Here is a 71,120-nt window from a genome sequence, read left to right as displayed (position 1 = left end):
AAGAAACTTTAAAAGTTCTTGAAATGTTCCGCACTGACTGACTTTCATGTCTTAAAGTAATGATAGACTGCCATTTCTCTTTGTTTATTTTAGCTGTTCTTGCCATAATATGGACTTGGTCTTGTACCAAATAGGGCCATCTTCTGTATACCACCCCTACCTTGTCACAACACAACTGATTGGCTCAAACGCATTAAGAAGGAAAGAAATTCCACAAATTAACTTTTAACAAGGCACACCTGTAAATTGAAATGCATTCCAAGTGACTATCTCATGAAGCTGGTTGAGAGAATGCCAAGAGTGTGTGAAACTGTCATCAAGGCAAAGGGTGGCTATTTGAAGAATCTCAGATATAAAATATATTTTTATTTGTTTAACTTTTTTGGTTCCTACATGATTACATATTTGTTATTTCATAGTTTTGATGTCTTCACTATTATTGTAAAAAATAAAGAAAAACCCTTGAATGAGTGGGTGTTCTAAAACTTTTGACTGGTAGTGTGTGTGTGTTTGTAAAAATAATGGTGTGTGTATAAATAGAAATGTTCTTTACAGTAGTAGTTATATAGAATGAGTCATGACCAGAATACAGTATATACATATAAAGTGGGTAAAACAGTATGTAAACATTATTAATAAGGTGACCAGTGATCATTGACTATGTACATGGGGCAGGAGTGTCTAAGGTGCATGGTAGAGTACAAGGTGGTAGCCTGCTAGTAACATTGACCAAGGTCCAGGGCAGGGTACTGGGCGGAGCCCGGCAAGTGGTGACTGTTTAACATTCTGATGCCCTGGAGATTGAAGCTGTTTATCATTCTCTCGGTCCCAGCTCTGAGGCACCTTTACTGTCCCCGCCTCCTAAATGGTAGCAGGGTGAACAGGCCGTGGCTCGGTTGGCTGAGGTCCTTGATGATCTTCTTGGCCTTCCTGTGACACCAGGTGCTGTAGAAGTCCTGGAGGGCAGGCAGTGTACCCCCGGTGATGAGTTGGGCTGACCGCACCACCTTCTGGAGAGTCCTTTGGTTGCGGACGACGCAATTGCCGTACCAGGCAGTGATACAGCCCAACAGGATACTCTCAATGGTGTATCTGTGAAAAGTTAATGAGGGTCTTAGGGGTCAAGCCAAATTTCTTCAGCCTCCTTCACAACACTGTCTGTGTGAAGGGACCATGTCAGGTTGTCAGTGATGTGCAAGCCTAGGAACTTGATGCTTTTGAATTGACCCTCTCCACTGCAGCCCCATCGATGTGGATAGGAGCGTGTTCTCTCTGCTGTCGCCTGTAATCCACCCTCGGCTCCTTCGTTTTGTTGATATTGAGGGAGAGGTTATTTTTCTGGCACCACTCCACCAGGGCTCTCCCCTCCTCCCTGTAGGCTGCCTCGTCATTGTTGGTAATCAGGCCTACCACTGTTGTCGTCAGCAAACTTGATGATTGAGTTGGAGACCATTGGTGAACAGGGAGTACAGCAGAGGACTGTGCACGCACCCCTGTAGGGTCCCGTATTGAGGATCAGCATGGAGGAGTTGTTGTTGCCTACTTGGGGTAGGCCCACTTCAGGAAGTCCAGGACCCAGTTGCACAGGGAGGGTCTCAGACCCAGGGCTCTAAGCTTAGTGATGAGCTTGGAGGCCACTATGGTGTTGAAAGCTGAGCTGTAGTAGATGAAATCGAACTTTATTTGTCACATGCGCCGAATACAACAAGTGTAGACCTTACAGTGAAACTCTTACTTACAAACCCTTAACAGGAACAGCATTCTCATTGATCTTGTCCGGGTGGGATAGTGCAGTGCAATGGCGATTGCGTCGTCCATTTGATCTGTTGGGGCGGTATGCGAATTGTAGTGGGTATAGGGTGTCGGGTAAGGTGGAGGTGATATGATATTTAACTTAGCCTCTCAAAGCACTTCATGATGACAGAAGTGAGTGCTACGGGGCAACCGTTATTTAGTTGTTACCTTTGCTTTCTTGGGTACAGGAACATCCTGAAGCAAGTGGGTACAACAGACTGGGATACGGAGATATTGAATATGTCCGTAAACATCCAGTTGGTCTGCACATGCACTGAGGACGCGGATTGGGATGCCTTCTGGGCCGGAAGCCTTGCAAGGGTTAACCCGCTTAAATGACTTACTAACGTCGGCCACAGAGAACGAGAGCACACAGTCCTCGTGGTGGGGCATTTAAAGTGCTAGCCCCAGCCCTTTTAGGTGGTGGTGATCTGAATGATTACATTGAATGAGGTGTGTGGTGACCAATAGGTGGCAGGCTCCCCTCCAGTGAAGAAGGGACATGGGGGGAGTTTGTAAAAATGGAATAAGAACAATGCAGATAGCACCTCAGCCGGACTGTTTGAACAGTGCAGGGGGCATTGGTGGACTGCTGGTTCTGTGCTTAGCACTCTGGATCAATATGGTATTAAAGCAACCTGCAGGCAGGATTAAGTGGTCAGCCGGCAAATTGATTGATATGTTACTGTTAATTGCTGCGGTCACCATTTCAGTGGCGTTATGGCTTGAGCTACATTACATCACTTTAGGCAACTCGGCACTTCAGAGGTTGTTAACTGATGACACTGGTTACAGTTTTGACAGATAAAACCATAAAATAAGTATCCGCACTGATTCAGTGGTCTAAATTTAGTAGCAAAGTGACAATGTTTTGACTTGCCTTTCCACATGTCTAGATGTCAGATCTATTTTACTGTTCTCAGAGTGTTCTCATTCTATAGTTTACATATTCATGCCATCAACATATCTGTTCTCTGTACTCAGTGGTTTGAGCCGTCTCAGTTTGGTACATGGTGGGCAGTGCTGTCCTGCAGCATGAACCTGGCCGGTGGATTGGGTCCTCTCCTGGCTATGGTATTGCTTCAGTACTACGACTGGAGGACTATCCTGTCCATGTCAGGCATCATCTGTGCATCCTTTTCTGTCATCTGCCTGGTGTTCATAAAGAACGAACCCAAAGACGTGGGCCTGCCCAGCATTGAGGCCTCAGCCAAGAAAGGAGGTGAGGAGAAAAAAAGCCGTTACCGCAGGACAGAGGGACTGTTTTGCATTTGTTGATTTTGTGTGTTTTAAGATCCATGTGTACATTTTGATTGGCTATATCCATATGTATTGCTCTGGTTACTCTGTCCAACAGACTTGGAGTATAATCATTAAAAACATGTTTTCTATTTGTTTTATCCTGCAGTAGCCAACTGTGACAGTACTCTGAGTGAGTTCCTGCTGTCTCCATACCTGTGGGTGCTGTCCCTAGGCTACCTGGTAGTGTTCGGGGTGAAGACGGCATGCACTGACTGGGGCCAGCTCTATCTCATTCAGGATAAGGGCCAGACTGTCCTCATAGGTAACGCACACACACACAATTTACAAGTGTGTATCTAGGTATTTGCCTAACATCATGTACCGTACCAGTCAAAAGTTGATACACCTACTCATTCAAGGGTTTTTCTTTATTTTTACTATTTTCTACATTGCAGAATAAGAGTGAAGACATCAAAACTAGGACATAATATATATGGAATCATGTAGTAACCAAAAAAGTGTTAAACAAATCAAATATTTTTGAGACTCTTCAAAGTAGCCACCCTTTGCCTTGATAGCTTTGCACACCTAGCTTTGCACACTCTTGGCATTTGACTTCACCTGGAATGCTTTTCCAACAGTCTTGAAGGAGTTCCCACATATGCTGAGCACTTGTTGGATGCTTTTCCTTCACTCTGCGGTCCAACTCATCCCAAACCATCTCATTTGTGTTGAGGTCGGGTGATTGTGGAGGCCAGGTCATCTGATGCAGCACTCTATCACTCTCTTTGGTCAAATAGCCCTGACACAGACTGGAGGTGTGTTAGGTCATTGTCCTGTTGAAAAACAAATGATAGTCCCACTAAGCGTAAACCAGATGGGATGACGTATCGCTGCAGTGTGCCTTGAATTCAAAATAAATCACTGACCGTTTCACCAGCGAAGCACACACGCACCATCACACCTCCTCCTTCATGCTACTCTGCGTCTCACAAAGACACGGTGGTTGGAACTAAAAATCTAAAATTTGGACTCATCAGACCAAAGAACAGATTTCCACCAGTCTAATGTCCATTGCTCGTGTTTATTGGCCCAAGCAAGTCTCTTCTTATTATTGGTGTCCTTTAGTAGTGTTTTATTTGCAGCAATTCAACAATGAAGGCCTGATTCACACAGTCTCCTCTGAACAGTTGATGTTGATGTCCTTGTGAAGCATTTATTTTGGTTGCAATTTCTGAGGCTTGTAACTCTAAGGAAGTTATCCTCTGCAGCAGAGGTAACTCTTATGGATTGACTGACCTTCATGTCTTAAAGTAGTGATGGACTATTGTTTCTCTTTGTTTATTTGAGCTGTTCTTGCCATAATATGGACTTTTACCAAATAGGGCTATCTTTTGTATACCACCCCTACCTTGTCACAACACAACTGATTGGCTCAAACGCATTAAGAAGGAAAGAAATTCTACAAATTAACAAAGCACACCTGTTAATTGAAATTCATTCCAGGTGACTACCTCATGAATCTGTTTGAGAGAATGCCAAGAGTGTGCAAAACTGTCATCAAGGCAAAGTGGGGCTACTTTGAAGAATCTCAGATTTGTTTAACAGTTTTTTGGGGTACTACATGATTCCATGTGTTATTTCATAGTTTTGATGTCTTCACTATTATTCTACAATGTAGAAAATAGTAAAAATAAAGAAAAACCCTTGAATGAGTAGGTGTGTCTAAACTTTTGATTGGTACTGTATGTCATCCAAAGGCAGTTCCTACATGAGTGCCTTGGAGGTTGGAGGTCTGGTGGGCAGCCTCGCAGCTGGCTTCCTGTCTGACAGGGCTGTTGCTAGGGTAAGTGACAACACCAATCACACATCAAAATAAGTGTTTACATCACTCTGCATTGTTTGTTTTTATTGTCTTATTGTCCCACAGCAAGGTTTGGGTACCCATGGTAACCCTCGCCATGTCCTGCTCCTCTCCATGATGGCTGGCATGTATTTGTCCCTATACCTGTTCCGTGTCACTATCACAGCTGAGGCCCTAAAGGTACATTAAATTCAACATTCCCATTAAAGTCATTTCATGGTGATGTTTTTACAAGTTTTCAGTTGTTACTCCTCGTTTAAAGAATAATGTATATAAGACTATAATCTGTGCCATTTATCTTCCTGTTCCCACAGGAAGCTCCCGTCTGGGTAGTGGCCCTTCATCCTCTCTCTGTCCTTATCGGCCTGTCAGAGAAAGAGGTAGCCATTATAATTAATTTACTCAAATGTGTTTGTAGCTTACTTTGTTTATACTCTTTATCACATAACGTCCTGAGTCATTGGCAACACTATCTGTTGAAAAATGTATATTGGTTGCAAGAACAGGAATATTTATACTGAACAAAAATATAAACGAAAACCGTAAAGTGTTGGTCCCATTTTTCATGAGCTGAAATAAAAGATCTCAGAAATGTTCCATATGCACAAAACGCTTATATCTCTAAAATGTTGTGCACAACTTTGTTTACATCCCTGTTAGTGAGCATTTATAATTTGCCAAGATAATCCATCCACCTGACAGGTGTGGCATATCAAGAAGCTGTTTAAATAGTATGATCATTACACAGGTGAACCTTGTGTTGGGGACAATAAAAGGCCACTCTAAAATGTGTCGTTTTGTCACACAACACAATGCCACAGTTTTGAGGGAGTGTGCAATTGGCATGCTGACAGTTCCACCAGAACTGTTGCCAGAGAATTTCATGTTAATTTCTCTACCATAAGCCACCTCCAACATTGTTTTAGAGAATTTGGCAGTACATCCAACCGGCCTCACAACTTCACACCACGTGTAACCACGCCAGCCCAGGACCTCCACATCCAGCTTCTTTACCTGCGGGATCGTCTGAGAGCAGCCACCCGGACAGCTGATGAAACTGAGGAGTATTTCTGTCTGTGGTAAAGCCCTTTTGTGGGAAAAAACTGATTGGCTGGCCCTGGCTCCCCAGTGGGTGGGCCTGGCTCCCATGGCTGTACCCCAGCCCAGTCATGTGAAATCCATAGATGAGGGCCTAATGAATTGATTTCAATTGACTGACTTCCTTGTATGAACTGTAACTCAGTCAAATCTTTGAAATTGTTGCATGTTGCGTTTTTATATTTTGGTTCAGTATATATTTATCTGAGTTGTAGACCAATTTGAAATTATGTATATTAAACATTCATTACGTTTTATATTCTGTTTCATATTCTCTCATCTAGATCTGGATACTTTCCCTGGGTGCTATGTTCGGATTCTCCTCTTATGGACCAATCGCATTGTTCGGTGTGATAGCCAATGAAAGTGCTCCATCAAACTATTGTGGGTCCTCCCATGCCATTGTAGCTCTCATGGCCAATGGTAAGTCTCCTATATTGGTTCCTTTTGATCTGTATTCTCAAAAAGACAACGCATGGTTCTGGGTATCAACAATTCTCTGAGACATTCATATCAGTAAGCTAGCTGTGTTTTTATTGGTTGCAGTTGGGGCTTTCTTCGCGGGACTCCCCTTCAGCACCATCGCTAAATACTACAGCTGGGACATGGCCTTCTGGGTAGCTGAAGTGACCATTGCCGTGACGACAGTCATCTTCTTTCTGTTCCGTAACATTCGCACCAAAATGGGCCACATCCCCCAGAAAATTGATTGATTGATCTCTGCATCTCCTGAGCTATGCACAGGTTCCTGCTGTGTGACTGGGTGAATATTATACAGCAAGGGTTGTTGGACTGGCTGCACATTACATAGCCCCTAAAGTACACCTCCTATCCCTGGAAACACAACACTGTGTCAAAGTGATCTCACCTCGATGTTTTCGATGTTAGCAACCATGTTTTCTAAAAGGATACTTTGCTTCACTTTAGTTTGCCATTTAATGCACCGTCAGAATCAAACTCCTCACAAGCCGTACAGTTCTAAGCACCTATGGAATCTACACCTACGGCATCCACTCACAGTAATGACTTCAAAAAGTATAGTATATCACGTAGGCCTAAGTCTTACATTTCGAATAATCTATTCTCTTACCACTGTTATTTAGTTGGTATAATAACTTGTATATTATTTGAAGCATGTTGTTGATACACAGTGAATCTGCTGTCCATTGCATAGATTGCCTTCAGTGGATGCCAAATGTCTTGAAGTTACCGAATGCTTCATTGATGAGCCAGCATTAAAACTATGTATGAATAGAAATTTGCACAAAACGGTAATGTTGGACGATCACAGTAGTATTTCCCTTTCACTAATTCTTAATTTATAAAATAATGTTCAGTCAGGAAAATAGATACATTACGACAAACACGGCATCTATTTTTGTTAACACACTGGCTTTACTAAATGGACTTTTAAAGTTTAGAGATCTTAGCTAGTTGTCTATGAAAATATTTAAATGCATCAACCTAAAAGGGATAGTTTGGGATTTTGGCAATGAGGCCCTTTATCTAGTTCCCCAGAGTCAGATGAACATTTTAATGTATCTACGTGCAGTTTGAAGGAAATTGCTAACTTAAGGTGATGTAGCTGCGTGAAAAAATGTATAATCTATGGGGGTGAAATATATTTAGGCTAACTATAATTGTTTTCGCTATTGTTTCAAATACTGTTATTATTACACAGAAATTGATTTCCCCTATACATTTTTCTACATATAGTAATTTCAGAATCACCCTGTTTGTCACAGGATACTATTTTGTCACTACAGGTTTTGTTATTAGACAATGTGGTCACAGAGGCTGGGTTTACACAGGCATACCAATTCTGATTTTTTTCCCCCGCAATTATTGGTAGAAGATTTGATTTGTGAAAAAAATATCAGAATTACAATTAGATTTCTGAGCCTGGTCCCATACTGTATGAGCTGTGGCCAACTCGTCTATGTTTGCATTTACACAGGCAGCTCAATTCTGATATTTATTTGTTCACTAATTGGTCTCTGAAATCGATCAGATATTTTTTTATAGCTGATCTGATTGGTCAAAAGACCAATTAGTTGGGGGGGAAAATATCAAAAATGGTCTGCCTGTGTAAATGAAACCAAAGAGGCTAATCAGACTGGAACACCAGGCTCGCATTATCCTGATATTCTCACAAAAGTATGTAATGCTGCGTTTATACACAGGTAGCCTAATTCAGATTTTTTTTGCCCAATTATTGGCAAAATAGCTGATCTGATTGGTCAAAATACCAATTAGTGAAATAAAAAATCAGAATTGGACTGTCTGTGTAAACACATCCACTGGTTGCCTGGTTCCCCTGCTCAGACGTTGCATGCATCAAGCAATGGTTTTGTGCCACGTCATCGACTGTCATTGAATGACAGATTGCTGTAACATATGATGTGGTTAGCTGATACTTAAAATACCTATTCAGGCTCTGTAAGATCTGGCATGCATCAGCAATGCCTGGGCTGAGCAATGCGCCCAATGGTTGCGTTTACACAGGCAGCCTTATTCTGATCTTTTGCCAATAATTGGTCTTTCGGCCAATCAGCTCAGATCTTTATCCAGTAATTATAGTAATACTGTGAAATTGTGAAAATTATGATAATGCCTTTTTTTTGTGTAAGAGCTGTTTGAAAAGACAGCCTGAAATTTCAGCCTGTTTTGGTGGAATGGAGTTTTGGTAAATTAGTTAATAGACCAATAAGGAAGCGTTACAGACTTCTTGGCTAATAACCACTAAATTTTCAGTTTTCCCCTCCCCACTCAGACCACTCCCAGACAGTCTTAGCTAAATTCTTACTTGAGAAAGAAGCTATTTTTGTTTGTTTTAAATTAAAATGATAAACAAATAATCACAGAAAGGTACTTAATTGATACCCAGAAATTATTTGATATTGGGATAAAAATGGCTGCATTGGAACTTTTCACAGGCAGTTTTTAACTGAAAAATATTTATCTCACTATTCTTTGCCATTCAGGCATATTTGTCTAACTGGAATTATTGAAATGTTAAGGAAAATGAATAAAGAGCAATGAATGTATTGTCACCCTGTTCTTATTTCACCCTAAAGCCTGTTATGGACAGACCATTAATCATAAAATGTACTGGTTTTCTAATCCAATGTGCCTTGTAGGTTACATTTACCACAGAAATAGAAATAACCATATTGGGCACATTTTGCACATATTTGTTGGTTCTGCACTATGGGACTAAATTAATAAATATACAGTGGGGAGAACAAGTATTTGATACACTGCCGATTTTGCAGGTTTTCCTACTTACAAAGCATGTAGAGGTCTGTAAATTTTATCATAGGTACACTTCAACTGTGAGAGACGGAATCTAAAACAAAAATCCACAAAATCACATTGTATGATTAAGTAATTAATTTGCATTTGCATGACATAAGTATTTGATACATCAGAAAAGCAGAACTTAATATTTGGTACAGAAACCTTTGTTTGCAATTACAGTGATCATACGTTTCCTGTAGTTCTTGACCAGGTTTGCACACACTGCAGCAGGGATTTTGGCCCACTCCTCCATACAGACCTTCTCCAGATCCTCCAAATCAGCTAGAAAGATGTGTCGGCATCGAGTAATTGTCTCTGGCCCCCTCCCAGTTAGGGGGAGTGATGAGCTCTACAGCAGAGTCTCACAACTCAATCGCTGGTTGAAAACTGTTTTCTGCCCCTCCCAAAAGATAGAATTTGTAGATAATTGGCCCTCTTTCTGGGACTCACCCACAAACAGGACCAAGACTGGCCTGCTGAGGAGTGACGGACTCCATCCTAGCTGGAGGGGTGCTCTCATCTTATCTACCAACATAGACAGGGCTCTAACTCCTCTAGCTCCACAATGAAATAGGGTGCAGGCCAGGCAGCAGGCTGTTAGCCAGCCTGCCAGCTTAGTGGAGTCTGCCACTAGCATAGTCAGTGTAGTCAGCTCAGCTATCCCGATTGAAACTGTGTCTGTGCCTCGACCTAGGTTGGGCAAAACTAAACATGGCGATGTTCGCCTTAGCAATCTCACTGGGATAAAGACCTCCTCCATTCCTGCCATTATTGAAAGAGATCGTGATACCTCACATCTCAAAATAGGGCTACTTAATGTTAGATCCCTCACTTCCAAGGCAGTTATAGTCAATGAACTAATCACTGATCATAATCTTGATGTGATTGGCCTGACTGAAACATGGCTTAAGCCTGATGAATTTACTGTGTTAAATGAGGCCTCACCTCCTGGTTACACTAGTGACCATATCTCCCGTGCATCCCGCAAAGGCGGAGGTGTTGCTAACATTTACGATAGCAAATTTCAATTTACAAAAAAAAAAATGACGTTTTCGTCTTTTGAGCTTCTAGTCATGAAATCTATGCAGCCTACTCAATCACTTTTTATAGCTACTGTTTACAGGCCTCCTGGGCCATATACAGCGTTCCTCACTGAGTTCCCTGAATTCCTATCGGACCTTGTAGTCATAGCAGATAATATTCTAATTTTTGGTGATTTTAATATTCACATGGAAAAGTCCACAGACCCACTCCAAAAGGCTTTCGGAGCCATCATGGACTCAGTGGGTTTTGTCCAACATGTCTCTGGACCTACTCACTGCCACAGTCATACTCTGGACCTAGTTTTGTCCCATGGAATAAATGTTGTAGATCTTAATGTTTTTCCTCATAATCCTGGACTATCGGACCACCATATTATTACGTTTGCAATCGCAACAAATAATCTGCTCAGACCCCAACCAAGGAGCATCAAAAGTCGTGCTATAAATTCTCAGACAACACAAAGATTCCTTGATTCCCTTCCAGACTCCTTCTGCCTACCCAAGGACGTCAGAGGACAAAAATCAGTTAACCACCTAACTGAGGAACTCAATTTAACCTTGCGCAATACCCTAGATGCAGTTGCACCCCTAAAAACTAAAAACATTTGTCATAAGAAACTAGCTCCCTGGTATACAGAAAATACCCGAGCTCTGAAGCAAGCTTCCAGAAAATTGGAACGGAAATGGCGCCACACCAAACTGGAAGTCTTCCGACTAGCTTGGAAAGACAGTACCGTGCAGTATCGAAGAGCCCTCACTGCTGCTCAATCATCCTATTTTTCCAACTTAATTGAGGAAAATAAGAACAATCCTCCCCAAAAAAATGTATACTGTCGCAAAGCTAACTAAAAAGCAGCATTCCCCAAGTGAGGATGGCTTTCACTTCAGCAGTAATAAATTCATTTGGGGAACTTCTTTGAGGAAAAGATCATGATCATTAGAAAGCAAATTACGGACTCCTCTTTAAATCTGCGTATTCCTCCAAAGCTCAGCTGTCCTGAGTCTGCACAACTCTGCCAGGACCTAGGATCAAGAGAGACACTTAAGTGTTTTAGTACTATATCTCTTGACACAATGATGAAAATAATCATGGCCTCTAAACCTTCAAGCTGCATACTGGACCCTATTCCAACTAAACTACTTAAAGAGCTGCTTCATGTGCTTGGCCCTCCTATGTTGAACATAATAAACGGCTCTCTATCCACCGGATGTGTACCAAACTCACTAAAAGTAGCAGTAATAAAGCCTCTCTTGAAAAAGCCAAACCTTGACCCAGAAAATATAAAAAACTATCGGCCTATATCGAATCTTCCATTCCTCTCAAATATTTTAGAAAAAGCTGTTGCGCAGCAACTCACTGCCTTCCTGAAGACAAACGATGTATACAAAATGCTTCAGTCTGGTTTTAGACCCCATCATAGCACTGAGACTGCACTTGTGAAGGTGGTAAATGACCTTTTAATGGTGTCAGACCGAGGCTCTGCATCTGTCCTCGTGCTACTAGACCTTAGTGCTGCCTTTGATATCATCGATCACCACATTCTTTTGGAATGTTTGGCCCTGTCCGGGGGTATCATCGGATGGGGCCACAGTGTCTCCTGACCCCTCCTGTCTCAGCCTCCAGTATTCCAGCACCCTCGACAACTACTGTGATTATTATTATTTGACCATGCTGGTCATTTATGAACATTTTAACATCTTGGCCATGTTCTGTTATAATCTCCACCCGGCACAGCCAGAAGAGGACTGGCCACCCCTCATAGCCTGGTTCCTCTCTAGGTGTCTTCCTAGGTTTTGGCCTTTCTAGGGAGTTTTTCCTAGCCACTGTGCTTCTACACCTGCATTGCTTGCTGTTTGGGGTTTTAGGCTGGGTTTCTGTACAGCACTTTGAGATATCAGCTGATGTACGAAGGGCTATATAAATACATTTGATTTGATTTTGATTCAGGTTTCGGGGCTGTCGCTGGGCAATACGGACTTTCAGCTCCCTCCAAAGATTTTCTATTGGTTTCAGGTCTGGAGACTGGCTAGGCCACTCCAGGCCCTTGAGATGCTTCTTACGGAGCCACTCCTTAGTTGCCCTGGCTGTGTGTTTCGGGTCGTTGTCATGCTGGAAGACCCAGCCACAACCCATCTTCACTGCTCTTACTGAGGGAAGGAGGTTCCCTCGCGATACATGGCCCCATCCATCCTCCCCTCAATAGGGTGCAGTCGTCCTCTCCCCTTTGCAGAAAAGCATCCCCAAAGAATGATGTTTCCACCTCCATGCTTCACGGTTAGGATGGTGTTCTTGGGGTTGTACTCATCCTTCTTCTTCAGACGGGCCTGGACATGCGCTGGCTTGAGCAGGGGGACCTTTCGTGTGCTGCAGGATTTTAATCCATGACGGCGTAGTGTGTTACTAATGGTTTTCTTTGAGACTGTGGTCCCAGCTCTCTTCAGGTCATTGACCAGGTCCTGCCGTGTAGTTCTGGGCTGATCCCTCACCTTCCTCATGATCATTGATGCCCCACGAGGTGAGATCTTGCATGGAGCCCCAGACCGAGGGGGATTGACCGTCATCTTGAACTTCTTTCATTTTCTAATAATTGCGCCAACAGTTGTTGCCTTCTCACCAAGCTGCTTGCCTATTGTCCTTTAGCCCATCCCAGCCTTGTGCAGGTCTACAATTTGATCCCTGATGTCCTTACACAGCTCTCTGGTCTTGGCCATTGTGGAGAGGTTGGAGTCTGTTTGATTGAGTGTGTGGACCGGTGTCTTTTATACAGGTAACGAGTTCAAACAGGTGCAGTTAATACAGGTAATGAGTGGAGAACAGGAGGGCTTCTTAAAGAAAAACGAACAGGTCTGTGAGAGATGGAATTCTTACTGGTTGGTAGGTGATCAAAAACTTATGTCATGCAATAAAATGCAAATGAATTACTTAAAAATCATACAATGTGAGTTTCTGGATTTTTTTTTTAGATTCCGTCTTCCACAGTTGAAGTGTACCTATGATAAAAAATTACAGACCTCTACATGCTTTGTAAGTAGGAAAACCTGCAAAATCGGCAGTGTATCAAATACTTGTTCTCCCCACTGTATGTACTGGGCAAAAATATAAATGCAACAATTTCATATTTTTTTTCCCGAGTTACAGTTCATACAAGGAAATCAGTCAATTTAAATAAATTCATTTTGGCCTTAATAGAAGGCAAGCATCCCGGAGTCGCATCTTCACTGTTGACGTTGAGACTGGTGTTTTGCGGGTACTATTTAATGAGGCTGCCAGTTTAGGACTTGTGAGGCGTCTTTTGCACCTGTGTAATGATCATGCTATTTAATCAGTTTCTTGATATACCACAGGTGTCAGGTGGATCGATTATATTGGCAAAGGAGAAATGCTCAATAACAGGGATGTAAAACAAATTTGTGCACCAAATTTGAGAGAAATAAGCTTTTTGTGGGTATAGAATATTTCTGGGATCTTTTATTTCAGCTCATGAAGCATGTGACCAACACTTTACATGTTGCGTTTAGATTTTTGTTCAGTATATATATTAGTCCAATAGTGCAAAAACCTTCGTAGATGTTGGTCAGTGTTTACAACAACAAAAAATCTCTAAAATGTGATATGGGTGGATATGAAGAAAAAAATCTGAGGTACCAATGAGAAAGTCAATGTCCCAGGAAGCTATTTAGGTTACCTCATGTTCGAGAGGATCAAATCGTAATGTATTATGAGTCAATTGTGACCGACTCTACAAATAATAATGAGTAGTTATTTATGATGCAAGGTTCTTTGTCGATCAGTCAGTCAGCAGTCACCTGCAAGGTCATAACTAGTTACCACAGCCACAAAGTCATAAACCCCAGCTATTTCTACAATTTATCTCCTTAAAATTTGATTTTTAACCTAACCTTAAATTATGACCAAGCACATTTTTGTTTACACACATTTTTTACGATATAGCCAATTTTGACTTTGTGGCTGTGCTATCTAATGGAAAGCTGCCTGCAATGTCGTACAAGCCCAATGGCTCTGAGTTTTATTCTGAGGTATGAGAAATGAGCAGGAGGGCATGGGACTAAGGAGTGTGTAGTTTCGGTGGAAAAAGTGGAGTGTTTCAATTGTGGGGGTGGCCATGTTGCTGGGGATCAGAAATGTCCTGTGCGAGTGATACCGTTTCAAGTTTCCAGGGTGATAGTAGTGCAGAATGTGTCATATGCTGAGGCAGTGAGGAAAGTAGAGGATGGAGGGCAAATTGTGAGGGAGCCTGACAGTATCCATGTGAGTAGTAGGTCAGTACAGAGTGACCCGAACCGTTTGTGCTTTACTAAGGTTGACTTCTTGGCGTTTATTGCTATGGTCATTAATTGTACCGGACAAATGAAAAGATCATCTCAGAAAATTGTATTGGTAGTAGCAGCAGCAGAGAAGTTTTTGGGTGTCAGAGATTTTAGTGCAGAAAAACTGTAGAGGGTTTTGAGAAAAGGGGTTCCAGCCTCCCAGGCCAACAGCCTGAAGTAGGATCTGTTAGGGCCAAAGTAGTGGTGAGGTGTGTTGGGGATAAATGGTGGTGCAATTTCCTTTTTCCCCCATTCCCTTTTTCCCTTTTTTTGAGAACAAATGTGCAATGCATTTTCTGAAATGTGAAAGGCAGCAATACGCAACAAAGAGGCCTCTGCTAGAACACCACACGAAGGAGGAGGCAGCGGCTCCGGGTTCCCCGGATGTACAACAAATAGAGAGCAATAGTAATGGTGTCTGGGGTAGGTACTAACTCTGCCATGGTTAGTTGACAAGGCCTATGGGGAAATTAAAGGAGTTTTTGTAGGGTTTTATTTTTTCTTTCGTTATTTTGGAAATATTTTCTTAACTGTATTTTCTTAAAACTGCATTGTTGGTTAAGGGCTTAAGGACTTGTAAGCATTTCGCGGTAAGGTCTACACCTTTTGTATTCAGCACGTGACAAATACAATTTGATTGGATTTGATGTAACGTTAACATCATTGGAAATGTAGCTATTGGTATAGGTTGCTATAATAACTCACCGTTTGGCCTAGTATAATAAGTAGTTAATATCTTCTTTCTCTATTCTGAGTAGAAGTGTTCCAAAGGAAAAGTGAGGGACACGCTCAATAACCTGGTCCTCTTCGGCAAAGCCACCTACGACAAACTGCTCAAGGAAGTGCCCAACTACAAACTCATCACCCCAACTATTGTATCTGAAAGGCTAAAGGTCAGAGGCTGTCTAGCCAGGGCAGCCCTCCAGGAACTGCTGTCTACAGGTATACCTCAAACTGACTTCAGTCTTATTCTCTACCCATCTTCCTCCTGAACATCAAATATTTAAAGGAATCGACCAGTGTAAGGAATATGGTCAAAAAACCCTCATGCACAACTTTTTAAAGTACTTGAGGGGGAGTGAATGATTGCACATTCTGAGGGAAAGGGTAGAGAATTGGAACATAGCAAATGGCCAAGTTAAGAATGAATTTGGTTAATCAGTATGTAGCTTTGTCAGTATATTGGTTGCATACATGTGACCCATCTATTGGACATGTTCTGCTCCATGAATCTGCAGATTGAAGCCCACTGGAAGTAATTTGTTAATAGCCTCTGTGCTCCCATAAATGTGCTGTGTATTCTTATCCAGCGTATTCTTCCTATCTGCTTTCCACAGGTATGATCAAGCTGGTGTCCAAGCACAGAGCACAGGTGATCTACACAAGGCGCACTGAGGAGGGTGAAGGCGCAGAAAAGGAGGAGGAGAAGGAAGGTAAGGAAAGGAAGCGAAGGAGAAGAAATTAGGTGATCCTTTCAATAGCACTGCAGAGATGGTGGTTGGCACTCAGTAGGAACAAACGTGTATTCATATTGGACATTTAGTAGACTACCTCCTTGGTTACAGAACATTTAGCCAGCTTTGTGTCTATTGAACGTGGCCTCTATAACTTAACATCACATTTATTTTTATATACAGTGGAGTCCTAAATTATTGACACCCTTTATAAATAGTTTAAAAACGAATCTAACTAGCTACAGTGCATGCTAACTCAAATGAGCTGCTAATGTAGCTAGCTAGCAATCTAGCCAACATCTAGCCAACATCACCAGCTACCGAGCCAACATCGCCAGCGACCTAACTTCATATTAGCTAGCTATCTTGATGTATTTATCATTGTAAAAAACAAACTCCAAATGCATTTGTAGGTAGCTAGCTGACAGCCATTGAGGAGGGTGAAAGAATAGCAGCCCCAACTGTCAAAGTGAGAGAGTAGGCTATTCTGCATAGGGCATGTGCTTTTGTGTAGTTCCAGTCTCTAGAAGTGAGCATGGAGATAATAGTAACATAATATTCAGTGCTGTCTAATTAGAGTATAATGAAGTCTGTTTCTTGTGATCTTTTCTGTTCTGAGATACAGAGAGCTGTGAAAGCCTGTCTGCAGATGAAGAGGTCCCAATGAAGCTCAGTGGTTCTCAGTCCTGGTCCTCAGTCCTGGTCTTTTTGTTTTTGCCTTAGCACTACACAGCTGGGTCAAATGATCAACTCATCATCAAGCTTCAAGTGATATTTCATCCTTTTATCCTTGATATGATCCTGCTGTTGTCACATGCCACACATGCACATGTGTGCACACACATCTATCCAATGTTATCATGATTTGTTATTATACTTCAGTAATCCACAATGACCTGGTGACGTAAAAGTCTAATAATGACTTCCATTATTCCTACAGATACCTTGCAACTGAAGATTCCTTCAAATTGATTGCCTACAGTTACTGTGTAGGGCACTGCAAAGTTGGGTGATGAGGGCCATCTGGGACTGCCTCCTAGGGGAATTCAGGCATGTGAAGGCTACCTGTGTCCTGCATAACTTAATGAGGATATACACGAGGACCAGGAGGGGATCTGTAGATCGCCGCCGTGTGCCAGAGGAGAGGTCTGCTGCTCTGCAGGATGTTTCACGTGTGTGGGAGATCTTCACCACCTACTTCTTTGAAGAGGGTGCTGCTCCCTTGGTAACACCATAGACTACTCAATACAAAACCAAAGGCTCTTTTAAGAGCCATCCACATTGCAAAAATAGTTTTTTTCAATTTACTTAGCTATGTCAACCACAGTTATTGAATTCCCAGTTTCTCTCCTTTTGATTTCTACTTCTCAGGTGAGGATACTGTTTAGGTAAGGGGGTGATGTCTGTACAAAAACAAAACAGGCTCTTTTAAGATTTAAAAAAAAACAATTAGACACCCTATAACCCAGACCTACACACTTGTGTATCAATCTGATTGATGGATTGTGTTGTTCAGGTGTATTACTGTTGCTCCTTCCACCTTCAAAGAATAGGCAAGAGGACCAACCATAGAGAATAGTATGTCATTATTTCTATAACTATGCTATATTGTTTGTACTTGTGTGTCTGTGCATGTTTATCAGTATAAAGTACTCTGCAGCCACTTAATGTGGACACCAGGTGAGGCCACACACACAGATTCTTGTTGAACACTATCTTTAACTACCTTATTTTCTCAATAACAGTCTCTCTCCTTCACTTCATCCCACTCCCCCTTCTCCCTAAATCCTCTAGGTTATATCAGCTGTGTCGGTGAACCCTTCCTGCATCTGAACTGGCTACATAGAGGGCCCAGCATTATCAGAGGTGAGAGGTCACTTAGTTGGGTCAACAGGAAGTATTATTAACTTCTACTTGCACAGCATCCCGGATCCGGGAGCACCCCCCACAGTAAAAAAAACTGACTAGCATAGCCTAGCATAGCGTCACAAGTAAATACTAGCATCTAAATATCATTAAACCACAAGTCCAAGACACCAGATGAAAGATACACATCTTGTGAATCCAGCCATCATTTCTGATTTTTTAAATGTTTTACAGGGAAGACACAATATGTAAATCTATTAGCTAACCACGATAGCAAAAGACAACTTTTTTTCCCACCATTTTTTTCCTGCATGGGTAGCTATCACAATTTCGACCAAATAAAGATACAGTGGGGAGAACAAGTATTTGATACACTGCCGATTTTGCAGGTTTTCCTACTTATAAAGCATGTAGAGGTCTGTAATTTTTATCATAGGTACACTTCAACTGTGAGAGACGGAATCTAAAACAAAAATTCAGAAAATCACATTGTATGATTTTTAAGTAATTAATTTGCATTTTATTGCATGACATAAGTATTTGATCACCTACCAACCAGTAAGAATTCCGGCTCTCACAGACCTGTTCGTTTTTCTTTAAGAAGCCCTCCTGTTCTCCACTCATTACCTGTATTAACTGTACCTGTTTGAACTTGTTACCTGTATAAAAAGACACCTGTCCACACACTCAATCAAACAGACTCCAACCTCTCCACAATGGCCAAGACCAGAGAGCTGTGTAAGGACATCAGGGATAAAATTGTAGACCTGCACAAGGCTGGGATGGGCTACAGGACAATAGGCAATCAGCTTGGTGAGAAGGCAACAACTGTTGGCGCAATTATTAGAAAATGGAAGAAGTTCAAGATGACGGTCAATCACCCTCGGTCTGGGGCTCCATGCAAGATCTCACCTCGTGGGACATCAATGATCATGAGGAAGGTGAGGGATCAGCCCAGAACTACACGGCAGGACCTGGTCAATGACCTGAAGAGAGCTGGGACCACAGTCTCAAAGAAAACCATTAGTAACACACTACGCCGTCATGGATTAAAATCCTGCAGCGCACGCAATGTCCCCCTGATCAAGCCAGCGCATGTCCAGGCCCGTCTGAAGTTTGCCAATGACCATCTGGATGATCCAGAGGAGGAATGGGAGAAGGTCACGTGGTCTGATGAGACAAAAATAGAGCTTTTTGGTCTAAACTCCACTCGCCGTGTTTGGAGGAAGAAGAAGGATGAGTACAACCCCAAGACCACCATCCCAACCGTGAAGCATGGAGGTGGAAACATCATTCTTTGGGGATGCTTTTCTGCAAAGGGGACAGGACGACTGCACCGTATTGAGGGGAGGATGGATGGGGCCATGTATCGCGAGATCTTGGCCAACAACCTCCTTCCCTCAGTAAGAGCATTGAAGATGGGTCGTGGCTGGGTCTTCCAGCATGACAACGACCCGAAACACACAGCCAGGGCAACTAAGGAGTGGCTCCGTAAGAAGCATCTCAAGGTCCTGGAGTGGCCTAGCCAGTCTCCAGACCTGAACCCAATAGAAAATCTTTGGAGGGAGCTGAAAGTCCGTATTGCCCAGCGACAGCCCCGAAACCTGAAGGACCTGGAGAAAGTCTGTATGGAGGAGTGGGCCAAAATCCCTGCTGCAGTGTGTGCAAACCTGGTCAAGAACTACAGGAAACGTATGATCTCTGTAATTGCAAACAAAGGTTTCTGTACCAAATATTAAGTTCTGCTTTTCTGATGTATCAAATACTTATGTCATGCAATAAAATGCAAATTAATTACTTAAAAATCATACAATGTGATTTTCTGGATTTTTGTTTTAGATTCCGTCTCTCACAGTTGAAGTGTACCTATGGTAAAAATTACAGACCTCGACATGCTTTGTAAGTAGGAAAACCTGCAAAATCGGCAGTGTATCAAATACTTGTTCTCCCCACTGTATATATAGCCACTAACCAAGAAACAACTTCATAAGATGACAGTCTGATAACATATTTATTGTATAGCATATGTTTTTTTTTAGAAAAATGTGCATATTTCAGGTATAAATCACAGTTCTACATTGCAGCTGCAATCTGAAATAGTGCCGAAGCTGCCAGAATAATTACAGAGACCAACGTCAAGTACCTAATTACTCATCTTAAAACATTTCTGAAAAATACACAGCATACAGCAAATGAAAGCCCAACATCTTGTGAATCCAGCCAATATGTCAGATTTACAGCGAAAACACAATATAGCATTATATTAGCTTAGCACAATAGCCAGAAACACAAGCAATTTACCAGCAGCACAGGTTAGCGATCGTAACAATACAGCAAAAGGTATATAATTTTTGACTAACCTTGATATACTTCGTCAGATGACAGTCCTGTAACATCATATTACACAATGCATATAGGTTTTGTTCGAAAATGTGCATATTTAGCAGCACAAATCGTGGTTATACAATGTGATCAGTGGCAACAGGTCATGCATTCTGGCCGGCGCCATCTTGGAAAGGCACCTAAGTTTACGATTATTTATCGATTAGATTGACTAAAAAATACAGGTTGGACAGCAAATGAAAGATGCATTAGTTATTAATGCAACCGCTGAGTTAGATTTTTAAAATTAACGTTACTAGACATACAGTGTGCGTTACAGCCAGACTAGTGCCGCAATAATGGCGGACAAATCCGTTTACATTTTTCCACATAAATACGGAATAACATCATAAATAGCTCTTACTTTTGGACGAGCTTCCATCAGAATCTTGGGCATGGTGTCCTTTGTCCAAAATAATCGTTGCTTGGTTGTAAAACGTCGTCTTCAACTTCGGAATTAGCAGCTAACAATAGCTATGTGGCCACAACATGCCCAAATCCTCAAAACGCAATACTAAGGAAATTCCGAAAATAGCAATATACTCGCATAAACTGATATAACTCGGTTTAAAATAACTTCGTTATGATGTTTCTAACACCTATATCGAATTAAATTACAGACGGATATATCTAAGGTCGATAACTGAGCGTTTCAAAATGCCATCCTGAGGTCTTGCTTTGCGCAATGACGAACGTCGAAAAGAGAGCTCCCTTCGTTCCTTTGCCTTTTATAAGCTCTGAGAACTACGTAGAAACTCCATTCCACTTCTCATTGGTTACTGACATCCAGGGGAAGGCGGGTGCAGTTCATGTCGACCCACAGGATACATACAGAGCTTTAAACTGATCTGAGAACAGAGCCTCGTTTTCAGACCTTCGCAGTTCCTGTCATGGATTTCGCTGCAGAAAGAGTTCTGGTTCACCCACAGACATAATTCAAACGGTTTTAGAAACTAGAGATTGTTTTCTATCCAATAGTAATAATAATATGCATATTGTACGAGCAAGAATTGAGTATGAGGCAGTTTAATTTGGAGACGATATTTTCCAAAGTGGAAACAGCACCCCCTAGATTGAGAAAAGGTTAAAGAGATGCTTTACATTGAAATACAGAGAGATGTAGTAGTCCCAGAGTTAATGATCCAAGGTCAGTTTTGTATTTCACCTCCTGATTATTATGATGACTGACAGTGTTAGAATAAAAAAAGCACTACTTAATCATGCTGTCACTCTCTCCATCTGTCTCTCGTCTGCAGGTATGTTTTGATGTGAGAGAGGATGCCAACCCCCAGTCCCGTCATCGCCACCTCACCCGCTCTTAAGATAAACTTTGTACCAACTGGGGGCCCAAGGCTGGTTAGGAGACACCGCTAGAGACACTATTATGTAATTGGGATGAACTGAGAGTATTTTAAGTTTAGTAGCACTGTAATTCATTAATCATGTGCTGTCTTCTCTGTTCTTACCTCTTTCCATTTCTGTCTTTTACACTCTCACACCTCTCTCCCCACCTCCTCTTTCTTCCTATATTTTTTATAATGGACACCAGATGTGCATTGTAGTACAGATTGAGATTGTATTTTTAATATACAATAATAATATGTATAATGCATGTATTATGTATTTATAACACTTGGATAATGAACTTCTTTCAATAAAGTGTTTCATATTCTTTGATTGAAATTAAGTCTCTCATTTAAATACTACACCTATCCTGTGACCTCAGATCAGTGCAGATTAAGGAAATTAGAAATTGAGATTGACCTGTTTTAGAGTATTTACATGATGCATTGGAAGTGTAGTGTACTGTTTTTAAATTGTTTCTGTGTAGATGAATTACAAATCAGCCTTTAATAGTAATGCCTGCCTCAGACCACTAGTAGATCAGCTAATGCCCAGTGTACATTAGCACGCGGTGAAACACAGCTTCCCATTAATTTTCAATGGAAGGAAAGCGGAGAGGGCGGGGGACCGTTGTGCGGTGCGAAAGTGGCATGGGAGGCAGTGAAAAAGTTCATTTCCCATGCAAATCACCAGTGGCGACCACTGGGCGATGACCAATCGTATCAAGTGGTTCCCGTGATGAATTTGACGCTATGCGATCCAAGGAAGGATACTTTATTCAGCAAAGATGGCTGACAAAAATACTAGGATGGAAGCAAATGGAAGAAAAAATATAACGTCATTTACATCTTACATTTAAGTCATTTAGCAGACGCTCTTATCCAGAGCGACTTACAAATTGGTGCATTCACCTTATGATATCATAATGAATCATGCAAAAAAGTTGTTGAGAAGAATATGTTAATGTTGAGAAAAGATTATGCATATTTTTTGGTCATAAAGTAAATTGACAAATTACTATTTAGCAAGCTAGCTGACGAGCTAACATTAGCCAGCTAGCTTTATGGGTGAGTATGAAATTGTAATTCTGGTTGTTTAATGTTTTAGGGACTCCTGAAACAACCAGCAAACCAGGCTGTGGTCTTATGAAACAGTGGATGTAAAGAATCTAGCTAGCTAAAGCATTTACTGCAAAATGAATGTAACATTTTGTAAGCTTCCCTTGCTGATATTTGCCATGCAATGCAGCTGAAATAACATAGCTAGCTTACTATTTTCTTGCTTATTGTGCAGTGAAGGATAAAAATACCTGTATGGATATGTAGCTAGCTATGTAGCTGATTTGTGTATGGACCCTAAAATGTTTGCTATAAATATTAGTTCAGAACCTAGCCATGAACCTCAGCTATCATAGTCGATTGTATCAACTTCCAAACAGTCTGAATGACATTAAAGAAGCCTATGGATTGAGTAGACTATAATATAACTTTGCCAAGGATACAAGTTATATATACATGTGGTTATTACCATGCATGAGATCCCCACATTGTAGCCTGTATATTTAATATATTCACTGATCATTTACTCTACCTTTGCAAATAAAGGTGCAGTTCAGGTATGAATGTCTGTGAGACATTCTTTTTCAGTCCTATCTAATACCAGGAGTATCAAATTCCAGTCTTTGAATGATCCTGTGTCTGCATGTATGCATTACAGTTCTACACTTCAATAGTGTTTACCAATCCTGGTCCTGGAACATCAATGGATACACATTGTAACTATGCAATAGACTAGAAACATGATTTGAATAGTTAAAGGCAGATTTGTAATTCATATACAGTACCAGTCAAATGTTTGGACACCTATTCATTCAAGGGTTTTTCTTTATTTGGACTATTTTCAACATTGTAGAATAATAGTGAAGACATCAAAACTATGAAATAGCACATATGGAATCATGTATCATGTAGTAACTAAAAAAGTGTTAAATAAAAATATAATTTATATTTCAGATTCTTCAAGTAGCCTTGATGGCATTCTTGGCATTCTCTCAACCAGTTTCATGAGGTAGTCACCTGGAATACATTTCAATTAACAGGTGTGCCGCCTTAAAAGTTAATTTGTGGAATATCTTTCCTCAATGCATTTGAGCCAATCAGTTGTGTTGTGACAAGGTAGGGGTGTTATAGAAGATAGCCCTATTCGGTAAAAGACAAAGTCCATATTATGGCAAGAAGAGCTCAAATAAGCAAAGAGAAATGACATTCCATCATTACTTTAAGACATGAAGGTCAGTCAATTCGGAAAATGTCAAGAACTTTGAAAGTTTCTTCTAAGTGCAGTCGCAAAATCCATCAAGCGCTATGAAACTGGCTCTCATGAGGACCGCCACAGGAAAGGAAGACCCAGAGTCACCTCTGCTGCAGAGTATAAGTTCATTAGAGTTACGAGCCTCAGAATTTGCAGCCCAAATAAATGCTTCACAGAGTTCAAGTAACAGACACATCTCAATATCAACTGTTCAGAGGAGACTGCGTCAATCAAGCCTTCATGGTCGAATTGCTGCAAAGAAACCACTACTAAAGGACACCAATAAGAAGAAGACACTTGCTTGGGCCGAGAAACACGAGCAATGGACATTAGACCGGTGGAAATCTGTCCTTTGGTCTGATGAGGCTACCACAGCATTCTGCATCAAAACGCCATCCCATCTGGTTTGCGCTTAGTGGGATTATCATTTGTTTTTCAACAGGACAATGACCCAAAACACCTCCAGGCTGTGTAAGGGCTATTTGACCAAGAAGGAGAGTGATGGTGCAGCATCAGATGACCTGGCCTCCACAATCACCCGACCTAAACCCAATTGAGATGGTTTGGGATGAGTTGGACCGCAGAGTGAAGGAAAAGCATCCAACAAGTGCTCAGCATATGTGGGAACTCCTTCAAGACTGTTGGAAAAACATTCCTCATGAAGCCGGTTGAGAGAATGCCAAGAGTGTGTAAAGCTGTCAAGGAAAAGGGTGGCTATTTTGAAGAATTTCAAATATAAAATATATTTTGATTTGTTTAACACTTTTTTAGTTACATGATTCCATGTGTTATTTCATAGTTTGTCTTCACTATTATTTTACAATGTAGAAAATAGTAAAAAATGTAGGTGTGTCCGAACTTGGCTGGTGCTGTATACAGAAACAGAATCTAAAAAACACTAAACTACACTTCCTATGCATCATGTAAATACTATAAAACTGGTTCATATCAATATATAATTTCCTTCATCTGCACTGATCTGAGGATGCAGGATAGGTGTAGTATTTCACCAAATGATAGACTTAATTTCAATCAGTAGAGAATGTGAAATGCTTTATTGAAAGAAGTTCATTATCCAAGTGTTATAGATACATAATACATGGATTATAAATATTATAATATTATAAATACACGTTCAATCTGTACTTCAATGCACATCTGGTGTGCATTATAAAACAGAGGAAGAAAGAGGAGGTGGGGAGAGAGGTGTGAGAGTGTAACAGAAAGGGAATGATGTAAGAACAGAGGAGCAAGGAAGACAGCATTTGATTAATGAATCACAGTGCTACTCTAATATTCTCTCAGTTCATCCCAATTACATAATAGTGTCTCTAGCAGTGTCTCCTAATCAGTTGGCCTGAAAGTTATCTTAAGAGCGAGTGAGGTGGCGATGATGGGACTGGGGGTTGGCATCCTCTCTCACATCAAAACATACCTGCAGACGAGACACAGATGGAGAGAGAGATAGAACAAAAAAGGCTTAAACATGCTAACACTGTCAGTCATCATAATCATCAGGAGGTGAAATGCAAAACTGACTTGGATCATTAACTCTGGGACTACTACATCTCTCTGTATTTCAATGTAAAGCATGTCTTTGATAATACTTCCTGTTGACACGACCAAGTGACCTCTCACCTCTGGTCCTGCTGTGCCCTCTATGTAGCCAGTTCAGATGCAGGAGGGGTTCACTGACACAGCTGATATAACCTAGAGGATTTAGGGAGAAGGGGGAGGGATGAAGTGAAGGAGAGAGACTGTTATTGAGAAAATAAGGTAGTTAAAGAGACCGTGTTCAACATGTGTCTGTGTGTGTGGCCTCACCTGGTGTCCACACTAAGTGGCTTCAGAGTACTTTATACTGAAAAACATGCACAGACACACGAGGACAAACAATGTAGCGTAGGCCCTCTTGCCTATTCTTTGAAGGTGGAAGGAGCCACAGTTATACACCTGAACCTGTTTACTGCACAACACAATCCATCGATCAGATTGATACATGAGTGTGTAAGTGTGGGTTATAGGGCGTGTATTTGTTCAAATGTTTTTCAATATGAGTGACTTAAAATAGCCTGTTTTGTTTTTGTACAGACATCACCCCCTTACCTAAACAGCACCCTCACCTGAGAAGTAGAAATCAAAAAGAAAGACATTGGAAATTGAATAACTGCAGTTGACATAGCTAAGTAAATGGAAGAATACTGTTATTACAATGTGGATGGCTCTTAAAAAGAGCCTTTGGTTGTGTATAGTGTCATCTATAGTGTTGCCAGGGAACAGCACCCTCTTCGAAGAAGTAGGAGGTGAAGAGCTCCCACTCATTAGTTGCCTCTCTTTGTTGGACCCCATCCTTGAAACATCCTGCAGAGCAGCAGACTTCTCCTCTGGCATACGGTGGCAAGCTGCAGATCCCCTCCTGGTTCCCGTGTCCATTCTCATGAAGTTATGCAGGACACAGGTAGCCTTCACACGCCTGAATTCCCCAGGAGACAGTCCCAGATGGCCCTGGTAACCCAAACTTGTAACTATAGGCAATCGTTTTGAAGGAATCTCCAATTGCAAGGTGTCTGTAGGAAGATGGAAGATAACGTCATTATTAGACGTTTATATCACCATGTCATTGTGGATTACTAAAGTATAATATATCTTATAACAAATCATGATAACATTGGGATAGATGCATGTGCACACACATGTGCATGTGTAGCATGACAACAGCAGGATCATTTCAAGTATAGCATCACAAATGAATACATAAATACCACTTGAAGCTTGATGATGAGTTGATCATTTGACCCGGCTGTGTAGTGCTGAGGGAAAAACAAAAATGTGCACCCCTTTGAGTCCCCAGGACCAGGACTGAGAACCACTGTTCTTTATTGGGACATCTTCATCTGCAGACAGGTTTTCACAGCTCTCTGTATCTGAGGACAGAAAACATCAGAAGAATCAGACTTCGTTATACTCAAATTATACAGCACTGAGCATTATGTTACTATTGTTACTATTATCTATGAGCATGCTTACTGGGAGAGGAACTACACAAAAGCACCTGCCCTATGCAGAATAGCCTACTCTCTCACTTTGACAGTTGGGCTGCTATCCTTTCACCCTCCGCCATGGCTGTTAGCTAGCTACCTACAAATGCATTTAGAGTTAGTTTTTTACAATGATAAATTGACCAAGATAGCTAGCTAATATGAAGTTAGGTAGCTGGTGATATTTAATTCACTTATCTAGCTAGCTATATCGTATGTAAAAGTTGGCCAGCCCTGTAGCTAGTTTGCTAATAATACAAGTTTCTTTTATTTTTTTTAACTTGTGGACAATTGGAAACAGGGCAAAAAAGTTTGTCACCAAAGCGGTTTAGAGCATTTTACTATTTACCTGTGAATAAATCCATTAAATGGAGAATGGATTAAACTAAATCAAATCAAATTTTATTGGTCACATACACATGGTTAGCAGATATTAATGCGAGTGTAACGAAATGCTTGTGCTTATAGTTCCGACCGTGCAGGAATATCTAACAAGTAATCTAACAATTTCACAACAACTACCTTAAAACACACAAGTGTAAAGGAATGAATAAGAATATGTACATATAACTATATGGATGAGCGATGGCCGAACGGGATAGGCAAGATGCAGTAGATGGTATAGAGTACAGTATATACATATGAGATGAGTAATGTAGGGTATGTAAACATTATATAAAGTGGCATTGTTTAAAGTGACTAGTGGTACATTTATTACATCCAATTTTCAATTATTAAAGTGGATAGAGATTTGAGTCAGTATGTTGGCAGCAGTCACTCAATGTTAGTGATGGCTGTTTAACAGTCTGATGGCCTTGAGATAGAAGCTGTTTTTCAGTTTCTCGGTCCCAGCTTTGATGCACCTGTACTGACCTCGCCTTCTGGATGATAGCGATGTGAACAGGCAGTAGCTCGGGTGGTTGTTATACTTGATTAATCATTTTTGCCTTCCTGTGACATCGGGTGGTGTAGGTGTCCTGGAGGGCAAGTAGTTTGCCCCCGGTGATGTGTTGTGCAGACCTCACTACCCTCTGGAGAGCCTTACGGTTATGGGCAGAGCAGTTGCTGTACCGGGCGGTGATACAGCCCGACAGGATGCTCTCGATTGTGCATCTGTAAAAGTTTGTGAGTGTTTTTGGTGACAAGCCAAATTTCTTCAGCCTCCTGAGGTTGAAGAGGCGCTGTTGCGCTTTCTTCACCACGCTGTCTGTGTGGGTGGACCATTTCAGTTTGTGCGTGAAGTGTACGCCGAGGAACTTAAACATTTCCACCTTCTCCACTACTGTCCTGTCGATGTGGATAGGGGGTGCTCCCTCTGCTGTTTCCTGAAGTCCACGATCATCTCCTTTGTTTTGTTGATGTTGAGTGTGAGGTTATTTTCCTGACACCACACTCTGTAGGGCGTCTCGTCGTTGTTGGTAATCAAGCCTACCAATGTAGTGTCGTCTGCAAACTTGATGATTGAGTTGGAGGCGTGCATTGCCACGCAGTCATGGGTGAACAGGGAGTACAGGAGAGGGCTGAGAACGCACCGCTGTGGTGCCCCAGTGTTGAGGATCAGCAGGGTGGAGATGTTGTTTTCTACCCTCACCACCTGGGGGCGGCCCGTCAGAAAGTTCAGGACCCAGTTGCACAGGGCGGGGTCGAGACCCAGGGTCTCGAGCTTAATGACGAGTTTGGAGGGTACTATGGTGTTTAATGCTGAGCTGTAATCGATTAACAGAATTCTTACATAGCTATTCCTCGTCCAGATGGGTTAGGTCAGTGTGCAGTGTGATTGCGATTTCGTCGTCTGTGGACCTATTGGGGCGGTAAGCAAATTGGAGTGGGTCTAGGGTGTCAGGTAGGGTGGAGGTGATATGATCCTTGACTAGTCTATCAAAGCACTTACCTTAGCTTTCTTGGGGAACAGGAACAATGGTGGCCCTCTTGAAGCATGTGGGAACAGCAGACTGGGATAGAAATTGATTGAATATGTCGGTAAACACACCAGCCAGCTGGTCTGCGCATGCTCTGAGGACACGGCTAGGGATGCCGTCTGGGCCGGCAGCCTTGCGAGGGTTAACACGTTTAAATGTTTTACTCACGTTGGCTGCGGTGAAGGAGAGCCCGCAGGTTTTGGTAGCGGGCTGTGTCAGTGGCACTGTATTGTCCTCAAAGCGAGCAAAGAAGTTGTTTAGTTTGTCTGGGAGCAAGACGTCGGTGTCCGTGATTGACTGTAGAACCAGTCACATATGTCTCTTGTCTGAGCCATTGAATTGCAACTCTACTTTGTCTCTATACTGACACTTAGCTTATTTGATTGCCTTGCGGAGAGAATAGCTACACTGTTTGTATTCGGTCATGTTTCCGGTCGCCTTGCCATGATTAAAAGCAGTGGTTTGCACTTTCAGTTTTGCGCGAATGCTGCCATCAATTCACGGTTTCTGGTTGGGGAAGGTTTTAATAGTCACCGTGGGTATAACATCACCGATGCACTTGCTAATAAACTCGCTCACCGAATCAGCGTATACATCAATGTTGTTGTCTGAGGCTATCTGGAAAATATTCCAGTCCACATGATCGAAGCATTCTTGAAACGTGGAATCGGATTGGTCGGACCAGCGTTGAACAGACCTGAGCAAGGGCGTTTCCTGTTTAAGTTTCTGTCTATAGGCTGGGATCAAAAAAATGGAGTCTTGGTCAGATTTGCCGAAAGGAGGGCGAGGGAGGGCTTTGTATGCGTCACGGAAGTTAGAGTAGCAATGATCCAGAATTTTTCTAGCCCGGGTCGCGCATTCGATATGCTGATAAAATTTAGGGAGCCTTGTTTTCAGATTAGCCTTGTTAAAATCCCCAGCTACAATAAATGCACCCTCAGGAAATGTGGTTTCCAGTTTACATAGAGTCCAATGAAGTTCTTTCAGGGCCATCGAGGTGTCTGCTTGGAGGGGATATACACGGCTGTGATTATAATCGAAGAGAATTCTCTTGGTAGATAATGCAGTCAGCTTTGATTGTAAGGAATTCTAGGTCAGGTGAACTAAAGGACTTGAGTTCCTGTATGTCGTTATGATCACACCACGACTCGTTAATCATAAGGCATACACTCCCTCCCTTCTTCTTACCAGAGAGATGTTTGTTTCTGTCGACGCAATGCGTGAAGAAACCGGGTGGCTGTACCGACTCTGATAAGGTATGTTAGCCATGTTTCCGTGAAACAGAGAATGTTACAATCTCTGATGTCTCTCTGGAAGGGAACCCTTGCTCGAATTTCGTCTACCTTGTTGTCAAGAGACTGGACATTGGCGAGTAGTATACTCGGGATGTGCCAGTCTACGGAGCCTGACCAGAAGACTGCTCCGTCTGCGGTGCCGTTGTTTTGGGTTGCCTACTGGGATCTGATCCATTGTCCTGGGTGGTGGTCCAAACAGAGGATCCGCTTTGGGAAAGTCGTATTCCTGGTCGTAATGTTGGTAAGTTGACGTTGCTCTTATATCCAATAGTTCCTCCCATCTGTATGTAATAAGACTTACAATTACCTGGGGTAACAGTGTAAGAAATAATACATAAAAAAACGAAATACTGCATAGTTTCCTAAGAACGCAAAGCTGAGCTGTAATCAACTATTTACCCATTTAATAACCAGACCTTCATACAAACTTGCTATGCTGAATTCTTGACGCACAAGGTGTTGCTATATGCTGCCAGCAAAGCCACAAGCGAGCCACTTGTGTGTAGATCACCATTTGTCCTCCCGCGTCACTTCAACACAGAAAATCTCAGCTAAACATAGAATGAAGATGAATACCTGTCTCTCTGTGGCCACCGAAAATGTAATAGATTAATATAAATAGCCTAAAAAGCTTGCTGTGTTATAAACAAACGAAGCAAGGATACTTAAAAAAAAAAGGAAAACACAACCAAATTTCATGTGCAATCAGTAGACCTACCTAGTAGCCTGTTTCTTCCCACCATGGTACCATGGTGATTTTAATGGTGAAACATTGTAACTTTACCTGTAGGGAGATTCGTTGGTGTAGGCTTAGGACTAAATCAAAACATTTGTAATGCATGTATTGGTCTTCAAGTGGCTCATTATAATGTGTGTATACTTAACAAACAGCTGTGCAAATTACTTTCCAAAATGTGATTTAAAGTTCTGAATTAATTATGTGTGCGCACTGGGATGTGTAAATTCCAAATCAACAAACCTGTCCTTGCGTGATGGCGCCCAGGCGCACTGGAGTGGCATGTTTGTAGTGATAACGCTCCCACAGGGAATTAGAATAAGCAGCCCATTATTAACACAACATTGCATAAAGGCATCATATCACTCATTCTGGAGTGGAGTTCCAGTCCAGAGATGTTGAGTTGACAGGGTCGGTGGTCTTTTTTTATATCCAAATATCTAAAGCTGTGGCACCGTCACACCTTTAAGAATTTGCGACAATCTGAGTTTCATGATTGGCGCTATCGCAACAAGGTAATATTGGTGTAGGTATCAGACAATCACTCATTTTAAACGACTTTCTTTGCCATGAATATCTGGTTTTACGCCTGTAAATCCAACACCAACATGCCGGAGACGAGTTTTCTAGTCGTGCAGTCTGTCAAGTCGGTAAGACATTGAGGTATTTTTGTTTACAATGAGGAGGATTTGAATAGAGCGATGCACCGACCGATAGACAGAATCGCATGCGGAAAGGAAACGTGATGACTCGTGTCCGTTTGTACAGTTTAGGATATGTTCGTTCACAGCATCTCCACTTTGAGCGAACATTTAGGTACAATCTTTCTCTAGTGTGAAATTATGAATGAGTGAATTATAAAAAAAATATGATATTATGAAACCTGTCCTTGGTGCTGATTATTTGTCAACAGGACGTTTTAATTAATAATATCAACATTCATTATGCATAATGAATCATATGCAATAATTATTAATATTATTACAAAAATCTATAGGTAATTCTGAAATAATATCAGCAACCCTTCAGCAGAATGCTGTACTGAAAACACCTTCATTTTCTAATGAGACTGAGAATCACTTGAAATACTGTCTTTTATGTCTCTTTTATCTCATATACCTGACTGGGGTCTTTTTCTACTATTCTGCAAAAAGTTTTGGACAGAGAATAATTACATGGTTTTTCACCTCCAATGGATACCCATAGGTAGCCCATAACTTAGGCTGAACAAAGAGAATGGAGACGTGAGGCAGGCAGAGAAATGTGGGTACCTAATGTAGACCATATAATGCAGGAGAGCGAGCCAAAGTCCTCATGAGGAGGGATGCCAAGCATCACTCAGTCAGTGCCGATTCGGAGCGTGATTCATGGCATCTTGCTGGTAAATGCCAGGTCCATGGGTCTGAGCTCCATACAAAAGCCCCATTGCCTCTGCAAAGGACGGAAACTTTCTCTCTGAGACTTTGGTAAGAGATGCTTATTGTCATTGATTTGTCTGTCATTGATTAAGGAACAAGCTAGTAGTCCTGCCCTATTGTTTATCATGTTGCATCTTGCATGTCATATGAATTAAAGGTATTTTTAAGTAGCATATGTTATTTCAAGATCAGAACAATTTTTGTCGCTATGGTATAAAAATGTGTAATACATCCCCTGAACATGAGTCAGATGATGTAAAAACCAGCAATCGCTTAAAGTTATGTTACGGAAGATTCATTTTTAACCATCACGCCACTTATTCCCATAGATTGTTCCCCTATTTCAGTGGGGGAATACTGAACAGCTCATTAGGATGCTTTGAACAGGAACTGAACTGACATGTAATTACTGGGGAGATTTAGCAGAGGAGTTCCTGTTTTTTCTTTTTAAGGGGTTCTTCACAACAAGATCTCATTAGTGTTCAGTGCTGTTCACCCTTTTGGAGGCAAAGTTATAATTTTCATCTCATCTTGATCCCATCAGTTATTTAAAGCATGTTATGTATAGATTGAGAAATGTACAGTTCACAAATACATTTAGGATTTTGGATCTCATATCCACTCTAAAAATAATTTCATCATACTGAAGAGATGCCATAAATTAAATGCTTCTAAACATCCAAGATTCAAATTGACTGGACTTCTGCTCAAAAGGATAATTTCACTCTCACCACTTTTGAAGCATTCGGTTTTCTGACTAGTTTCTAAACAAGGTACTGTATAATAATTGTTTATCTAAGTAAAGTAATGCAACAGCAGATTACATGACTTCAATGCAATGTGGTCACACATATAGCAGCACATTATTGCATCTTTACTTCACACTTGTATGACTTGTACACATAACATGTTGTATGAAAATTTTTCTTTGTGATGCTCCATGTTTATGCTTTGTTCCCCAATGATGTAGGTAGCCTATTCTGCATCTGTGCTATAACTGTCCTTCTCAGCTGATGGTTTTGCAGCAATACCCCCCGCCAGCAGAGGGTGCTGAAGGCCCGGACACAGAGGAGCATAATGATGATCACAGGCTGGGGATCTATGGCTGGAGGAAGCGCTGCCTCTATCTGCTGGTGCTTCTCCTGCTCTCCACCCTGCTGGTCAACATTGCCCTGACCATCTGGATTCTCAGGGTCACCTGTCTCAACACAGTGAGTGCATTTCAACAGTATTTCTCTTCTCGCCTGCTATGAGGTTCCCTCTGACAATTTTGAGTAGGTGGCCAGGAGAAGGAAATCAAATTAAATACTTTTGAGATTCACACAGAGTACATGCTCAGTTCAGTATTTATCAGTGACAGTTGCTTATTACTAGACATCCTGGATGAGATAGCCTATCTTGAAATAGGTTTTATCTCTAATTAAACAGGGAAGTCATTTGTACACCTTTGTCTAGTTAAAGACCATCGAGGCATGTCGGCAGTCTCACAAAACACTTCAGAGGTACGATAATATAACTTTAACTCTTCTGGAGGAGAATATCAGCATATTACAAGAGCAAGAATGACCAAACAGAGTTTGTATTAAAAGTTGATTTCCTCCTGACTGTTTCAGGAAGGAATGGGGCAGCTGAGAATAACATCAGATCGGGTGAGGCTTGATGGAGTGTCCGAGTTCCTCTTCTCTCTCTACGCCCAAGAGATACACTCCAAACAGGTAAACTAATTCAAGTTCTTTACATTGAACATTTACATATCCTCCTGTTTCCCTCAATGTTCTGATCACCACCGTATACTATGTATGTGATTTGAGGAGTTAGCAAGGTAACTTTAGTCAACTCTGTGTTTAACTCTGGATTACCGGTACCATGAAAGTGGCTCACTTTTTAGCCAGGTAATGAATCCTTCAGAACTAACCTGCTCCCGGGCAGGCTAACTAACCTGCTCCCGGGCAGGCTAACTAACCTGCTCCCAGGCAGGCTAACTAACCTGCTCCCGGGCAGGCTAACTAACCTGCTCCCGGGCAGGCTAACTCAGTGCTAACTCCACTTATACTGAATGAAGTGTCTGAGCCGTGAGTTGAGGACCAATTAAATCAAAATCCCTCCTTCTTGCAAAGATTGCATCATCATCCCTTTCACCATGGATGAAATATTTTATTCATCAAATGTTTTTGTGTAAAAAGATTGAAATACCTATGTTAATATCACATTTAGTAATGACAGGATGCATTTCAAACTTCATCCACAATAAAAGTTTTGTATGACTTTTTATTAAATTATTTTATTGATAGGAGTGGGGGGAGGTGGTTGTGCATTGATAAGCACACCAAAGACAGCATTAACAATAAGTTATACAATAAAGACGGCAGTTCAACAAGCCTATTTCACACCGTAGCCTGCTTGATTGGCAAGATAACTTTTATCATTTTGATTTTGCCACAAATTAAAATGTGGCACTGACTCGCCCATGGATTGACGTTTCAGCATGGTCTCAATGAAGAGTTTGGCGTTTGACTAGCTAGTAAAAGCCAATTCATGCTTGATCCGATAATGTGGTCGGAGGCGCAATTGCGGAGCCTTCAGAGGCATGCAGAGGCCAAATTGAGCTCCACACATTTTGTAACAATGCGGGGGACTCTGTATAGCTACGCATTGACTTGATTGGTTGACGGTAGGTGGGGCTGAAGGTCCTGTATAAATACAAACTCACATTCTTGACAACATCCTTCACAACAGTTCTGCTCTGCTCCGCGAAGAGCAACACATATGAATGCCCTGCCTTCTGCAGAGGCCGTATCACCGTAAATGAATGAAGCCTGAGCTGGAATGTGAAGCTAACTGAAGCTGGCTAGTTTTAGAAAACCCTGAGTAGATTTAGCTTTAATTGTAGTATACCCCTCTGATCAGAGTGACACTGCACTCAAACACTGTTCTCTTGCTTCACAGGATACCTCCCTTCTTATCCACTCTGAGTCCCAGAATGTCACGCTCCAAGCCTGCAATGGGAAAGGAGGTGTGTTAGGTAGCCTTAACCTGGGTAAGAGTCCATCTTTGCTAGCTACATCTTTATTAAGAAAGCTGAAAAATAGTGCTATTATGACTCAACACGTGCTTCCAAGGAATCAAATTCAAAACTAGTATTTTTTTAAATACACTTTTGATGTTTAATAGATGACTGTGTAATGAACTCATGCTGATGTATCTATTAGTTTCTCTGTGGCACTGATAAGATGCAGACCTACTGGACTAAATAGATTTATGAGAAATGGAGAGGTCAACAAAAGCTAGGTGCAACTCTGAATAATCAGAAAGGATGGCTTTAATGTATTCAAATCAAAATCCCATAGATGGGATGCCTCCACATGAAATATATTATTCTCAGTTTATGGGCTCATATATATATATGATTAATACTTTATACCCCTACATTTGATGGCTAATATAAATAGCCTGTGGGTGTTTACCTAAGTAGATGTCCATGCACCCACTGAAATCTAATTAGCATAATAAAAACATCCCCCCCAAAATCCGTCCGTTTAAGCTAGAGATATGTTTTTTTGCATTGGATGCGTTTCAGTCCACCGCATTCACCGATGTCGCACTTCTGCATCTGCGGTGAAAGGTAACAGAGCTAGAGCGGTGTTTGTCAGACCATGAGACATCCCAGAAATCGGTCTTCTCACAAAATAGTCTGTAGTGTCCGAACAGTTTGGCCCACAAACTATTATGACCCCTCTATGGAAAGATGCTCTATGACCCCCACAAGCGTCTTGGGACTCGTCTGAAGTCGGTACAGACGATCTGCCAACTTCTGTCTGTAGCGTCCAAACAGTTCGGGGTACACGCTAATGACTCTCACGAACACATACATGTCAGTTGTGTTGCTCTAGGACGCCCACAGGCCCCACAAGACTCGTCTGAAGGTCCGCCGTTACCATTTGAAAACATTTATGGAAGTACAGTATATATGGAGACTGTAGTAAAAAATAAAGATTGCTGATCTTTCTTATACACTACATGACCAAAAGTATGTGGACAGCTGCTCGTTAAACATCTCATTCCAAAATCATGGGCATTAATATGGAGTTGGTCCCCCCTTTGCTGCTAGAACTGCCTCCAATCTTCTGGGAAGGCTTTCCACTAGATGTTGTAACATTGCTGCGGGGACTTGCTTCCATTCAGCCACAAGAGCATTAGTGAGGTCGGGCACTGATGTTGGGCGATTAGGCTTGGCTCGCAGTCAGCGTTCCAATTCATCCCAAATGTATTCGATAGGGTTGAGGTCAGGGCTCTGTGCATGCTAGTCAAGTCCTTCAACACCGATCTCTGTATCGCTTCGTGCATGGGGCATTGTCATGCTGAAACAGGAAAGGGCCTTCTCCAAACTGTTGCCACAAAGTTGGAAGCACAGAATCATCTTGATTGTAATGTATGCTGTAGCGTTAAGATTTCCTTTTGCTGGAACTAAGGGGCCTAGCTCAAACCATGAAAAACAGCCTCAGACCATTATTCCTCCTCCACCAAACTTTACAGTTGGAACTATGCAGTCGGGCAGGTAGCCAGACAGTGAAGCGTGATTCATCACTCCAGAGAACGCGTTTCCACTGCTCCAGAGTCCAATTGTGGAGTGCTTTACACCACTCCAGCTGATGCTTGACATTACGCATGGTGATCTTAGCCTTGTGTGCAGCTGCTCGTCCATGGAAAACCATTTAATGAAGTTCCCGACGAACGGTTCTTGTGCTGGTGTTGCTTCCAGAGGCAGTTTGGAACTGGGTAGTGAGTGTTGCAACCGAGGACAGACCATTTTTACGTGCTATGTGCTTCAGCTTTAGGCCGTCTCGTTCTTTGAGTTGGTGTGGCACAATCTGTTGGTCCATGTGGTAAATCTTGTATTTAATATGTTTTTTTAGGCTAATAGCATTAAGGCCAATTTTTCATGAAAGTGTTTTATTTATATATTTTGGGGGAAACTTCAAGGGGTCTTAATTCTAAATCTAATAGCTAATTATCCTTGGTATCACCTTCTTAAAAGAATTCTATATAGTTTAGAAGAACTCCCTCCCCCGGCTTAGACTGTTCTGGGTTATATTAGGTATGAAGGTAAGAACCAGATGCAGACAATGTCGAATTAACAATGGTTTAATAATCCAACAGGGGTAGGCAAAAGACAGATCAAGGCAGGCAGGGGTCAGTAAACCAGAGGTGGGCAACGGTACCGGATGGCAGGCGGGCTCAGAGTCAGGACAGGCAAGGGTCAAAACCAAGACGGCGAGAAAAAGGGAGACTGGGAAAAGCAGGAGCTGAGACAAACGTTGGTTGACTTGACAAACAAGATGAACTGGCAACAGACCAACAGAGAACACAGGTATAAATACACAGGGAATAATGGGGAAAATGGGTGACAGCTGAAGGGGGGTGGAGACAATCACAAAGACAGGTGAAACAGATAAGGGTGTGACAGGTTATAACATAATGAGGGTGAGAGCGGATATCAACATTAATTATCTCCCAACTTAATGTATTCATGCTCAATGCTCTTTAAAATGTCTGTGTCCTCTCCATGTACTACAGTTGAAGTCGCAGGTTTACATACGCCTTAGCCAAATACATTTAAACTCAGTTTTTCACAATTCCTGACATTTAATCCTAGTAAAAATGCCCTTTCTTATTTCAGTTAGGATCACCACTTTATTTTAAGAATGTGAAATGTCAGAATAATAGTAGAGACAATTATTTATTTCAGCTTTTATTTCTTTCATCACATTCCCAGTGGGTCATAAGTTTACATACACATACACAACTTGGGTCAAACGTTTTGGGTAGTCTTCCACAAGCTTCCCACAATAAGTTGGGTGAATTTTGGCCCATTCCTCCTGACAGAGCTGGTGTAACGGAGTCAGGTTTGTAGGCCTCCTTACTCGCACACGCTTTTTCAGTTCTGCCCACAAATTTTCTATAGGATTGAGGTCAGGGCTTTGTGATGGCCACTCCAATACCTTGACTTTGTTGTCCTTAAGCCATTTTGCCACAACTTTGGAAGTATGCTTGGGGTCATTGTCCATTTGGAAGACCCATTTGCGACCAAGCTTTAACTTCCTGACTGATGTCTTGAGATGTTGCTTCAATATATCCACATAATTTTCCTTCCTCACAATGCCATCTATTTTGTGAAGTGCACCAGTCCCTCCTGCAGCAAAGCACCCCCACAACATGATGCTGCCACCCCTGTGCTTCATGGTTGGGATGGTGTTCTTCGGCTTGCAAGCCTCCACCTTTTTCCTCCAAACATAATGATGGTCATTATGGCCAAACAGTTCTATTTTTGTTTCATCAGACCAGAGGACATTTCTCCAAAAAGTGCAATCGTTGTCCCCATGTGCAGTTGCAAACCGTAGTCTGGCTTTTTTATGGCGGTTTTGTAGCAGTGGCTTCTTCCTTGCTGAGCGGCCTTTCAGGTTATGTCGATATAGGACTCGTTTTACTGTGGATATAGATATTTTTGTACCTGTTTCCTCCAGCATCTTCACAAGGTCCTTTGCTGTTGTTCTGGGACTGATTTTCACTTTTCACACCAAAGTACGTTCATCTCTAGGAGACAGAACGCGTCTCCTTCCTGAGTGGTATGACGGCTGCGTGGTCCCATGGTGTTTATACTTGTGTACTATTGTTTGTACAGATGAACGTGGTACCTTCAGGCGTTTGGAAATTGCTCCCAAGGATGAACCAGACTTGTGGAGGTCTACTTTTTTTTTCTTCTGAGGTCTTGGCTGATTTCTTTTGATTTTCCCATGATGTCAAGCAAAGAGGCACAGAGTTTGAAGGTAGGCCTTGAAATTCTGTAACGGCGTTCCTCTCTCTCTTCATACGAAGAGGAGGAGTAGTGATCGAACCAAGGCGCAGCAGGTTGTGAATACATAATGATTTATTAAATAAACAAAATAGACAAAGACGAAAACGAACTATACTGGATATAACTAACAAAATAACAAAACGATGTAGACAGACCTGAACAAACGATATGTAAGTATATACACGAAGCACGCTGACACAGGAACAGACTACATAAACGCACGAAACAAACCGAAACAATCCCGTATGGTGTAACATCGACACAGACACAGGAGACAACCACCCACAAACAAACATTGTGAACAGCCTACCTTAATATGACTCTCAATCAGAGGAAACGTCAAACACCTGCCTCTAATTGAGAGCCATACCAGGCAACCCAAAACCAACATAGAAACAGAAAACATAGAAATGCCCACCCAAACTCACGTCCTGACCAACTAACACATAAAACTAACAGAAAACAGGTCAGGAACGTGACATAACCCCCCCCTCAAGGTGCGAACTCCGGGCGCACCAGCAGAAAGTCTAGGGGAGGGTCCGGGTGGGCATCTGACCACGGTGGTGGCTCAGGCTCTGGACGAGGTCCCCACCCCACCATAGTCAATCCCAGCTTACGTCTACCCCCTATCATGACCACCCTCTTATTTCCCCCACCTAATTTAAGGGACAACACCAAGATAAAGGACAGCTCCGGGACCAAGTAGCTCAGGACAGAGAGGTAGCTCAGGACAGAGAGATAGATCAGGATAGAGAGGTAGCTCAGGATAGAGAGGTAGCTCAGGATAGAGGGGCAACTCCGGACTGAAGGTCAGCTCCGGACAGAGAGACAGCTCTGGACTGAGGGGCAGTTCTGGATTACTAACAGCTCATGGCTGACTGACGGCTCTGGACGCTCATGGCAGGCTGACGGCTCTGGACGCTCATGGCAGGCTGACGGCTCTGGACGCTCATGGCAGGCTGACGGCTCTGGACGCTCATGGCAGGCTGACGGCTCTGGCTGCTCATGGCTCGCTGACGGCTCTGGCTGCTCATGGCTCGCTGGCGGCTCTGGCAGATCCTGTCTGGCTAGCGGCTCTGGCAGATCCTGTCTGGTTGGCGGCTCTGGCAGATCCTGTCTGGTTGGCGGCTCTGGCAGATCCTGTCTGGTTGGCGGCTCTGGCAGATCCTGTCTGGTTGGCGGCTCTGGCAGATCCTGTCTGGTTGGCGGCTCTGGCAGATCCTGTCTGACGGACGGCTCTAGCGGCTCCTGTCTGGCGGACGGCTCTAGCGGCTCCTGTCTGGCGGACGGCTCTGTAGGCTCATGGCAGACGGGCGGCTTTGCAGGCTCATGGCAGACGGGCGGCTTTGCAGGCTCATTGCAGACGGATGGCTCAGACGGCGCTGGGGAGACGGATGGCTCAGACGGCGCTGGGGAGACGGATGGCTCAGACGGCGCTGGGGAGACGGATGGCTCAGATGGCGCTGGGGAGACGGATGGCTCAGATGGCGCTGGGGAGACGGATGGCTCAGATGGCGCTGGGGAGACGGATGGCTCAGATGGCGCTGGGGAGACGGATGGCTCAGACTGATCCTGTCTAGCGGAAGGCTCTAGCGGCTCCTGTCTGGCGGAAGGCTCTAGCGGCTCCAGTCTGGCGGAAGGCTCTGTAGGCTCATGGCAGACGGGCGGCTTTGAAGGCTCAATACAGACGGGCAGTTCATGCGGCGCTTGGCAGACGGACAGTTCAGGCGCCGTTGGGCAGACGGCAGACTCTGGCCGGCTGAGACGCACTGTAGGCCTGGTACGTGGTGCCGGAACTGGAGGCACCGGACTGGAGACACGCACTTCAAGCCTAGTGTGGGGAGCAGGGACAGGGCACACTGACCTCTCAAAGCGCACTATAGGCCTGGTGCGTGGTAGCCCGGTACCACCAGTGCCGGTACCGGGCTAAGGGCACGCACCTCAGGGCGAGTGCGGGGAGAAGGAACAGTGTGTACAGGACTCTGGAGACGCACAGGTGGCTTAGTGCGTGGTGCCGGAACTGGAGGCACCGAACTGGATACACGCACCATAGGAAGAGTGCGTGGAGGAGGAACAGGGCTCTGGAAACGCACTGGAAGCCTGGTGCGTGGTGTAGGCACTGGTGGTACTGGGCTGGGGCGGGGAGGTAGCGCCGGAAATACCGGACCGTGCAAGCGTACTGGCTCTCTTGAGCATTGAGCCTGCCCAACCTTACCTGGTTGAATGCTCCCGGTCGCCCGACCAGTGCGGGGAGGTGGAATAACCCGCACCGGGCTATGTAGGCGAACCGGGGAAACCATGCGTAAGGCAGGTGCCATGTATGCCGGCCCGAGGAGACGCACTGGAGACCAGACGCGTTGAGCCGGCCTCATGACACCTGGCTCAATGCCCAATCTAGCCCTACCAGTGCGGGGAGGTGGAATAACCCGCACCGGGCTATGCACACGTACAGGAGACACCGTGCGCTCTACTGCGTAACACGGTGTCTGCCCGTACTCCCGCTCTCCACGGTTAGCCTGGGAAGTGGGCGCAGGTCTCCTACCTGCCCTTGGCCCACTACCTCTTGGCCCCCCCCCCAAGAAATTTTTGGGTATTACTCACGGGCTTTTCGGGCTTCCGTGCTAGATGCGTCCCCTCATAACTCCGGTTCTTCACTCCGGTAGCCTCTGCTCTCCTCAGTGCCTCCAGCTGTTCCCATGGGAGGCGATCCCTTCCAGCCAGGATCTCCTCCCATGTGTAGCAACCTTTACCGTCCAAAACATCCTCCCATGTCCATTCCTCCTTCTTGCGTTGTCCCTTACTCCCGTTACACCGCTGCTTGGTTCTGGTTATTTGGTGGGTGGTTCTGTAACGGCGTTCCTCTCTCTCTTCATACGAAGAGGAGGAGTAGTGATCGAACCAAGGCGCAGCAGGTTGTGAATACATAATGATTTATTAAATAAACAAAATAGACAAAGACGAAAACGAACTATACTGGATATAACTAACAAAATAACAAAACGATGTAGACAGACCTGAACAAACGAACTTACATATACACGAAGCACGCTGACACAGGAACAGACTACATAAACGCACGAAACAAACCGAAACAATCCCGTATGGTGTAACATCAACACAGACACAGGAGACAACCACCCACAAACAAACATTGTGAACAGCCTACCTTAATATGACTCTCAATCAGAGGAAACGTCAAACACCTGCCTCTAATTGAGAGCCATACCAGGCAACCCAAAACCAACATAGAAACAGAAAACATAGAAATGCCCACCCAAACTCACGTCCTGACCAACTAACACATAAAACTAACAGAAAACAGGTCAGGAACTTGACAAATACATCCACAGGTACACCTCCAATTGACTCAAATTATGTCAATTCGCCTATCAGAAGCTTCTAAAGCCATGACATCATTTTCTGGAATGTTCCAAGCTGTTTAAAGGCACAGTCAACTTAGTGTATGTAAACTTCTGACCCACTGGAATTGTAATACAGTGAATTATAAGTGAAATAATCTGTCTTTAAACAATTGTTGGAAAAATTACTTGTGTCATTCACAAAGTAGATGTCCTAACCGACTTGCCAAAACTATAGTTTATTAACAAGAAATTTGTGGAGTGGTTGAAAAACAAGTTTTAATGACTCAATAAGTGTATGTAAACTTGAGTAAAATATAAATGTGTTTCAGTAATGACCCTCATTAGGCAACTCAATGGATCCCATTTATAAAGCACCTTTCATTTCAGAATCTAAGCGTTTTTCAATATTGGGGTTAACTCACATCTCCCACTACCTACTGTATGTTTACGTGGAGATAGAAAATAGCTGTTCTGCTGAATCAAAACACTCTCCACACACAGTTATTGCTGTGTGGGTAGATGTGTTTGTAACATTTGAACTCAACCCACTGTGTGCATCCATTCACTTAAGTGTTAATTAAATATCTACTGTGTTTTAATCACTTTGGTAATATAATTTATTATTTGTATTTAGGTCCACAATCCATGGAAAGCGTAGGACAACATTTTGAGGTGATGACAAGCACTGGGAAATTGTTATTTTCTGCTGGTACAGAACAGGTAGTTGTTGGAGCGGATAAGCTAACCATTACAGGTATGTGGGCATTTCACACTATTCAGAGAGACAGTCCAACTTTGTTGAATCATGAAACATCCTTTGCTAGTTTTGTCTGATATACTGTAACTGTCAGGGATATGGTAATACATACAATATCTGCATACTGATTCACATTATGTTACTATAAGAATATAATCTAAACTGGGCAGTGGTCCTACATTTGTGTTCTACAGGGTCTGATGGTGCTCAGTGTGAACATTCCATAGAGACATCTCTGGTCAGGGCAGAGCATTCCATGGACTTGAGGTAACTTTAAAATGTTGACACCTAATGGCAATTAGGAGAGGCCTTTGCTTTTCTTCTATTGTTAAATTAGAGGTTTGATCATTTTGTCTCCATTTCTTGTGACAGAAATAATCCCACCTTGGGTAAACAACATAACGATTAAACATAATTTGTTGTCTTACAGTCACCGTATGTATCACACAGCAGGGCAACATTTCCCAGACATCTTCTCTCTTCAATATAAATGTCCCATCAACAGCAGTGTTGTGCAGGCTGCAGGACAGATGTAACAGGCACAACAGTCCCCTGCTCTGGGGTTCGGAGCAGCGTGTGTTTCCTGTGCCATTGTTATCTCTCCCTCCATCTTTGTTTCCCCAGTGTGTGGCCCTCAGAATGCACAGCGCTCTGCTCACTCTCTCTCCCTCAGCAAACAAAGTGTCCTATCTTAACGAATCCTAATCCTAATGCCACACACTCCATGTACTGCCAGTGGGTGGGAGTAGAGACCTCCTCTTTTGTGTACAGGAGTGGGCAGACCTATAAATTGGGACTTATGTATTTAGGGGCTTTACTGTCGATGTAAAGAGATGCTTTTGTGGAAATATGCAAATCCAATTTACATGTTTAATTAAGATAAGAGGTATTAAGCTCATTTCTGATTTGGATGGATCAAGGGGTCTCATAGCAACAGCTTGGAGATGGTGTGCATAAATATTAATGTCATTGGCTCATATTGCTCGGTGAAAACACCCAGTGAATTTGTCCATAGTTCTTTCAGTTTCTGCCGATTTCCAACAAATTAAATTCAAATATGTTCTGAATTCGAATTTATAACATGACTAAATACATTTGAATGTAGACCGAATACATGTGCTAAACTGGTAATGTATGGATTTTCTGCCACCTATAGGCTTAATTCAAGTCCAATTCGGCCTTCTAAGTGTAAAGTATGCACCACTTGTGTCCATTCTCTTATTATCTAATATCCTTTACTGTATACTCTGTCTTTCTGTGTGGTCAGGCTAGAGGCCCCCACCCGTTCCCTCCACCTGGATGCTCCAAAGGGAGTCCACATCAAAGCAGTGTCCGGCAGCGGCCAGGTCGTGTCCAGCATGGACATCTCTCTACTCTCTATGGACGGAGTGGTAAGAAGAGGCACCACTAAATCTAGGATAGCACACATGGCAACACTTTTTACTTCAGTGTCCTGATTACAATATTTAATACACTGTTTACGAATTCATTTGCATTGGAATAAGGACACTGTCATGTTTCCAAATATATTTCTTATTGTTAGCAAAAACTAAATAACTGTCTTCTTATATTTCATGTGCTCAAACAAATAATGAATATAGCATCATATTATTTTCCTCTCTTTTTACAGTTGATTCTGGATGCTGAGAGGGTGCAGCTGCCCAAGTTACCTCTGAGTGGAGAAGGAGAGAAAGGGAGTCCTGGGGAGCAGTTGTATGAAGTGTGTGTGTGTCCTGATGGAAGACTGTACCTGTCCAAAGCTGGTCACACCTCCACCTGCCATGACAACAGTCACAATTGTTAAAAGACCACACTCTATTATCTTGAGATTTGTATTTACCTGGGATCATCTTTATACATACAGGACATCATCATAGATGTGCAGTCAGTTGTGTATTGCCTGAAAGTTATGCAAAGTGCATATTAGAAAAATATGAAAGTTCAGAAAACTTTTAATAAAATAACATTTGTATATTTTAATAGTTTTTTTTCACAGTGTCATATCTAAAGATGTACATGCAAGGTGTTCTACTCTAGTGGCACCAACTGTGTTACCTGTTTTGTCTGGGAACAGTTTCATTAATTATATTTGTGGATATTTTCATCCCTTTCACAGTAAACAGATGTTGGTTATGATATTGTACAACCGAATAACATGTATGATACTATACGTCCTATATGATATTGTACGACCGCTATTCCATCCATAACGTAACCTATTGTAGGGTAATATATCATACTAAACGGAGGGAAACAAATGCTTTTTCCAAATCCTACCCATTGCCCTGAAGACAGGTTGATATTTGGAACATACAGTGTACATATGTGATTGAAGATTGTTCATAATGTTCAGGGGGAGCATGATGCGCTAGTATCTGGCAGGCGGCAACATTATTTGTTGAAAAAGTAGCCTACCCAATAGCCGTGTCTGCGAACTACACTTCTGACTGGGTATTTAGGAGTGGGGCGCGGTATTTTCTAGGAACCTGTTATGGAATAAACGCTGTTGCCTTATCTTGCCTATGGTAGCGTCATATGTCAGGTCCGCCAGATATCTACTTATATTACTGTACTTAATAGCTTCTTATGTCAATTAACATTGGACGTACTGTATCAGAAGATGGACCATTTAATCGCGTGGGTGGTATAAAAGTATTAGCTCATTGATTCCCATCCAGGTATTGGCAGACATTTTAAAACTAAGACAAAATAGTTAACATGGAGTGGAAGCTAAAGAAGATGCTGTCGCTTTTACTGGAGCTGATTATTTTGTGCTATATGGTAAGGCATAAAGTTTTTCATTTACGGATGTAGTTTCTCATTTGTTGTAGTGTATCTGAAGTCTGTGAGTGATGCTCTTGGTCAGGTTCATGGAACTGCAGTGGAGAATAGAGAATGCAGGGAGCAGGAGTACAGGGATGAAGCAGGGGACTGTGTCGCCTGCAGACAGTGTGGATCTGGGCAGGAGTTATCCACGGTGAGTAGTCTATCAAACGTATTCCCTCCTGTCAAAATGATTGATACAACTAGTCATGCCATTGTAAGAATATAATTAATGTGCGCGCAGCAAGTAGACTAGCGGTTAAGAGCTTTGGGCCAGTAAGAAAGGTTCCCCTATAAGATAATAATACAAGTCGCTGGTTCGAAACCGAGCCGACTAGGTGAAAAATGTGTAAATCTGACCCTGAGCAAGGCACTTAACCCTAATTGCTCTGGATAAGAGCATCTGCTAAATGACTAAAATGTTATGTATTTCCTGTTACATACTTTGTTGACATATGAAACATTTTACACAAATGTTACTATGCAAGTTGTCTCTTTCTCTCTCAATCACTGTGGGACCTCTGCTTACTGTTCCTTCACAAACTCCCAACCCCCACCACACCATCAACTGGGTCTCCTGTGTGTGTTTGTGTGTGTGTTAAACCCCTCAGGAATGTGGCTTTGGCTATGGGGTGGGTGCTCGCTGTGCACCCTGCAGACCGGGGCGCTACAAAGAGGAAGCAGGAGGGCAGAAATGCAAGCCGTGTCTATCATGTGCCCACACCAGCCGCCTCCATAGAGCCAACTGCACCAGCACAGGAAACGCTGTGTGTGGAGACTGTCTGCCTGGGTGAGGACAGCTGCTGTCTCATCCTCCCCAGTATCTCCGAAGTGTCTCCATTTTCCATTTTCTACCACATATGCTGTTGTTGTTGTATTACAGGTTCTATAGGAAAACCAAGCTGAGTGGGTTTCAGGACATGGACTGTGTACCCTGTGGAGACCCTCCTCATGCCTATGAGCTTCTCTGTGAGTAGGCCTTTTCATCAATACAAATGATGTATGCACACTCACACACACTACATACTCTCACAGACATGCATATTGACGCCACACTCACACATAGACACAAATTGTATTAGTCACATACACATGGTTAGCAGATGTTATTGCAAGTGTAGCGAAATGCTTATGCTTCTGGTTCCGACAGTGCAGCAGTATCTAACAGGTAATATCTAACAATTTCACAACAAAACCTAATATCAGAAAAAAATCCAAAACAAAACCTGATACACACTATCAAGTAAAGGAATGGGATAAGAATATATCAGTATAAAATATATGGATGAGCAGTGACAGAGCGGCTAAGATGCAATAGATAGTAAAGAATGGATAGTGAAGGACACAGTATTCTTTATATACATATGAAATGAGTAATGCAAGATATGTAAACATTCTTGTAGTGGCATTATTAAAGTGACTAGTGTTCCATTTAGTAAAGTGGCCAATGATATCAAGTCTGTAGGTAGGCAGCCGCCTCTCTGTGCTAGTGGTGACTGTTTAACAATCTGATGGCCTTGAGATAGAAGCTGTATTTCAATCTCTCTGTCCCAGCTTTGATGCACCTGTACTGACCTCGCCTTCTGGATGGAAGCAGGGTGAACAGGCAGTGGCTCGGGTGGTTATTGTCCTTGATGATATTTTTTGCCTTCCAGTGACATCGGATGTTGTAGGTGTCCTGGAGGGCAGGTAGTTTGCCCCCTGTGATGCGTTGTGCAGACTGCACTACCCTCTGGAGAGCCTTGCGGTTGTGGGCGGTGCAGTTGCCATTCCAGGCGGTGATACAGCCCGACAGGATGCTCTCAATTGTGCACCTGTAAAAGTTAGTGAGTGTTTTTGGTGACAAGCCACATTTTTTCAGCCTCCTGAGGTTGAAGAGGCGCTGTTGCGCCTTCTTCACCACACTGTCTGTGTGCGTGGACCATTTCAGTTTGTCGGTGATATGTACACTGGGGAACTTAAAACTTTCCACCTTCTCCACTGCTGTCCCGTCGATGTGGATAGGGGGGTGTTCCCTTTGCTGTTTCCTGAAGTCCACGATCATCTCTTTTGTTTTTCTGACATTGAGTGAGAGGTTATTTTCCTGACACCATACTCCGTGGGGCCTCACCTCCTCCCTGTAGGCTGTCTCGCCATTGTTGGTAAATAAGCCTAAAACTGTTGTGTCATCTGCAAACTTGATTGAGTTGGAGGCGTGCATGGCCACGTAGTCGTGGGTGAACAGGGAGTACAGGAGGGGGCTGAGAATGCACCCTTGTGGGGCCCCAGTGTTGAGGATCAGCGGAGTGGAGATGTTGTTTCCTACCTTCAACACCTGGGGGCGGCCCTTCAGGAAGTCCAGGATCCAGTTGCACATGGCGGGGTCGAGACCCAGGGTCTCAAGCTTAATGATGAGTTTGGAGGATACCATGGTGTTGAATGCTGAGCTGTAGTCAATGAACAGCATTTTTACATACAGTTGAAGTCGGAAGTTTACATACACCTTAGCCAAATACATTTAAACTCAGTTTTTCACAATTCCTGACATTTAATCCCAGTAAAAAATCCCTGTTTTAGGTCAGTTAGGATCACCACTTTATTTTAAGAATGTGACATGTCAGAATAATAGTAGAGAGAATGATTTATTTCAGCTTTTATTTCTTTCATCACATTCCCAGTGGGTCAGATGTTTACATACACTCAATTAGTATTTGGTAGCATTGCCTTTAAATTGTTTAACTTGGGTCAAACGTTTTGGGTAGCCTTCCACAAGCTTCCCACAACAAGTTGGGTGAATTTTGGCCCCTTCCTCCTGATAGAGCTCACACCATTTCTCCTTCACCCAAATCCAGATAGCTGATGTTCTGAAAATCTGGACCCTCTCTTTCTAAAATGATCTGCCGAAATTGTTGCAACCCCTATTACTAGCCTGTTCAACCTCTTTCATATCATCTGAGATTCCCAAAGATTGGAAAGCTGCCGCGGTCATCCCCCTCTTCAAAGGTGGTGACACTCGAGACCCAAACTGCTACAGACCTATATCTATCCTACCCCGTCTTTCTAAGGTCTTCGAAAGCCAAGTTAACAAACAGATTACCGATCATTTCGAATCCCACCGTACCTTCTCCGCTATGCAATGTGGTTTCAGAGCTGGTCATGGGTGCACCTCAGCCACGCTCAAGGTCCTAAACAATATCATAACCGCCATCGATAATAAGAGACATTACTGTGCAGCCGTATTCATCGACCTAGCCAAGGCTTTCGACTCGGTCAATCACCGCATTCTTATTGGCAGACTCGACAGCCTTTGTTTCTCAAATAATTGCCTCGCCTGGTTTACCAACTACTTCTCTGATAGAGTTCAGTGTGACAAATCGGAGGGCCTGTTGTCCGGACCTCTGGTAGTCTCTATGGGGGTGCCACAGGGTTCAATTCTCGGGCCAACTCTCTTCTCTGTATACATCAATGATGTCATTCTTGCTGCTGGTGATTCTCTGATCCACCTCTACGCAGACGACACCATTCTGTATACTTCTGGCCCCTCTTTGGACACTGTGTTAACTAACCTCCAGATGAGATTCAATGCCATACAACTCTCCTTCCGTGGCCTCCAACTGCTCTTAAATGCAAGTAAAACTAAATGCATGCTATGCAATCGATCACTGCCCGCACCTGCCCGCCCGTCCTGCATCACTACTCTGGATGGCTCGGACTTAGAATACGTGGACAACTACAAATACCTAGGTGTCTGGTTAGACTGTAAACTCTCCTTCCAGACTCACATCAAACATCTCCAATCCAAAATGAAATCTAGAATCGGCTTCCTATTTCGCAACAAAGCCTCCTTCACTCATGCTACCAAAAATACCCTAGTAAAACTGACTATCTTACCGATCCTTGACTTCGGCGATGTCATCTATAAAATAGCCTCTAACACTCTACTCAACAAATTGGATGCAGTCTATCACAGTGCCATCCGTTTTGTCACCAAAGCCCCATACACAACCCACCACTGCGACCTGTATGCTCTCGTTGGTTGGCCCTCGCTTCATACTCGTCGCCAAACCCACTGGCTACAGGTTATCTACAAGTCTCTGCTAGGTAAAGCCCCGCCTTATCTCAGCTCACTGGTCACCATAGCAGCACCCACTCGTAGCACGTGCTCCAGCAGGTATATCTCACTGGTCACCCCCAAAGCCAATTCCTCCTTTGGTCGCCTCTCCTTCCAGTTCTCTGCTGCCAATGACTGGAACGAACTGCAAAAATCACTGAAGCTGGAGACTCATATTTCCCTCACTAGCTTTAAGCACCAGCTGTCAGAGCAGCTCACAGATCACTGCACCTGTACATAGGCTGTTTACAGATGGGCTATCTATCTACCTCATCCCCATACTGTATTTATTTATTTATCTTGCTCCTTTGCACCCCAGTATCTCTACTTGCACATTCATCTTCTGCACATCCTACCATTCCAGTGTTTAATTCCTTTATTGTAATTACTTCGCCACCATGTCCTATTTATTGCCTTAACTCCCTTATCTTACCTCATTTGCACTCACTGTAAATATACTTTTTGTTTTCTTTTTTCTACTGTATTATTGACTGTATGTTTTGTTTATTCCATGTGTAACTCTGTGTTGTTGTATGTGTCGAATTGCTATGCTTTATCTTGGCCAGGTCGCAGTTCGAATGAGAACTTGTTCTCAACTAGCCTACCTGGTTAAATAAAGGTGATTTTTTAAAATTATAAATAAATAAATAAAAGAGCTGGTGTAGCTGAGTCAGGTTTGTAGGTCTCCTTGCTCGCACACGCTTTTTCAGTTCTGCCCACAAATTTTCAATAGGATTGAGGTCAGGGCTTTGTGATGGCCACTCCAATACTTTGACTTTGTTGTCCTTAAGCCATTTTGCCACAACTTTGGAAGTATGCTTGGGGTCATTGTTCATTTGGAAGACCTATTTGCGACCAAGCTTCATCTTCCTGACTGATGTCTTGAGATGTTGCTTCAATATATCCATATAATTTTACTTCTTCATGATGCCATCTATTTTGTGAAGTGCACTAGTCCTTCCTGCAGCAAAGCACCCCCACAACATGATTCTGCCACCCCCGTGCTTCACGGTTGGGATGGTGTTCTTCGGCTTGCAAACATCCCCCTTTTTCCTCCAAACATAACGGTGGTCATTATGGTCAAACAGTTCTATTTTAGTTTCATCAGACCAGAGGACATTTTTCCAAAAATGATCTTTGTCCCCATGTGCAGTTGCAAACCGTAGTCTGGCTTTTTTATGGCGGTTTTGGAGCTGAGCGGCCTTTCAGGTTATGTCGATATAGGACTCGTTTTACTATAGATATATATGCTTTTGTACCTGTTTCCTCCAACATCTTCACAAGGTCCATTGCTGTTATTCTGGGATTGATTAGCACTTTTCGCACCAAAGTACGTTCATCTCTAGGAGACAGAACACGCCTCCTTCCTGAGCAGTATGACGGCTGCGTGGTCCCATGGTGTTTATACTTGCGTGCTATTATTTGTACAGATGAACGTGGTACCTTCAGGCGTTTGGAAATTGCTCCCACGGATGAACCAGACTTGTAGAGGTCTACAATTTTTTTTCTGAGGTCTTGGCTGATTTCTTTTGATTTTCCCATGATGTCAAGCAAAGAGGCACTGAGTTTGAAGGTAGGCCTTGAAATACATCCACAGGTACACCTCCAATTGACTCAAATTATGTCAATTAGCCTATCAGTTACACCAGCTCTGTCAGGAGGAATGGGCCAAAATTCACCCAACTTATTGTGGGAAGCTTGTGGAAGGCTACCCGAAATGTTTGACCCAAGTTAAACAATTTAAAGGCAATGAAACCCAATACTAATTTAGTGTATGTAAACTTCTGACCCACTGGGAATGTGATGAAAGAAATAAAAGCTGAAATAAATAATTATCTCTACTATTATTCTAAATGTATTTGGCTGAGGTGTATGTAAACTTCCGACTTCAACTGTAGGTATGGTCACTGTAGGTACGACGTCCTCGTTGCACTTGTTGATGAAGCCAATGACTGATGTGGTGTACTCCTCAATGCCACCGGAGGAATCCCGGAACATATTCCAGTCTGTGCTAGCATCTGCTTCATCTGACCACTTTTTTATTGATCTAGTCACTGGTGCTTCCTGCTTTAATCTTTGCTTGTAAGCAGGAATCAGGAAGATAGAATTATGGTCAGATCTGCCAAATGGAGGGTGTTGGTTCCGTTTTTCTGTGTTCCGTTTTATTTACTTAACAAATAAGGAACACTCAAAATGTGCACTTATAAATCATAACAATTTTAATCAAAATACAGCTGTAGACAGAAGTCAAAGATCAAACATCACACATACAACTGATGTCTCTCATGAGTTCTGCCCCATAGGAAAAGTCCAAGTTGCTTTTATCATGCTTGTAATCAACCCCCTGTGATGTCACTGCATACGTCATTACCTGCTACTCCTCAGACCAAGCCCATGAATACACAGCTATACTAACTTGCAAGAGATACAATAGTTCCAGTGTTTTCTAAGGCCTCAGCAGTAATTGCCACTCCCCCAAGTTGATTTATAGAGGTATGTCTGATTAGCCTCTTATCTCTTCTACTCCCCTGCTGGGCTCTCTGTTTATCTTTGAAATGCTTTTTCACAGACCCCGTTTCTTTATAAGAGGCAGAGACTTAGAAAAGATTGGAACAATTCTAAAACCTTATAATGAATATATATATTATTAATCTGTAGTCTAGGACCCTATAAATGTAGAGGAGGAGGGGTCCCATAGCCCCTCCCCTTCTATTAATACAACATAAGAATAATCAATTATTATAATACATCAAACATTTGGTACAGCCCCTATCATGACCCCATCAAGGGCGAGGGAGAGCTCTGGGTGAGTGTTTTCTTGTTTGCTTATGGCGGAATACAGCTCATCCAATGCTGTCTTAGTGCCAGCCTCTGACTGTGGTGGTATGTAAACAGCTACGAAACATACAGATGAAAACTCTCTAGGTAGGTATCATGGTCTACAGTTTATCATGAGATACACTATCTCAGGTGAGCAATAGCTCGAGACTTCCTTAGAAATCGTGCACCAGCTGTTATTTACAAAAATACATAGTCCGCCACCCATTGTCTTACCAGACGCCGCTGTTCTATCCTGCCGGTGCAGCGTATAACCAGCCAGCTGTATGTTGATAGTGTGGTCGTTCAGCCACGTTTCCGTGAAGCATAAGATATTACAGTTTTTAAGGTCCTGTTGGTAATTTAATCTTCCACGTAGGTCATCTATTTTAATGTCCAAAGATTGCACGTTTGCTAACAGAATGGAAGGAAGTGGGGGTTTATTCGATCGCCCACAAATTCTCAGAAGGCAGCCCGCCCTCCGGCCCCTTTTTCTCTGCCTCCTCTTCACGCAAATCACAGGGATCTGGGCTTGTTCCAGAGAAAGCAGTATATAGTTTGCGTCAGACTCGTTAAAGAAAAAAAAAAGATTCTGCCAGTCCATGGTGAGTAATCACAGTCCTGCACATTGACTCGGTAGCGGTATTCCTTGTATATAGCCTCATTATTATGTTACTATTTCCTTTTATTTCTTCTTATTTACTAATGATTTTTTTATTTTTAACTCTGCACTGTTGGGAAAGGGCTCATAAGTAAGCATTTCACGGGAAAAGTCTACGGCTGTTATATTCAGTGCATGTGACAAATAACATTTTCTTTGATTTTGATTTCCCATAGGCAAGATTGTGCTTCAGTCCATGTACTATAAGCACGCTTAATGTTACTGTACCACTTTTAGAATAATTTAAGAAAATATTTCCAGGGAACATGTGAAATGTGCTTTACTGATGTCTGTCTGTTTAACCATCTTTCTGGGATTGTTTGCACACACATATCCACTATGTACCAGCCTCAAATGAAATTCTTGGAAGATCAAATCATGCCCACCACTATTTTGTAGTGGAGTGTGAGCTAGCTGGCTGTTGAACTTCCGTCTCTCTCTGTGTTTAACTTGGCAGTCAAATGGGGTTGAAATAAGAACACATTTCCCAGATGTTACAACCTACTGTTAGATGTTAGGTTTGGAAAAATAAGCCTGGTATTGAAGCACACTTTGATACCATAAAAGGCATATTCAGATGTAAAATACTAATTTAGATGATTTTGAGATTACAAAAACGTATTTGAAGTCCATCTGAGAACTCTTGTAGTTGAAATGTGAAATTCTTATGAGACAAATAGGTTGTTGTATCCCAGAGTGACAGTGCTCTCCAAGTGTATTCTCCCCACCTCTCACTACATGCCTCCAGTTGTGATGGAACAGTATTTCATTCATAGTGACTTTTATAAAACAAAAACAAAGTGTAGACCAGCACAAGTAAGTTCTTGCATATCCTTCCAACTGAAGGATCTTACCGTAGTTTGTACTTCCAATCACTTTCTTGAGAAAATAGGCTTGAAAAAACTTAATAGGTGCTTGTTTTTGATTTCCTGACACCTTTTAGACATCTCTGTTCTGGTGGTTCAGTTTGATGATGCCCCAGGGGTATGTTCGGTTTGGTTATCAAACAAAAGGGTTTTGGCACAGAACAGTGTTATAATTAGATTAGCATGTAAATTTGTTTCAGTGGATTGTTCTCTATCTGAACTGATAAGCAGGAAAGATTTGGGGAGACACAAAGACAACCAGACTCAGTGTGCTGCGTCTTTGGATTTGAGAAGCCACTACCAAAGAGGACATATGAGATAGCATTCACTGCCTTACTGAAAAACAAAATATACACATGCCGACACACACAGTAGCCAACAAACACACACTGCACCCACACTCAATTACAAATCTGAATTATCCCACACTTAAAAATACTTTGAGAAAGTGGGTCTCATAACAACTGTTCTATAATTAAATGCATGTTTGTGGGTGTGCTGTATTTCACCTAAGGATAAACAGCTGTAGTGATATTTGTGCACATGCGTGTGTGTTTATGCATGTTTACTGTGTAGGCAGTAGCATGGTGAACCTGGTGCCCCTTTCGTCTGTTGTGGCAAGCCCCAGGGACACTGTCCTGGCTGTAGTCATCTGCATCGCTCTGACTTCTGTCCTACTGGCCCTAATGCTTTTCTGTGCCATCTACTGCAAAAGACAGCTGGAGAAGAAACCTCATGGTAACCCTGCCTGAATCACAGATTCTCACTCATCCCTCTTGTGTCGAGTAAGATTGTAATCATGTCAAACAATGTTTAATGCAGATATTATGCTGTATTTATACCATGCCAAATATTTATTGATATAAACACTTGTGTTAATGTAAAAAGTAAATAAAACTTTTGTTTTTGCACTAATCAGAGCCATGTCACGGTGGTAGCTGCTATGATGCAGAGTTCCCCAGCTTTGAGAATATTCAGGTCCATCAGCTACATCAGATCACCTCAAACTGCTACCATGGTACGGGCATAACTTGTGGTATGTTGTTCTGTTAGCCTGGGCTTGCAAATAACCTTTTCATGTCATTCTTTACCAATATGCACATGGCGCCAAATCCACATTTGAGAAGAGTGCATAACTTGAATTTCTGCACTTGACATGTCCCATCAACATCTATAAAACCGCATTTTCCTGTCCTAAGGTCCCGTGAAGCTTTTCCCCTATCAGTTCTCTGAGGAACCTTGCAGCATGGAGAACAGCAGTGGCTTCCGTCTCCACTGTTCTCAGAACAGCAATGGAATGGCCACATATCCTGCCTGGGAGTCACAGAGAAGACCACTAGAGAACACACTGCCCAGTGAGCTGAACCATGACCTCTACCAAACTGATGTGGAAGTGTCTGATGAGGAATTTTCCTTAGAGGATGATGAAACATTGACAGGAGAGAAGACGTGGACCCATGCTATATTAAACTAAAGATCTGGGATTCATTAAACTGTACTGAGTAGGCCTAAAAGCAGGGACCATTTCTTAATGAGGATAACCTTTGATATGTTGACTGTCATCATAACAGATTTGTGGTTATGTGAAAGACATACCAACTGCTGACAAATGTGAGTTGCTGGTTTCCAAGCCATTCAAACCTGTATTTTCTGCTTCTGTTATTTTCCAGAGCTCATCTCATTGCCATTACCAAATATGTGTGGGCCAATGTCTGATATAGTACAAGTTTAAATTGAACCAATTCTCTTGGATTAAAAAATAAATAAAAAATGTACCATGTATGTAAATACATTTAAAAAGCTTGTAATTTACAGTCAAATCCAAAATTATTGGCACCCTTGATAAAGATGAGCAAAAAAAGACTATAAAATACAAATTCTGAGCTATTGTATTTTATAATAGTACAATTGCTTAGAAAAAGATTGTTTAACAAATAATAAAAAATCTCAAAAAGATGGATGTCACCTGTTTTTCATTACTTTGTTTTCGACATTGTTATGAAGCCGTTAGGAGCAGGGTGTCAAGCAAAGTGTTAAACATGATTTTAATGGTGGTCGTTAGTATGAAGGAAAACCAGAGAATACAGCAGAGCTCTTCCAGAGTCCAGCACGGAGCCTTATCCCTCGTATTGCTTTAGTGAGTCTGTCATTTATCTGCAGCCCTTCAGACATCCCCCGTCCCCTTATTCTCTATGTCAAAACACTGGCAGGCCCACAGCTCTTTCACTTGTTTCACTAATCAGGCTGCTGACTGTCTCTCTCACAAAAAAGAGCATTCAATAGTGATTCATTCAATAGCTGAAACCTGTAGCTATAGAGTTAGAGAGTAATAGCCAAGTAAGAGAACACTAGTTGTTCAGATGACAAAAACAATAGACAGGACAATATAGGGTTGGCACTGGCAACATGGGGATTTTATAAGGGTTCATAATTCACAATGAGACAAGGATGCATCACAAGTCAAATACAATATTATACACACTTCATATTTTAATTCCCTCATACTCATCAGGCCACTGCAGAGTAATATAAATTTTAAAATTCAACATCGCCAAGCGTAGGATGAGGTAAGTGGGGAGGGGTCCTGCCCCTAATTTCCAGTGTTAATTTCCAGTAGGTAAAAAAAAAAATAGAAAGTACAATCTGCTCATAAGGAATCATCACGGCAGGTTACTGAGTCTGTGTCCAGGTCAGCTACTAGAGCGTCCACTAATTCTTCAACGGTAGGGGAGCTCTGAAGCATGCCTGCAAACCATGGAACAGGCCAGGAGAGAGGGGGACAGATTTAGATAAAGGACTTCAATGACAAATTTGAAACTTGTCTGGGGGAAAGAAAATCTCAATATTTTATTTGTAGTGCTCTATCTATTGAGCTATTGTTTTAACCCGGATTCGTTGTGTTTGAGTTCATTCATATGTACAGAAATTAAACTAGATCCAACCAGGTCCATGTCAAATTGGCCTGCAATACACCGCTGATTATCTGTGCTGGTTCTGTATTGTAACAACTCAGCTTTGGCTGTACTCATGTCATGTTGACAGCTACTAAGAGGTTAATTACCAGGGATGCATATCAACTCTCAGAGCCTGATCGAGTTAACACAGCAATTGAAATTGAAAGCCATATACACCTCACTTTGGCCCTATGGGAGAGTAATGCCATTGGTTAATGTATTTGATCTTCTTCAAATACCGACAAATCATGAACGTCAGCCCATCTTTCAACTGAGACTACAGGAGCCCCACTGCAACTGTGACTATGAAAAAGAAGAGCCAGTGCCAAAATTTTGAGTGACTCCAGGGAATGTTAATGTGAGTGGGTTTAGCTTTTTGGGTGTGTGGATGGAATAACATCTAGTTTCAACATTTGCTAAATGGATGTAAAAATCTATCTGGAGAGTTTCCACAAATATCACCATAAATAGGGCTTTGAATTAAGTGTACAAATTAAAGGAAATATTCACCCATTTTGAACGTTCTCGTTTTTGTGCATTTCTGAGCAATGTTCCATGATGGCGCCGGAGGGGAAGGCTGCCATCTTATCGGCTCTTAACCAACCATACAATTTGTTTTTGTTTTTTTGTGCCCAAGAACACTAAGGTAACCTGCCTAAATGACTTTCGACCCATAGCACTCACGTCTGTAGCCATGAAATGCTTTGAAAGGCTGGTCATGGCTCACAACACCATTATCCCAGAAACCCTAGGCCCACTCCAATTTGCATACAGCACCAACAGATCCACCGATGACGCAATCTGTATTGCACTCCACACTGCCCTTCCCCCCTGGACGAAAGGAAGACCTATCTGAGAACGCTATTTATTGACTACAGCTGAGCGTTCAACACCATAGTGCCCTCAAAGCTCATCAATAAGCTAAGGACTCTGGGACTAAACACCTCCCTCTGGAGACAGAAAAGATTTGGCATGGGTCTCGGATCCTCAAAAGGTATTACAGCTGCACCATCGAGAGCATCCTGACGGGTTGCATCACTGCCTGGTATGGCAACTGCTCGGCCTCCGAACGCAATGCACTCCAGAGGGTAGTGCGTACGGCCCAGTACATCACCGTGGCCAAGCTTCCTGCCATCCAGGACCTCTATACCAGGCGGTGTCAGAGAAAGGCCCTAAAAATTGTCAAAGACTCCAGCCACCCTAGCCATAGACTGTTCTCTCTGCTACCGCACAGAAAGCAGTACCGGAGCGCCAAGTCTAGGTCCAAGAGGCTCGTAAATAGCTTCTACCCCGAGCCATAAGACTCCTGAACAGCTAATAAAATGTTTACCCAGACTATTGCCTCCCCCCCATACACTGTTGCTACTCTGTTATTATCTAGGCATAGTCACTTTAATAACTCTACCTACATGTACATATTACCTCAATTACCTCGACACCGGTGCCCCCTGTATATAGCCCCGCTATTGTCATTTACTGCTCCTCTTTAATCATGTGTTATTCTCTTACGTTTTTTTGTGTGTATTTTCTTAAAACTGCATTGTTGGTTAAGGGCTTGAAAGTAAGCATTTCACTGTAAGGTCTACACCTGTTGTATTCGGCGTATGTAACAAATAACATTTGATTCGATCTATTCCTGGGGAATGGGTGAATCTTTCCTTTAAACACAAATAAAGCTTCCTGTCTTGAGATTTATGGTGGTTTCAGGATAACCTGGGAGGCATCAGAGAGCCATGATGCATAGTAGCAGCCCTTACCCGTTTCCAAACCCAGGGAAAAGCAAAGCAACTGCCATCATCACACAGCTATAATTAAGAGTTTGAAGTAGCCAAAGCCTGCGCCTCAGGCATATACACTAGCAAAACAAACTATGCATTGATGGCTTTGCCAAAATGATATAAGTTGATAATATACAGTGCCTTCAGAAAGTATTCTATTCCCTTGACTTATTCCATATTTTGTTGTTTTACAGCCTGAAACCAAAATGGATTAAATAAAAAAAAATCTCACCCATCGACACACAATACCCCATAATGACAAAGTGAAAACGTGTTTTTAGAAATGTTAGCAAATTTATTGAAAATGTATTTAATTTATATATTTAATTTACATAAGTATTCACATCTGAGTCAATACTTTATAGAATGACCTTTGGCAGTGATTGTAGCTGTGAGTCTTTCTGGCTAAGTCTCTAAGAGCTATCCCCACCTGAATTGTGCAACACTTACCAAACATTCTTTAAGCTGTCTAATTGGTTGTTGATCATAGCTAGACAAACAGTTTCAGGTCTTGCCATAGTTTTTACTTAAATCTACTTGGAAAAACTAACTCAGCTACTCAGGAACATTCACTGCCTTCTTGGTAATCAACTTGTGTAGATTAGGCCTTGTGTTTTAGGTTATTGTCTTGCTGAAAGGTGAATTTATCTCCCAGTGTCTGGTAGAAAGCAGACTGAACCAGGTTTTCCTCTAGGATTTTTCCTGTGCTTAGCTCTATTCTGTTTCTTTTTTATCTTGAACAACTCCCCAGTCCTTAACGATTACAAGCATACCCATAACATGATGCAGCCACCACTATGCTAAAATATGCAAAAAAAATGGAAAGTGGTACTCAGTAATGCTTTGTATTGGATTTTCCCCAAACATAACACTTTGTATTCAGGACAAAAATGTAGTTGCTTTGCCACATTTTCTTGCAGAATTACTTTAGTACCTTGTTGCAAAAAGGATGCATGTTTTGGAATATTTGTATTCTCTTCAAGCTTCCTTCTTTTCACTCTGTCAATTAGGTTAGTATTGTGGAGTAACTACAATGTTCATCCATCCTCAGTTCTCCTGTCACAGCCATTAAACTCTGTAACTGTTTTAAAGTCAACATTGGCATCATGGTGAAATCCCTGATCAGTTTCCTTCCTCTTTGGCAATTGAGTTAGGAAGTACACCTGTATCTTTGTAGTGACTGGGTGTTTTGATACACCATCCAAAGTGTAATTAATAACTTCACCATGTTCAAAGGGATATTCAATGTCTGCTTTTTTTATATTTTTACCCATCAACAAATAGGTGCCCTTCTTCGCGAGGCATTAGAAAACCTCCCTGGTCTTTGTGGTCCGTGTTTGAAATTCAGTGTTCGACTGAGGAACCTTACAGATAATTGTATGTGTGGGGTACAGACATGAGGTAGTCATTCAAAAATCATGTTAAGTACTATTATTGCATGCAACTTATTATGTGACTTGTTAAGCACATTTTTACTCCTGAACATATTTATTCTTGCCATAACAAAAGGGTTGAATACTTATTGACTCAAGACATGTCAGCTTTTTAATTGATTTATTAACATTTTGAAAAACATAATTCCACTGACATTATGGGATAGTGTGTGTTGTTGGCCAGTGACAATAAAATAAAATAAACATTTAATCAATTTCAAATTCAGGCTATAACACAAAAAAAGTGGAAAAAGTCAAGAGTTGTGAATATTTTCTGAAGGCACTGTACTATACATACAGGAGTGGTGACCTGGGGAAGGACCTACTAGGAGAAAAAGAGTGCAAGAACCCTAAAGAAAGGGAGGAAGGTAGCGTCCAAGAAAAATAGTGACTGCGTGTGAGCTCCTTACCTTGCACCATAAGCATGGGCTCCTTACTACCTCCATGAGCTAGCATCTCCCTTCGATATCGCTCTCCCATGTCCCTGTGTGGGGACATTAAACAGAGGGGGTGAATAGGCAGAGACAGATAGGATTGGGGTTTATGTCAGACAGATAAGGATATGTCTGAATACTGTACTGGCTTGGTTTTCCTGTGGGTTGAGCTGTGCTTTCACTGCCACTGACTGTAGTCTGCCACTCTACAAGCCCCCATGACAGAGACACAAAGAGCAGAGAGAAAAAAAACAGCTCTGAGAAAACATAACACCCCAGGTAAAACAGTACTCCATTTCTAAACACAAATCCCCTGATGTCACATTGATATCTGTGATGTGGGTGTGTGGTCATTTTTTTGTCACTGTCATGTTCAGACTAGTGTGAGTGAACCCAGCTAGTAGAGATTTCCCTGAAGTAAAATCTTCAAAAGCCAAGTTAACAAACAGATCACCGACCATTTCAAATCCCACCGTACCTTCTCCGCTATGCATTCTGGTTTCCGAGCTGGTCATCTGTGCACCTTAGCCACGCTCAAGATCCTAAACGATATCATAACCGTCATCGATAAAAGACAATACTGTGCAGCCGGCTTCATCGACCTGGCCAAGGCTTTCAACTCTGTCAACCACCGCATTCTTATCGGCAGACTCAACAGCCTTGGTTTCTCAAATGACTGCCTCGCCTGGTTCACAAACTACTTCTCAGATAGAGTTCAGTGTGTCAAATCGGAGGGCCTGTTGTCCGGACCTCTGGAAGTCTATGGGAGTGCCACAGGGTTCAATTCTCAGGCCGACTCTTTTCTCTGTATACATCAATGATGTCGCTCTTGCTGCTGGTGATTCTCTGATCCACCTCTATGCAGACGACACCATTCTGTATACTTCTGGCCCTTCTTTGGACACTGTGTTAACAAAACGCCAGACGAGCTTCAATGCCATACAACACTCCTTCCGTGGCCTCCAACTGCTCTTAAATGCAAGTAAAACTAAATGCATGCTCTTCAACCGATCGCTGCCCGCACTCGCCCGCCCGTCTAGCATCACTACTCTGGACGGTTCTGACTTAGAATATGTGGACAACTACAAATACCTAGGTGTCTGGTTAGACTGTAAACTCTCCTTTATAGACTCACATTAAGCATCTCCAATCCAAAATGAAATCTAGAATCGGCTTCCTATTTCGCAACAAAGCCTCCTTCACTCATGCTACCAAAAATACCCTAGTAAAACTGACTATCTTACCGATCCTTGACTTCGGCGATGTCATTTACAAAATAGCCTCCAACACTCTACTCAACAAATTGGATGTAGTCTATCACAGTGCCATCCGTTTTGTCACCAAAGCCCCATATACTACCCATCACTGCGACCTGTATGCTCTCGTTGGCTGGCCCTCGCTTCATATTCGTCACCAAACCCACTGGCTCCAGGTCATCTATAAGTCTTTGCTAAGTAAAGCCCTGCCTTATCTCAGCTCACTGGTCATCATAGCAGCACCCACTCGTAGCACACGCTCCAGCAGGTATATTTCACTGGTCATCCCCAAAGCTAACTCTCCCGTTGGCTGCCTTTCCTTCCAGTTCTCTGCTGCCAATTACTGGAATGAATTGTAAAATGAATTGTACCCCAGTATCTCTGCACATTCATCTTCTGCACATCTATCACTCCAGTGTTTAATTGATAAAATGTAATTATTTCGCCACCATGTCCTATTTATTGCCTTACCTCCCTAATCTTACTACATTTGCAAACACTGTATATAGATTTTTCTATTGTGTTACTGACTGCACGTTTGTTTATGTGTAACTCTGTGTTATTTGTGTCGCACTGCTTTGCTTTATCTTGGCCAGGTCGCAGTTGTAAATGAAAACTTGTTCTCAACTGGCCTACCTGGTTAAATAAAGGTTAGAGACTTCACATGGCAGACAAAATAACTTTTGAGAAGATAAAACATCTGCATTTACAACATGGGTCAGGTCAGGTGAGTTTCTCTCACCTGTTGAAGGGGTCTTTTTGAAAGCACTGCCTCCACACCATGGAGGCTATGGCACGCGACATGAGGTATGAGTAGTACTTAGCACCGTACCCAATGAGGTGGCTGAATCTCAGCTGCCAGGCCTAGGGACAAGAATACCAGTTACCCATCTTTATCTAAAGACACCAGGGTTGGGGTCAATTCCATTTGAATTTGAAATTCCAATTCAATTCTTGAATTCACACATTAAGTAGAGAATTTACGTCGACTTCAATTCGAATTTCAACAATCTTCAAGTTTTGGAATTAATGTTGTTGTTTTTATCTTTGGGAAATGTTCAAATATTGAAATCCAATTAAATTCCAGTGAATGGAATTCATGTAGTTAGTATAGAAAAATGGGCTGCAGGATTTGTTTTAAATCATTTCAACTTGTATTTATATATTTCCAGTATAGCTAGGCTGTCTGAACAGTGAGTGACATGATCAGCCTGAAATCCTGAGGGAATTGAATTCAATTTGAATTTGTTGAATTGTTGGGGATAATATTGAATTGGGAATTGTATTATTGGAATTTATATAACATTGTAATTGAGAGGAATTGAATTACCTCTTAATTCAAAAACTGAACTGGAATTGAAATTGAATTAAATGGAATTTACAGGGAGGGTATTTAATTTGAATTGCATTTGTGGAATTAACCCCAGCACTGAAAGACACTTCCATATTTTCGATTGAATATATTTTGTATTAAAGCAACATTGTCAATCTGAAAATATTTTTTCAAACCTCTCTCCCACGTGCCACCCACCTTATAGAAGATGACTAAATTGGCTACAGAACATAAGTGAGACGTGCAGTACCTATCTTCTCTTCGGAATGATGCTGCTTCTGTGTATTCTCTCTCTCTGGCCAGTTGTTTCTAACTCCTACAGTCTTATTTTAATGATAAGAGCTCAGCTGTCTGTGTGGTGACTTGTTATAATCCAAATCCAGTGGGAACCCTCCCCTTTGCTTCTCACGGTCAATGACAGATAAGGACCTATCAAAAGACTTGCTGAGTGTCACAGTTCCAAACATGTTCTAAACTAAGACTGGGGTGAAAGTGGCTCCATATGATCACTGCAGTCAACAAATGCAGTTTGGTTTGTATGGCCAGGCACTAACGTAAATTGCACCTGAAATTAAAACACCACATTTTGCAACTGTAAATAAAAAAAAGTATCAGAAACAGTCAAAAGTACAGCATAATTTTTCATTCCGACATAAATTGGTCTTTTCACATTTGGGAAACTACTTTTATCATACCCCAGGGAAAAACTGAGCTCTGTTATTTGGCAACAAACTAATGTAAAATTACTAGAAAAAGGGCTCACGGAGTAGATATTGGTTAGCTGTGGTGGTAAGCCAATTCAGGGAGAAAATCATTATTGTCCAAATTTTCCCCACAACTGTAATTACAGTTGAGAAGAAATAGTCTCTGGGTTGCTCTATTCTGTTTTATGTTTCTCTGTGGATAGAAATTCTCTCTCACACAGTAAGGGGGGTACAAACCAGATGGTTTATATCCAGTACAGAGAATAGTCTAATTACTATTTACCCCCAAAGGATCTGACATTCACAGATCAGTACATCGTCCACAGTTTCAGTGCTATAAGACTAAGATATCTAGGCACTTACAGTATTTGGAACGTAAGGTAGTCCATAGAATTTCTCTTGCATCTTTTTTAGAATGTCTGTCGTTGACTGATTTTGTGGCTTGCCATGATACACTTGATCCAAAGCAGCATAAAAAACCTGTGAAAAAATAAACACGCCAATCATTTTATTTAATAAGTACTGAAACGACACAAACTGCCACTGTGGCTATACCTGAAGCTGAGTGTCGGCAGCCCCACAGATTCTCTTGGATTCACAAAGGCGAGAGACCATGCTCTTGGGCAGGGGCTGAAATAGAACAAAATATTTCTGAGATAAACAAAACACACCCATCTATCGAGTCTTCTGTGTCGTGAACCTCTGCTATCTTCATTATTTGGCTAAATAAAGTTTGCTATTAGCTTGACTGTTTGTAGTCTGTCTAATCAACAGACTTTCAGTCTGATTCAAAATCATGACAAAAGACTTCACACAAAACCAACGTGTGTTCAAGTGCAGCCGAGAGCATTTGGTTCAGAGCTTATGCAGAGCTAGTGATGCGTCTCAGAACTATTATCATACCAAAGGGGCAAAAGAAGGGCTGCCAAAGTCTACATTATTATAACAGACAGTCTGATAGGACAGCTTAGGACACTACTCTATCTGTGGACCACAGCAGTAGACAAACAGCTCAAGAACTACTGCTACTCCATATAGATGACATAATCTTAAGAATGACTGTGTTGTGTGTGAGGGAAAGTTACAGAGGACAAGTATGAACTTGTGCTGCCCACCTGTCCGGTCTGATAGTGCCGTGCAAACTGATTTACCACCCGATAGTCTGTGGCAAAGAACTCCATGAGGATGGAGGGGACTTCAGCAAAGTCAGTGGAGCATCTAGTTCCTGAAAAAGACCAGTCAGAAGATGAGTCTCTCACAAAACAGATTGTTTACCAACTGTACTATGTCATAAAATGTTTTCGCGATAGCATGCCATGCTAGCACTGTATCGTAGGTCATACAAACACAAGACTGTAGGCCTATTAATCATAGGGTAGTTCACTAAATGTGTCTGCTAAGCAAATAAATGTGTCTGCTAAGCAAATGCGCAACATATGCAATGCAATAATGAGGGACAGGGGAAATCCCTCCTAAAGCAGTGAGCTCTGGCCTGGACTCAGGTTACCTGTGACATGTTGGTAACGCGTGCGTCCCAGCATGGAATGCATGGCATGGCCCATCTCGTGGAACAGGTTCTCCATCATGCCGGGGTTGAGCAGTGTTGGGGTGCTACGTGTGGGAGGGGGCAGGCTCAGCATCAGCACCACAACAGGATGTTGGTACTCCCCATCCTTCTTAAGACGCCCCCCTTGGATGGTGAAGTGGCAATCCTGGGAGCACAGAGAAAGCCTTGATATGATCAGCATTGGTATCTTACTTTCGCAGAGGATTTAGGCAGTATTTCTGCAGCAGCTCGTCTTACCTGGTGTGGTTTGTCAGGCCTTCGGAAGAAGTCACAGTAGATGTATCCCAGAAGACCCTCGGTCTCATGGACAACAGCCTGTTAAGAGAACCAACTGACATTTAGGACTGCTTAAAATAAAATCCATCCCCAACAGAAACGATGGGCCTTAAAATGACAAAAAGCCAAGCAGCAACTATTACATTTTCTGCTGGTTCACTCAAAGGAGCCCCCACAAATTGGTGTTGAGTGTCATACAGACAGATACTGTTCTCTCACCAGCTTGCGGACTTCTTCACTCCACACCTCTCCTGCCATGGGCTGTTCATTCTGGAAGGAGACTCCCAGCAGCTGGCTGAACAGCATATTGAGGCCCTCCATGCAGGCCCCTAAGGAGAAGTAAGGACTGTACAGGCTGGGATCGATCTTATACCTGCACACACACACAAACATACACAGACACTCGTAAGGCTATGTTATTACAGACCGTTTCCCGAATAATGTTAAGCAATACACAAGCCCCCTCTAGAGGCCTTTTAGTAGAAAATAAAGCTCAGGTACTCCCGTCAACCTTTCAATAGTTTCTTTAGGAGATTCCCAACGATTCCTTGTTGACAAGTTATATTATTTCCACTTAGAATATACACATAGGTTTACAGTACTGTATACCTTTGTATAGGTATCTTACCTCTCTGCCCGCACAGCGCTGCTGAAGTAGGAGTGGTCCCATGGCATGAGTTCCTTAGATTTAAAAAAACATTGAAACATCAAACAGCAGAAGGATTGTCATGATCTCCTACACATGGATGTCAGAACCATGAGAGCTACTTAAACGCATTTATAAGATGACTCACGGTGCTTCTTGAGTTCATTTTCATCTTCATATCCCTCATCAGGTTAAAATCTTTGGCAGTTCTGGATTGAGGAATAGGGACATTAATGTGTGAGGATGTGCTACACTTACAGTATGTTTGAGATGGGAAAAACATTGATGTGTTGTACAGGGTTCATGCCAGTGTCTGGCTCACTGACTCCTACCATACCTGTCCGATAGTTTGTCTGTCAGCAATTCAAGGAATTTCATGACAGTCTCTGCAAAACAAAAACATACTAAACACACTGGTCAACACAGCATAGTACACACTTCTCTGTTTGAAGAATCATAAAATCAATTAAATATTTCTTCCAAGCAGCAGAGCACAAAGAAATGAGGTAAACAGCCAGAGTACTTTACCTGGAGTCTTGGCCATAGTTCCATTTAAAGCCCTGTGTGCAAAAGATTCATAGCCCACTAATTTGGCTAGCTCATTCCTACAAGTCAACAGGTCATCCAGACAAAGCAGCAGACTTGAATTCGGGAAGAGAAAGATTTTATAAGCAGCCTCCCGCACCTAAGAGAAAAGGACAAGCATATAATATCTATAGGCTACTGCACAGCAAACCAACATGCCCAATATCATTTCCTACCATGGGACAGTAGCTGGAAGACCACTAATTATGTATAGATAAACCTCTGGATTGCACACACACACACACACACACACACACACACACACACACACACACACACACACACACACACACACACACCAGTTCATCAGGAGAATCTGCATGGAGACCTCCAATCTGGATGGAGTTGCCGTCTATGGAGAAGCAGTGTCGGATGTGTTCTGGCAGGGCCGTCTTCTCTATCCTATTGGGCAGGTGGGTGCCATTTAGAAATTCATTGTTCAGATCCAGCAGGTTGACATTGAGGCTCACCGCCTTCCCTCTCTTTGAAAAAGATTCATACATTGAAACAGAGGTGCTGTTTAGGTTAAGCTCACATTGTGGTTATACTTCCCTGAGGATGTGGCTTAGTAGGCTAATAATCAATGTGTACATGACAATTATTGATTTAAAAATATATTCCATGAAGTGTAAGTGATAGGCTAGTAATGTCATTTATATCACTCACCTTTGATTCATCCAGATGAATGCCACTGATCTCAAAATCAAACATGAACAGTTCTGCTACTCTCCTGCAAAATGTATTGCGAAATATCAGTAAAACAAGATTGCCTGTCTACCCAACCTCCTTGCTCCGGCCAAACACTACACCCACGGACATTAGTTTCTTCTCTGCAATGAAATATGTAGCAAACATTGAGCAGCGGAAGAATTCAGTTTGAGTCGTCAGGCAAAAGACAAAATGCACTGCTACTCATCGTACAAACAGGAAGATAAATAAATGATTGAACTGAAAATAAAGAGAAGATAATAGTACATGCCTTGTATCTGGGTCCAAAGAATCCAGAACCTCTTTGTTATCTAGTAGGTTCTTGAGACTCCTACACAGTTCAACATTAGTGTTCAGCCTATCAGGGCAAAAAAAGAGAAAACATCAAAGAAAGAATGTATTAAAAAAGTGTTTTGCTTGACATCATGTAATACTTTACTAGAGAAACTACGGAAGAGGGTTCATACCTTTCTACTACTGTGCCAATGTTTATGCATGCCTTCTCAGCAGCATCCCGAAAGGCAGGGTCTGGATGGCCAACTTTGACAAAATCTGCCTGCAAGAAAATAAATACAACATCAAGGGTGTATCATATTCAACAGGGAGGAGTTTGGCTTGACAACAACAATGATGCCAATGATCTCTGAGTGTGACTGTGAGCCATTACCAAATCTGCCACTTTGCAAAGGCTGTCAGAAAGTTGATCGAAGGTCTCCACGGTCAGGGCGCCTGGTGGGTTATTGCAGGCTGTTTCTACCAACTGTTCTGTTTCCCTGAGCGCTCGTTGCTGAGCCACCTCGAAACCAGCCGGAGTACTCAACCCTGGAACCCCGAATAAACCCTGTGCAAATATAGCACGTACAATGCCATGTCAAAAGTCTGTGTGGCCAACTCTTGGTTTTCGAGGCTGAGCATTACAACAACCCCAACTGACACATTTATAAAAGAGCAAGTATTTTCTAGTGAATACAATTATGGGTGATTTTGACAATGAGGAAATTGAATATAGGTTGGGATTTTATGCCGCTAGTTAACCTCTTCTCTGGTATTATGGGGGTCCGCAAACAAACCGCTAACGTTAGCTGACTTACCACGTTCTTCTGAAACAAATCAACTTTCGTCTGCTGGGCATTGAATGCTGCTCCAACCGGAGACCAAGTAGTGACATGTCGTGATAGTGTCCTTGAGTTCCTCACAACACTCACAAATCGTTGACACGCCAACATCATAACAACTTCAACTAATTGTTGTGGAAAGAAAAAGAAAGGTCGGTCAAAGAGGAAATTCCGTGGGGAGTAACTTGGCTCGCGCTAAATGATTATCTATATGATAAGCAAGCACGTTTTTAGCTTTTGCTTTGCATCATGCTGATACTTTCCTTATACCAAAAAAGTATTGGATTTTAAATTAGTCTTTATTTCACTGTCTCTCTATAATTATTCGGTTAACTAGCTAGTAGCCCACCACTGCCATTGAGAATTGAGCTAAAACGAGCACTGCCAAGCATGAATGACGAATGTTTACAATTCTCAAAATGGTTCCGATGTTTCGTGTCTGCACTTTCGCGACTAGACCCTATCCATAGGGCTGGGCAATATATCGAATGAAATCGATTATTTCAAATGTAAGTTTTTGAGCGATATTCCAAATGCATGTATCACATAATTTTTTTTGTGTGTATTTTTCGTTATGAGCGTTTATGTCCGCTTGTTCTCATGTTGTCTTTTTGGTCTCGTTCGCTTCTTCTGCGATGTGCGCCTTCTTATTTCTTCTTCGATGAGGTTTAACGGCGGTTGGCATCCAATAATTGTTTCATTACCGCACAACCTACCGCAACCCTACAACACCTACCATGTTTCAACTCATTTTTAAATTTTATATTATTAGTATTATTTCATTTATTTATTGCAAAACACCAGTATACATACAATAAGTATACAAATAGACAGTGATAAAGTGATAACATATGCTAGGGGGTACAACAAATTACATAATACCAGCAACAGTGTGTGAAAACCTTGTGAAGACTTACAGAAAACGTTTGACCTCTGTCATTGCCAACAAAGGGTATATAACAAAGTATTGAGATAAACTTTTGTTATTGACCAAATACTTATTTTCCACCATAATTTGCAAATAAATTCATAAAAAATCCTACAATGTGATTTTCTGGATTTATTTTTCTCATTTTGTCAGTCATAGTTGAAGTGTACCTATGATGAAAATTACAGGCCTCTCTCATCTTTTTAAGTGGGAGAACTTGCACAATTGGTGGCTGACTAAATACTTTTTTGCCCCACTGTAGTTACAGATTTACTAATATGATGTTTATGATTTTTCCAAATGAAGTTGAAAAGCATCTGGTCAACCGCTTTACCTATTTTTTTGTGAAGATGTAGGGACTGGGCTGTGTAGGTAAGTTTGGAGATACCTTCAGCTTTAGAAAGCAATACTCAACCTTTCAAGGATAAAGCCCCCTGCATCCAACGGTTCAACTTCTTTTTGTTTTTTCTCTTCAATAATAGGTATGCAATTTAATGAAATGTTACTTTTTCCTTGACTGGAATATTGCAGATAGAAAGTAGCACCCAATCTTAAACAGCAATCCATTCACACTTGTTAAGGTTTAGGCAAAGACCAGATGCTTTGAAACAATATTTATCACATTGAATGCTCTTGGAATATGATCAGCATCTTTCAAAAAGAAGGTGGTGTCATTTGCAAGCTGACTTATGAGAATATCTCTGTCAGCAATAGAGATCACTTTTATATCGCTGGATTTAAC

General features: G+C 42.2%; 4 protein-coding genes and 1 long non-coding RNA gene across 10 annotated transcripts in view; 3 read left to right on the top strand and 2 right to left on the bottom strand.

Annotated features, from left to right (window-relative positions):
• The window catches only part of LOC139533091 (glucose-6-phosphate exchanger SLC37A4-like), a 16,913-nt gene extending 7,868 nt beyond the window's left edge, over positions 1 to 9,045 (top strand). For 2 of the 3 annotated variants that reach the window (XM_071331325.1, XM_071331324.1), the window contains exons 4-10: positions 2,779 to 3,016; positions 3,203 to 3,358; positions 4,797 to 4,882; positions 4,967 to 5,080; positions 5,215 to 5,280; positions 6,283 to 6,421; positions 6,545 to 9,045. In XM_071331325.1, coding sequence (XP_071187426.1) covers positions 2,779 to 3,016; positions 3,203 to 3,358; positions 4,797 to 4,882; positions 4,967 to 5,080; positions 5,215 to 5,280; positions 6,283 to 6,421; positions 6,545 to 6,711 — 966 coding nt within the window. In that variant the 3' untranslated portion in view covers positions 6,712 to 9,045. Of the gene's footprint in view, positions 1 to 2,778; positions 3,017 to 3,202; positions 3,359 to 4,796; positions 4,883 to 4,966; positions 5,081 to 5,214; positions 5,281 to 5,826; positions 5,980 to 6,282; positions 6,422 to 6,544 lie in introns of those variants that run through there. The other variant, XM_071331326.1, reaches the window with a different exon arrangement.
• Positions 9,046 to 25,064: 16,019 nt separating this feature from the next.
• Positions 25,065 to 31,050, bottom strand: LOC139533083 (uncharacterized). Of its 2 annotated transcripts, XR_011666686.1 has the most exons (4): positions 28,956 to 31,050; positions 26,789 to 26,950; positions 25,665 to 26,593; positions 25,065 to 25,461 (listed from the first exon to the last, which is right to left on the bottom strand). It is a non-coding gene; the product is annotated as an uncharacterized lncRNA (long non-coding RNA). The 2 variants fall into 2 exon arrangements; XR_011666684.1 differs by having other exon boundaries at positions 26,789 to 31,050.
• A 335-nt stretch (positions 31,051 to 31,385) lies between these two features.
• Positions 31,386 to 45,695, top strand: LOC139533074 (gamma-sarcoglycan-like). Its single transcript, XM_071331313.1, has 8 exons — positions 31,386 to 32,480; positions 33,443 to 33,643; positions 34,046 to 34,147; positions 35,379 to 35,469; positions 43,282 to 43,401; positions 43,599 to 43,671; positions 44,672 to 44,795; positions 45,035 to 45,695. The coding sequence occupies exons 2-8, from the start codon at positions 33,446 to 33,448 to the stop codon at positions 45,206 to 45,208; spliced, it is 882 nt and encodes a 293-aa protein (XP_071187414.1). The 5' UTR covers positions 31,386 to 32,480; positions 33,443 to 33,445; the 3' UTR covers positions 45,209 to 45,695.
• Positions 45,696 to 45,871: 176 nt separating this feature from the next.
• Positions 45,872 to 56,617, top strand: LOC139533066 (tumor necrosis factor receptor superfamily member 19-like). Of its 2 annotated transcripts, none has more exons than XM_071331299.1 (7): positions 45,872 to 46,185; positions 46,271 to 46,381; positions 46,839 to 47,017; positions 47,111 to 47,196; positions 55,238 to 55,399; positions 55,581 to 55,679; positions 55,861 to 56,617. In XM_071331299.1, the coding sequence occupies exons 1-7, from the start codon at positions 46,123 to 46,125 to the stop codon at positions 56,133 to 56,135; spliced, it is 975 nt and encodes a 324-aa protein (XP_071187400.1). In that variant the 5' UTR covers positions 45,872 to 46,122; the 3' UTR covers positions 56,136 to 56,617. The 2 variants fall into 2 exon arrangements, with proteins under 2 accessions (XP_071187400.1, XP_071187392.1); XM_071331291.1 differs by having other exon boundaries at positions 45,873 to 46,185; positions 55,581 to 55,697.
• Positions 56,618 to 57,051: 434 nt separating this feature from the next.
• Positions 57,052 to 70,058, bottom strand: LOC139533054 (mitochondrial intermediate peptidase-like). Of its 2 annotated transcripts, none has more exons than XM_071331269.1 (19): positions 69,427 to 70,058; positions 69,003 to 69,176; positions 68,803 to 68,891; positions 68,607 to 68,693; positions 68,294 to 68,357; positions 67,927 to 68,109; positions 67,571 to 67,727; positions 67,380 to 67,446; positions 67,191 to 67,251; positions 67,025 to 67,077; positions 66,616 to 66,769; positions 66,358 to 66,435; positions 66,061 to 66,265; positions 65,669 to 65,778; positions 65,109 to 65,183; positions 64,917 to 65,033; positions 63,259 to 63,380; positions 61,237 to 61,310; positions 57,052 to 57,406 (listed from the first exon to the last, which is right to left on the bottom strand). In XM_071331269.1, the coding sequence occupies exons 1-19, from the start codon at positions 69,562 to 69,564 to the stop codon at positions 57,309 to 57,311; spliced, it is 2,106 nt and encodes a 701-aa protein (XP_071187370.1). In that variant the 5' UTR covers positions 69,565 to 70,058; the 3' UTR covers positions 57,052 to 57,308. The 2 variants fall into 2 exon arrangements, with proteins under 2 accessions (XP_071187370.1, XP_071187380.1); XM_071331279.1 differs by having other exon boundaries at positions 67,380 to 67,428; positions 69,427 to 70,056.
• Positions 70,059 to 71,120: the final 1,062 nt, after the last annotated feature.

This window comes from Salvelinus alpinus, chromosome 1 (genome assembly GCF_045679555.1).
Source record: "Salvelinus alpinus chromosome 1, SLU_Salpinus.1, whole genome shotgun sequence".
Classification (NCBI taxonomy): Eukaryota; Metazoa; Chordata; class Actinopteri; order Salmoniformes; family Salmonidae; genus Salvelinus; species Salvelinus alpinus.
This window is presented reverse-complemented; position numbering and strand designations above follow the sequence as displayed.

Coding starts and splice junctions, on each gene's coding strand:
- LOC139533074 (XM_071331313.1), top strand. CDS start 33,446: ATGGTTTTGCAGCAATACCCCCCGCCAGCAGAGGGTGCTGAAGGCCCG. Junction 35,470..43,281: donor GTTAGGTAGCCTTAACCTGG/GTAAGAGTCCAT, acceptor ATTTGTATTTAG/GTCCACAATCCATGGAAAGC. Junction 43,672..44,671: donor GAGCATTCCATGGACTTGAG/GTAACTTTAAAA, acceptor CTGTGTGGTCAG/GCTAGAGGCCCCCACCCGTT.
- LOC139533066 (XM_071331291.1), top strand. CDS start 46,123: ATGGAGTGGAAGCTAAAGAAGATGCTGTCGCTTTTACTGGAGCTGATT. Junction 46,382..46,838: donor CTGGGCAGGAGTTATCCACG/GTGAGTAGTCTA, acceptor TAAACCCCTCAG/GAATGTGGCTTTGGCTATGG. Junction 47,018..47,110: donor TGTGGAGACTGTCTGCCTGG/GTGAGGACAGCT, acceptor GTTGTATTACAG/GTTCTATAGGAAAACCAAGC.
- LOC139533054 (XM_071331269.1), bottom strand. CDS start 69,564: ATGATGTTGGCGTGTCAACGATTTGTGAGTGTTGTGAGGAACTCAAGG. Junction 65,779..66,060: donor GCGTTACCAACATGTCACAG/GTAACCTGAGTC, acceptor GGTCTTTTTCAG/GAACTAGATGCTCCACTGAC. Junction 65,184..65,668: donor GGCACTATCAGACCGGACAG/GTGGGCAGCACA, acceptor GTTCTATTTCAG/CCCCTGCCCAAGAGCATGGT.